General features: G+C 37.0%; 7 protein-coding genes across 8 annotated transcripts; 3 read left to right on the forward strand and 4 right to left on the reverse strand.

The window, feature by feature from the left end:
• The first annotated feature begins 17,185 nt into the window (after positions 1-17,185).
• On the forward strand, positions 17,186-18,004 carry LOC131012761 (uncharacterized). Its single transcript, XM_057940772.1, has 2 exons — positions 17,186-17,652; positions 17,778-18,004. The coding sequence occupies exons 1-2, from the start codon at positions 17,257-17,259 to the stop codon at positions 17,931-17,933; spliced, it is 552 nt and encodes a 183-aa protein (XP_057796755.1). The 5' UTR covers positions 17,186-17,256; the 3' UTR covers positions 17,934-18,004.
• A 20,354-nt stretch (positions 18,005-38,358) lies between these two features.
• On the reverse strand, positions 38,359-39,891 carry LOC131007861 (uncharacterized). Its single transcript, XM_057934775.1, has one exon. The coding sequence runs from the start codon at positions 39,889-39,891 to the stop codon at positions 38,359-38,361; it is 1,533 nt and encodes a 510-aa protein (XP_057790758.1).
• Positions 39,892-41,934: 2,043 nt separating this feature from the next.
• Positions 41,935-42,369, forward strand: LOC131007862 (dirigent protein 22-like). The gene has a single exon (XM_057934776.1). It carries the CDS (start codon positions 41,935-41,937, stop codon positions 42,367-42,369), a length of 435 nt encoding a protein of 144 aa, XP_057790759.1.
• A 2,485-nt stretch (positions 42,370-44,854) lies between these two features.
• LOC131012746 (uncharacterized) lies at positions 44,855-46,538 on the reverse strand. Its single transcript, XM_057940748.1, has 2 exons — positions 45,418-46,538; positions 44,855-45,267 (listed from the first exon to the last, which is right to left on the reverse strand). Exons 1-2 carry the CDS (start codon positions 46,380-46,382, stop codon positions 45,075-45,077), a joined length of 1,158 nt encoding a protein of 385 aa, XP_057796731.1. The 5' UTR covers positions 46,383-46,538; the 3' UTR covers positions 44,855-45,074.
• Positions 46,539-46,661: 123 nt separating this feature from the next.
• LOC131007863 (uncharacterized) lies at positions 46,662-47,879 on the reverse strand. The gene has a single exon (XM_057934777.1). The coding sequence runs from the start codon at positions 47,877-47,879 to the stop codon at positions 46,662-46,664; it is 1,218 nt and encodes a 405-aa protein (XP_057790760.1).
• Positions 47,880-49,922: 2,043 nt separating this feature from the next.
• LOC131007864 (dirigent protein 22-like) lies at positions 49,923-50,357 on the forward strand. Its single transcript, XM_057934778.1, has one exon. The coding sequence runs from the start codon at positions 49,923-49,925 to the stop codon at positions 50,355-50,357; it is 435 nt and encodes a 144-aa protein (XP_057790761.1).
• A 2,485-nt stretch (positions 50,358-52,842) lies between these two features.
• Positions 52,843-54,679, reverse strand: LOC131012744 (uncharacterized). 2 transcript variants are annotated; one of them, XM_057940747.1, is made up of 3 exons: positions 54,491-54,679; positions 53,406-54,371; positions 52,843-53,255 (listed from the first exon to the last, which is right to left on the reverse strand). In XM_057940747.1, the coding sequence occupies exons 2-3, from the start codon at positions 54,368-54,370 to the stop codon at positions 53,063-53,065; spliced, it is 1,158 nt and encodes a 385-aa protein (XP_057796730.1). In that variant the 5' UTR covers position 54,371; positions 54,491-54,679; the 3' UTR covers positions 52,843-53,062. The 2 variants fall into 2 exon arrangements, with proteins under 2 accessions (XP_057796730.1, XP_057796729.1); XM_057940746.1 differs by having other exon boundaries at positions 53,406-54,679.
• Between the last annotated feature and the right edge of the window lie 17,410 nt (positions 54,680-72,089).

The following is a 72,089-nucleotide window of genomic DNA, read 5'->3' on the forward strand; positions in this document are numbered from 1 at the left end:
TACTCCCTCCGTCCACGAAAAAGTGCCCCATTTGGGTGCCGGCACGGGTATTAAGAAAGCTGATAAAGTTGTTTTGAGTGGGGTAAAAATTACAATAGGGGTAGTTCTAATGACATTGATTAGTTTGTTAATATTTTCTTGTCTTTTAGTTGTTGAGAGTTTAAACAATCATATTCTTTATTGAGTTCGATTTTAATGTTAAAGACTAGTATTTAATTTTTATGCCTATTTTAATTCTTATGTTTTTTTAACATATTCATTCTTGTTTTTTTAATGCCTATTTTAATGTTAAAGACTATTTAATTTTTATTTTATTGTATAATTGTTGAGAAATCAATTGATTAGTTGGCACTAATATATAAAAATAAAATTAAATTTACTTTAATTTGTCAAAATATAAATATAAAAATTAATAGAGGTGCACACCAAATATAAAAATAAACTTTATTAAATAAAATAAAACTTAAAAAAGAATTACCGCCATATAATAAATGTTACAAATAAATTTTCTGCTACACGTTTTAAATGTCAATAACTAATTGAAAGTTTCAAATTGTTTCACCTACACATTTTTCAAAATATGTGTGGGTAAAACATCAATTAAGATTTACATAAATAATTAATTAAAGTCAAAATATAAATGTAGCTAAAAATATTTTCCCACGTTTCTTACATGTCAAGAATAAATAATGATAAAAACTCATTACCCACACATAGATAATTTAGAATTATGTGTGGTTAATAACTTTTATTAGTTTGCCACGTTGGCGCAACAAATTTAAAATTACCTACACATTTTAAAATTATGTGTGGCTAAACTACCACACATTATATTATGTGTGGGTAAAAACTCAATTTCTTGTACTGCGGAATTCACACGTGATGTGAAGTTAATTTTCAGAACATATTTATTATTCCATTGAGCTAATCAACAAACACACATTGCCCAAAAGCCATTAAATCGGGCTGTAGATACAATTAGAGATACAATTTGGAGGGTTTGTGTGTATTTCTTCCACTTGTTTGAGTTCGGAAAAAGAGTAATTTAATTTTGGGGGAAATAGGATTGATTAGGCATGGGAGAGTTGGTTTCGTAGTTTTAATTAGTGAGTTAATTGTGTGGGTCAATTGCATAGATTAAATAAAAGTGTGGATTTATTAATGGCATAAGTTGTAAATAAATTGAAAAGTAAAGGGTATGAATGTACAAAAAGGTAAAATGGCACTTTTTCGTGGACAAAAAAAATGGGGTAAGTAGGGCACTTTTTCGTGGACAGAGGGAATATTAAATTTATATGCATTGTATATTTAATTAATTTAGCATTCAAGCATTTTCACGAGTTTTAATTAGCCAACCCTGAAGCATTATTACAATTTCGACAATTTTATCCTGAGGGATTTTAAATGTCAAATCCTCACTCAACTCACTTACACTCATCTCTCCCATCAGCCACCCTACCCTGCTGTAGCCACCTTATGTGTACCTGCAACTCAACTTTTAGCCATACTTTTGTTAAGGCAATCCCATGCCAATCGATATTTTACAACAGTCACTCCATTTGGAAATTTCCTTACAAGCTCTTTCTTCATCCCTGAGGTGCGCAGCAGCCATAGGTAAATTCCTCTCAACTTTGAGATTTCTCCATCTCATTCTTAGTTCCTCGGCATATATTGAAGAGAAGCAAAAATCTGAAATATTGTGCAGCTCGATTCCAGCAACCAAGCAAATCCAGAATCAGGCAGCACCCATTTCACATCCTAAAAGTTCCTAAAGGTTCCCTCTTGAACCCCTCAGTCTCATTAGCTTTTACAGCTTAAATCAAGCACTTCATTTGTGCCATTCCAGTAAACCAATATACCCAGCAACACATTCAAGCATTTCAATAGTATGACTTTCATTTATTCATATACATACATCAGAGCATGTTTTATAAAAGAAAAGGTTGAATCTTGAAGCATCAGTTTGTTTCTTGATTTTTTTTAAGAATAATCTGCCAAAAAAAAAGAGAAGAGAGAAGGAGTCTTGAGCTTTGTTTGTGCTTGTCGTGTTTGAGTGTTTGCTGTTGAATTGAGTCGAGAGTGGAGAGAGGTAGAGCACGGCACGGCGGCAACTCGCTGCTGCTGTCCGGTCTAGGGCTTCAGGCGGCGGCGGCCTCATCATCGCTGCCCTGAGTCGCCGGAGTCAGAGGAAGAGGATAGGGAGGGGGGGGGAGAGTTGCTGCGGGCGGCTCCTACTGCTGCTCGTCGGCGGGAGTCAGAGAGGGAGGCCAGGCACTGCGGCTCTGCCGTTGCTGCCTAGCCACGGTGAAGAGTGGGGAAGGAGAGGGCGGCGGCAGCCTGGGGGGTCGTCGACCATCGGGAACAGGGGCTGGGGCGGTGGTTGAGCTTTCAGAGGGAGGCTAGGGCGCGGCGGCCTTGCCGCTGTCGCTCGGCCACGGACGGAGGTAGAGAGGGAGTCGCAGTCGGCGGTAGCCTCCTGCTGCAGTCGCCGGAAACGGGCCAAGAGAGAGAGAGGCCGAGGGAGGCGGCGGCGTTTTCGTCGTCGCCGAGGAGGAGAGAGAACAGGGGGAGTGACCGGGGTTCGAGGGAGAGGTGTTTCGGAGCGGCGCTCGTCGCCGGGGGGTGGTGGCACGCGGCCGTGAGTCCGAGAGAGAGAGGGACGAGCAGTTGAGAATTGAGAGAGAGAGATGACTGAATGTGTGTGTGGCGTGACTGATGGAGGGAGGAAGGAGAAGAAAAGAAGGCTAGGTTTGGGCTTGGGGAGTTGGGCTTCTGTGTTGGGCCGGTTTTTATTTTATTAAACAGTTGGGCCTTTATTTTATTTATCAGTTGGGCTAATTAGTTTAATTCAGCTGGGCCTTATTTTAAATCCCATTTGGGTCAGTTTTATTTTAAACTTTGGGCTGTCTTGATTAATTTAATTAATTGAGCTGCCCTATTTTAATTAATTGAACTATTAATTAGTTTAATTAATTTATTTCAAAGACTAGTTTTCATAATAATATTACATTATTATTATGTGCATATTTTAAGTAATTACTTATTATATGCTAAGCATGACATGAAATTGCATTTATTTAGCAATAAGAGTATTTATGATTTAATTGGTTTTATTTATAATTCCAATTATTAAATAAAGATGAGTAAGAATATTGTTGGTGTTCTTAACTCAAGAGAATTATTTTCATTATTTATTCATTAAATTTTAAAAACCCGGCTAAGTGAATCATAGAATGTTAAGCACTTCACCACGGCTTATGATTAGATTCAGGAGACCTATTGAGAATAGATTTCTTGTAGGCTTTGAACGTCAGGAGGATTAGCACTGCTATTCCGATTCAGAGATAAGTTTAAACGATAGGCATTGCCTATACAGGTGGCCTTATTTTCCAAATGTATGATTGAGCTAATGAGCTTAAATGTTTCATGAAATACAAACTGTTTATCCAATAAATATTTTGTGCACTCTACCATGTTTAAGGCTCGCTCAGTTAAGCAATTGAGGTTCTCTTATGACCTAATACGTTGTTTGAGAATTGTGTACACTTGTTAGCTGACTCGGTGGGTTGATCTCCATCGGGCACTAACCAGAGGCGTTATAAGGGTGCTCGACGGGATGTGTTCCGGAGCATAGAAATGATAGGCCTGTCTGGATTAATTTCCGAGGTTTATTTTACTTGACTGGGTTACGCCCTCAGTTCAAGTCAACGGGAGACAGAGATCCGTCGGTGGCTAAATGGTCCGGGATCACAGCGAGTAACAGAATGGAGTGTGCAAACGCGCGCAAAATAATTAAGTATATATATGAAATGTTTTAACATGCTTAGAAGTTATTTCTCTTTAAAACCTTCTATGTCATGTCAGTAAGATTGGATAAACTGTTCTTCAGATTATGAAATGTTTTAAAAGTTGCAGCCCACTAAGTACATTAGTACTTAGCCCAAAAATACTTTCAAATGTTTTCAGGTTAATGGCTGGTGATGACGGGGCAGAGCTGAGGCTAGAGTTCAACTCCTTATTTTGATTTCCGCTGCAGAACTAGCCAGTATCTGTCTTTTGTTCCTTAACTTAAGACCTATTATGTTGTGACTCTAAACAATATCTTTTGTTGAGCCTAGACTATTGACTCTCAAGTATTTCGATCAGTGAATGTTGGTTATCTGAAGCATGACACTAAACTTGTGATCCTAAAGTTATTGTGTTTGTTGAAGGATTCGTATCACTTGAACACCTATCTTTCTTCATCCAAAGGGGCTAAGCCCGATTGTTATCCCTTTTATTCGGATTTCACAAGGTTTTTCCCTTGTTCATATTAAATGATGAGTCGTACCCCAGTTATAGTTATTGTTTCAAGAATTGGGGTGTGACAATTCTTGTCTAGTATCAAATATATAAAACCTATATATATTATGATATTATGTTGTCCTTAAAAATTAATATAAGTAAGGATATTATCAATAAAACTGTAGTTAAGAGAATATACTTTTATAATAGTGATAACTATATAAATGTAACATGTTGAAATATAAACTTGATTTTAGAAAATATTAATTTGTATAAAGAAGTATCTAGAATTAAAAAGAACAAACTAGAAAAATAAAAGCAATATTAGTGCATGTGTGAAATAGGAATTAATTAGATTAAGAATAATCTAGAAAAGTGAAGTCCTAGATTATTCTAGCACCCAATTAAGTAGACTATTCTAGCTCCTAATTAAGTCGGTGACTTAACCGACCTTATACAAGTATATATATGTGCATTTGTAATGTTGTGAAGTGAAGAAAAGTTGATGTGAAAGAAAGCATAATAGTGTTTAATTTGTTTTACTTTCCTATCACTTACACACACACGTCCTCTCACACACTACACACCCCACTTTACACATTTTCAAAAGTAAATCCTCCCACTTATATATATATACATCTCTCTGAATTTCCAACAAAGTGGCATCAGAGCCATAAAATCCTACCTGTGGAATGGCCAACCTACAATCGTTTCAAATCCCCATGCTCAACAAGAGCAACTTTGACAATTGGAGCATCAAGATGAAGTCGCTATTGGGAGCCCACGACGTTTGGGAGATCGTGGAGAATGGCTACGAGGAGCCGCAGGACGAGGCTGCACTATCCCAACAACAAAAGGATATATTGCGAGACGCGAGAAAGAGAGACAAGAAGGCTCTCTGTCTCATTTATCAGGCCCTAGGGGACGACGATTTCGAGAAAATCTCAAACGCGAGCACCGCCAAAGAAGCATGGGAGAAGCTCCAGAACGCGTGCAAAGGAGCGGAGCAAGTAAAAAAGGTACGACTTCAAACTTTAAGAGGAGAGTTTGAGTCTTTACATATGAAAGAGTCCGAATCGATTTCGGATTATTTTTCAAGAGTCTTGGCGGTGTCTAATCAAATGAAAAGAAATGGTGAAAAATTGGAGGATGTAAGAATTATGGAGAAAATATTGCGCTCACTAACCCCAAAGTTTGAGCACATTGTGGTAACGATCGAAGAAACTAAAAATTTGGAGGAGATGACAATCGATCTTTTGTTGGGGTCGTTGCAAGCATATGAGGAGAAGCAAAAGAAGAAGCAAGAGATTTCAGAGCAACTTTTAAAGTTGCAAGTAAGCCCGAAAGAGAAAGAAGAAGGTCCGAGCAATGGCCATGGACAATTCGGGAGAGGACGTGGTCAAGGTCAAGATCGAGGAAGAGGTCGTGGACGTGGACGAGGACGAGGAGGCTTCGTCAACAGTAGTGAAAGAAAGGAGTTTACAAATGGTCGGGGGAGGAGCAACCCGCAGTCGAGGTACGATAAATCTTCGATAAAGTGTTATAATTGCCATAAATTTGGGCACTATGCTTCCGAGTGCAGAAGTGAAAAAGTAAGGATTGAAGAAAGGGCCAATTATGCCGAGAACACGAGCGAAGCAAATGGTAGTGTGCTTCTGGCATATAAAGGAGAAGCTGGAAGAGATGACACGTGGTACCTCGACACCGGTGCAAGCAACCACATGTGCGGGAAGAGAAGCATGTTCGTGGAGCTCGATGAGTCGGTAAGTGGCAACGTCTCCTTTGGTGATGAATCTAAAATTCCAGTTAAAGGAAAAGGGAAAATTTTAATTCGCTTGAAGAATGGAAATCATGAATTTATTTCCAACGTTTATTACGTGCCCAATATGAAAAATAATATCTTGAGTTTGGGACAACTCTTAGAGAAAGGTTATGATATTCACATGAGAGATTATAACCTTTCAATAAGAGATGGCAAAAATAATCTTATTGCCAAGGTGCCAATGTCTAAAAATAGAATGTTCTTATTGAATATTCGAAATGGCATGGCAAAATGCCTGAAAGCGTGTTACCAAGATAAGTCTTGGTTGTGGCACCTACGGTTTGGGCACTTAAATTTTGGCGGCTTGGAGTTGCTATCAAAGAAAGAGATGGTGAGAGGTTTACCATCCATCAAGCATCCCGATCAACTCTGCGAAGGTTGTCTACTCGGGAAGCAGTTCAGAAAGCCATTTCCAAAGGAGTCAAGCTCAAGAGCTCAAAAGCCACTGGAGTTGATTCATGCTGACGTGTGTGGGCCAATAAATCCAAGCTCCCTGGGTAAAAATAATTATTTTCTGCTATTCATTGATGATTTTTCTAGAAAAACGTGGGTATATTTCTTGAAGCAAAAGTCAGAAGTATTTGATGCATTCAAGAAATTCAAAGCTGCCGTCGAGAAGGAGAGCGGACGACAAATCAAAGCCCTAAGGTCCGATCGAGGCGGAGAATTCACGTCAAGGGAGTTTCTAGAATTTTGCGAAGTAAATGGAATTCGACGGCCCCTGACAGTTCCGAGATCCCCCCAACAGAACGGAGTCGCGGAAAGGAAAAATAGGACAATCATGGAGATGACGAGGAGCATGCTAAAGACGAAAAATTTGCCTAAAGAGTTTTGGGCTGAAGCAGTGGCGTGCGCGGTGTACCTATCCATCCGATCGCCGATAAGGAGCGTGTGGGGAATGACTCCACAAGAAGCCTGGAGTGGGAGAAAGCCAGGAATTTCTCACCTAAAGGTATTTGGGAGCAAAGCCTACGTGCACGTACCAGATGAGAGAAGGAAGAAGCTCGACGATAAAAGTGAAGCATTCATCTTTATCGGGTACGACTCTAACTCTAAAGGCTATAAGTTATATAATCCAAATACCAAGAAAACAGTGATAAGTCGAGACGTGGAGTTCGACGAAGAAGGAGTCTGGGATTTCAGCTCCAACGGTGACTTCACCTACATCCCACAGTTAGAAGAACAAAGAGCAGAAGAGCAAGTTGGAGAAGTCCAACAAGAGCCAGTGACTCCACCAGCTTCACCAGTGCCAGTCACTGAAGACTCGCCACCATCTTTCTTAAATGAAAGAGCCACACCACGAGCAAGGAGTTTGGGCGAGATATATGAGGATACTGAAAGGTTAGAAGATCTTACCTTATTTTGTCTATTTGCTGATTGTGAGCCTGTTAGCTTTGAAGAAGCAGCAAATAGTGAAAATTGGCGAGTCGCGATGGATGAAGAGATCAAGGCCATAAAGAAGAATGATACGTGGGAGCTCGTGACACTACCGAAAGGGCACAAGGCTATTGGTGTCAAGTGGGTGTATAAAGTTAAGAAGAATTCCAAAGGTGAAGTTGAAAGATATAAAGCGAGGCTCGTCGTGAAAGGATATAGTCAAAGAGCTGGAATCGATTATGATGAGGTATTTGCTCCCGTTGCTCGCTTAGAAACTATTAGACTAATACTCTCTCTTGCAGCCCAAAATAGATGGAAGATTTATCAAATGGATGTCAAGTCAGCCTTCTTGAATGGGTATATAGACAAAGAAGTCTATATCAAGCAGCCAATGGGCTACGAGGTGAAAGGGCAAGAAGATAAAGTCTTGAAGTTGAAGAAGGCCCTATACGGACTAAAGCAAGCACCAAGGGCATGGAACAGCAGGATCGATAAGTACTTGGAGGAGAATGGCTTCACCAAATGCCCTCACGAGCATGCTCTCTACGTTAAAGTCAATGGAGAGGATATATTAATTGTGTGCTTGTATGTAGATGATTTGATCTTCACAGGAAATAATCCAAAGATGATTGAGGAGTTCAAGAAGGCCATGTCAAAGGAGTTCGAGATGACAGACATTGGGCTGATGGCGTACTACCTCGGCGTGGAAGTCAAGCAACTCGAAGATGGGATCTTCATCACACAAGAAGGATACGCCAAGGAAATTCTCAAGAAGTTCAAGATGGAGGACTGCAAAGCAATCAACACGCCAGTGGAATGCGGGATAAAATTATCCAAGAATGATGGAGGAGAAAAGGTGGACCCGACATTGTTCAAGAGCTTGGTTGGAAGTTTACGGTACTTAACTTGCACAAGGCCGGACATTCTTTATGCGACAGGACTCGTGAGTCGCTATATGGAGAATCCAACCACTACGCACTTCAAGGCAGCAAAGAGAATTCTTCGCTACCTCAAAGGTACGCTCAACTATGGCCTGTTCTATTCAAGTACTGATGATTATAAGCTTGTTGGGTATAGTGATAGCGATTGGGCCGGAGACAATGACGATCGCAAGAGTACAAGCGGTTTCGTATTCTTCATGGGAGACACCGCTTTCACCTGGATGTCGAAGAAGCAACCCATAGTCACGCTGTCAACATGTGAAGCTGAATATGTGGCTGCCACATCCAGTGTTTGTCATGCAATTTGGCTACGAAGTTTACTGGAAGAGCTTGGGTGGCCACAAAAGGGGCCAACAACTATTTACGTGGATAACAAGTCGGCAATCGCGCTCTCAAAGAATCCGGTGTTTCATAATCGAAGCAAGCATATTGACACCCGTTTCCACTACATCAGAGAATGCATTGAGAAGAAGGAGGTTCAAGTGGAATATGTGAAATCACAAGATCAAGTCGCCGACATCTTCACAAAGCCGCTCAAATACGAAGACTTTATCAAGTTCAGAAGTTTGCTCGGAATGATAAATCAAGTTTAAGGGGGGATGTTGAAATATAAACTTGATTTTAGAAAATATTAATTTGTATAAAGAAGTATCTAGAATTAAAAAGAACAAACTAGAAAAATAAAAGCAATATTAGTGCATGTGTGAAATAGGAATTAATTAGATTAAGAATAATCTAGAAAAGTGAAGTCCTAGATTATTCTAGCACCCAATTAAGTAGACTATTCTAGCTCCTAATTAAGTCGGTGACTTAACCGACCTTATACAAGTATATATATGTGCATTTGTAATGTTGTGAAGTGAAGAAAAGTTGATGTGAAAGAAAGCATAATAGTGTTTAATTTGTTTTACTTTCCTATCACTTACACACACACGTCCTCTCACACACTACACACCCCACTTTACACATTTTCAAAAGTAAATCCTCCCACTTATATATATATATACATCTCTCTGAATTTCCAACATAACACCCCAATTTTCATAAACTTTTCAATCTAAAAACTTTTAAGAACTAATAGTTAAAATAAAATTTCTTGAATTATAAAAGTTTAAACAAATTTAAAATCAACTTGCCAAAACTAAAGTAGTAATATGAAATAAAAACGATAATTTAAAACGTAACAAGTTTACTTAAACTTTCTATGCAAAATCTTTATCTCTAGTCATTCTCAACCTCCATGGCCACCTCGACTGCAAAACTGAAAAGATAAGGGGTGAACATATTGAAAATATACTCAGTGAGGAACCATGCAAATATTCACATACGCATAAACATGCAAATAATTCACATTATCATACACATATTCTGAATTCTTAGTGTTTCTAAATTTCTGATCATGTACTTGAACATGATATTCTGAATTTCTGATCATGTACTTGAACATGATATTCTGCGTTTCTGATCATGTACTTAAACATGATATTCTGCGTTCTGATCATGTACTTGAACATGATATTTTGTGTTTCTGATCATGTACTTGAACATGATATTATGTGTTTCTGATCATGTACTTGAACATGATATTTTGCGTTTCTGATCATGTACTTGAACATGATATTCTACGTTTCTGATCATGTACTTGAACATGATAATCTGAACATGTATCTGAGCAAGCATAATCAAACATGAACTAAAAGCACATTCAAACATACATGAATATAACAATAAGCATATAATCCCTAACCTTATTCTTGAAACTGATAACTCCCTTTGATGACTTCTACCAACGCATCACTATATGAACTCTTGAAATTTCTAAAGTTCTCGTCCCCCAATATAATGTGATAGCTAATCTATTTATATTAGTAATTAAGGGGCTTAGAGATAAATCTCAAATTAATTATAACCTATGAATATCTCTTATTAGGATAAGTAAAACAATATATATGTGTGTGATGATTATGTCTTTTAGCATGAACAGGAAACATAATAAAATATTTGTGTAAATGCTTTTATTTAAAAAAAAAAACGTGTACTGCAAAATATAATAATCCCTAAAAAAATAAGACTTAATCAAAAGATAGTATTTTGATTTTTGAAACTTAAAATCGTACCCTATTGCAACTAAAACTACTATTTTCAAAGCCATTATCTTAATATATATAAAAAAAAATATTACAACCTAATAATTACAATAGCACTAATCAAATTGTGCTCACTTCAAATGAAAGAAAATAAATTTAATCTAACTAAATAACAAAAAAAAAAAATCAAGCTATTACTAAATTAAACACAACTTACAGTAGTATATATAAATACTAATATATATGTGTATAATGAATAAAATTCTTTAATGATTGATTTATATTGGATACATCTCTATGATTCTATCCATACATATAACAGTTCACGTAAAAAAAATGCTCCAATTCTTAATGTCATTTTAATTATTATTATTATTATTATCAAGGCCTATAAATTAATAAATTAGACTTTATATTTTATATATACCTATATATATATATGTAAAATACTAATAATTCAACTTATATAATAAATCTAAATATTTGGGGTGTTACAATAAAATATATCATAGACACTATTTTTTTAAAATTAAATAGTATATAATAAGAATATAATAGGCTGGTCAATTTTTTTTAAAACATGGTTCTTTTAATTATAGGTCAAATGTTATTTTAAATTTCAAACAGTCAAATTATACCACGTAGAATTACGTTCCATTTTTACTCATTAATTAAAAAATAACATGGACGCAACATCATTAAAAAGTTTGAAGAAAAATTGCAGCAATTTGTATTCAAATCCAAAATTTACAGTGAGATTGAGAAGAGACTCGTATGAGAAATCCTTTAATGATGCGGCATTCATGTCGTTCAGTAATTAACGAGTAAAAATATGAAAATTTGTAGTATTAGTTTTTTTCTTATTTTGCTATCGCATCCATTTTTCGGCCAAATTTAATACTGAAAATCCGTTGAATACTAAAACGGCATCGATTTGCAAAGATAACAAAATTGGCATCAACCCTAAGTTTTGCCAGAAATACATACAAACCGCTAATGTATGTATTATTATTTATCCATTTGTTAAAACTCGTGCCATCTCTATTGCACCACAATGTTTAGAGACATGGAGTAATATTTATCATATATTATTATTTGTCCATTTGTAGGGACAAAAAACATAAAGCTTAGTTACTTAATAATAGTTTGGTATTATGATTACACTCCATTCGTCCACGAAAAATTGAGTTCAAAATTTTTGTAGGCCACTAACATAGGGTGCTTTGCAAAATTATGTTGCATTTTTTCGGGCTTGCAAATTTGGGCCATTTATTATTAATTTCGACGTAAATGAGCCATATTTGGGCTCGGTCGGGCTATAATGTGGCTCATTTACACCGAAATTAATAATAAATTACCCAAATTTGAAAGCCCGAAAAAAATGTGGCCTAATTTTGCAAAGTGACCTAACTATTAGTGGCTTACAAAAATTTTTGAACTCAATTAAATTGGTGGCTAACATTTGATTTTCACTATCTATTTCGCATATTTCGCACTATTAACACATTTGAGAATGTATATAATGAGAATAAGTGTAAATAAATAAAAAATTGAGAAAAATTCAAATAGTGAGATTTTAGATTGTCATGTAGAAGAGAAAATTAATATTTTCCTATTATATAGTATAAGATGTCTTTTTATAAATATATAAATAATTATTGTTATCTTAAGGAACATATATATTTTTTACACGGTGCATTAGGATATCTTTTGAGGAACATATATATTCCTACAATTTAATTTCGACTCTCCCATGTGTCGTCGAGCAAAGGCAATTATTTGTATATTTTAATGTATTTTTAAAATATTTTTTAATTCATTTTTTTATTTGTATTTTTTAAATTATGTTTATTTTATGATTTATTTTTACATGTGCCTAAATATACCAAATAAAAGAATGAAATAAAATTCCACATATGCGTTCGGGCTCCAACTGTGAAGTCACGCACGTCTCACGTGTAAAATAGCTCGATCGGGCCCAAATGTGGCTCATTTACGCCAAAATTAATAATAAATGGTCCAAATTTGCAAGTCCGAAAAAAATGTGGCCTAATTTTGAAAAGCACCCTAAGTTAGTGGCCTACAAAAATTTTGAACTCCGAAAAACTTGCCACAATTTCTTTTCCAGTCTGTCCACGAACAATTTGTCACTGCTATTTATAGTTAAATAAAAGTCCACACAACTCCATTCAAATTTTATTATAACTCTGTCATCTACAATATGACAATTTTTTGGTGGACGAAGAGAGCGTTTTATTTCTCGTATGCAACATCATAGCATTAATCTCAATTAGTTAAGCAGCTTGGCTCATTTATAATCTTAATTAATACACATTTTCTCAAACGCAACATATTAACAATAATCTCAATTAGTTAAGCATCTCGGCTCATTTGTAATCTTAATTAATACACATTTTATTGTGTGGATATTCCCTTGATTTCAAGACTCTCCGAATTTTTCATCAACAATTGTCTGCAGAAATTCCATGTCAAACACATACCCCAAATAAATTTAATTAAGCAAATAATCATTTTTTAACAACAAAAAATAGCATCAAGCCTTGAACGATGCCAAAGAAGATAATATCACTATTTATGGATACTAGAAGAGTAAACGTGTGTTGCACGTGTTATGCTTGATAGTATAATATTATGCTAAAAGTTAACATCATATTTAATGCAATACACAAAATATCATTGAAAAAAAGATTGTGAATAAAATTTGATATACCTATTGAATTAAAAAAAAAAAGAGTCAAATATTGCTTGTAAATAAAAAATTTAAAAATAAATGCAAATACGTCAACTACTAATTAGTCTAAACTATTACATGTGAATTTATATTCATCAAATTTCTCTACTTTGACTTTGATGGTCGGAGAAAATTTCTTTCTCTTATTTTTGCTTCCAGAGATAAATTTTTTCAACGTGCAATCATCATCATCTTCATCGTCATCGCTTGTAATGTCAATATAATCATCAAGAAGTTTTCTTGTAATTTTTCGTTTCCCCCTTCCTTGCACTTCATGAGGCTACACTTGTAATTCCGCCACTCCAGTTGGCTCAGTCTTTTTAGTTGTTTTTTTTTTTTAATTTTCCCACTTCATTTGACATGGCCTTCTTGCCTATTTTTTTCTTTCCGTTTTTTTGTTTTGTCTTATGTGCCTTCTTAAATATTTCTTCCCTTCTTTCTTCATGATCATTTGATTCTTCAATTGATGGTACCATCGATTTCATCACTGCATTCATCGGGTCACATTATATCTTTTGGATTGCACTTGTTATAAGAGTTAGCTTTCCCCTATCATCGACTATTGTCGAAAAAAATTATAACTTACGTGACTGATTGATGAAATATACTCATCCACCGAGCATCCTACATATACTGCTGCAACCTCATCGAACATTGTAATATTTGCATCATAATCTCCTTGTATGACATTTAAGGTTATTCTAAACCTGGAATTGTATGTTAAAAATGTTAATATATATATTAATGACATGTATTTTTGTATTAAACTTTTATGTGTTTGTACTTTGGTCATTACCTCGATGTTGTCTCAACAACCTTCTCGTTGCATTTTTTGTATATTGTAGTTTCAGCATTCTTTGGGCATGATGTTGAGCACATTTTACAGGAATTATACCATATTAATGCTTTATTTTCAACCTCTTGAACTATTCACATAAACCAATAGTAAGATTCCTCAAAGATCAAAATAGAAAATTGTGATAATTTAAAAAATAAATCTCAATATTAATATATAAATATAGAATAACGAAAAAGAAAAGAAAATAAGCAACTAATCATTTGCAAGATTATTCTATTTGATTTCTATTGCTTCACGCAAGGTTTATAATGTTTCAACTTTATGTTTTAATCTGATTTACATAGTTTAATTATTAATCTTTCAAATGGAACTTATTTTTTAAAGATTCAACAGTATTAAATAATAAAAAAGTAGAAAAAATGGTTATAAGTTTTTGGTCCAACAATGTGTTAGGTCTCTCTTATTCTTCTTCTGATATATACTTCTTTCTATTTTAATTTCACCCTATCTTATCAGTAGTAAATAATAAAAAAGTAGAAGGAATTTGTGTTTCTATTATTTTCTCTACTCACTAAACCTCTGCACAAATAATTAGTTTTATCTTACTAATACCCATTTGCTTCATATTATGTGATAAATCCCTCCGTCCCATAACAAACATCCACTTTTATTTCGACACAAGGTATAATTAAAGAGTAAAAAGATAAAAACTGGTGGAACCCATTTTTATTGTGTGAGACGATTAGAAATTAGGTGAAGATGATTAAAAGGTAAAAACAGAGAAATGAAACACAAGTCTGCATTCCGATCTCTCATAACTGATCCATTATCTTGTCGTCTATAGATAGGATATCCATCTTTACCTTGTATTGTACTTTCTCAATATGATCATGGGTAATGGCATTTAAATTTTCCTTTCACCATACAAGAATTTTTTGGATTCTTCTCTCTACAAGGACCGTGCACCATATGTACTTTTAACTAATTCAAACAACTCTGGATTTTTTTCTTCATCGGTAAGTTCTGCACTCACAAACTTGTCAATTTCATCGGTGGTGTTTATCTTATTTTCAGACTTGAAAAATTATCAACATATGGACATGTGTGGTAACCCTCTTTTTTGAAATTCAATTAGATGAACTTGTGCAGCAACATGTCCAAAAATCTCATTCTTGAATAATTGATATTTTAAGTCTTGCAACTTTGCTCGAAATACTCTTGCAATTAAATTAGGACGATCTTGAGCTGTTCGACCAACATATAAGTTTTCTTGTATTTCCTTCCATTCCGGGTTGCATGTCATTGTAATATTCAAGAACAGGAACCAACTCACGCTTACAAAGAGATAAAGCGAAAAACAATAGCACACCCTTACAAACTGTATACTCTCATGTATGCACGAAAATACTCTCCCAAATGAGTAACAATAAACGCAGCAACCACCGAAGTCTATGCCGTCTTCTATATATATGTAAACCCACAAGGAAGATTACTTGAAGTAGTCTTAAAGATGGTAATTGATGTGTGTATTTTAGCTACCTAGTTTAGTGTGCGTTTTACCGTGGTTTTTATATGATTTTACATGGTTTGTGATATTTTGGCGCAGGAATTAGATGGATTGAAGATGGATGCTCGTGGATGGAGGAAATATTTAAAGTCGAGAAATTGGTTGAAGAAGTTGGTGAATTTGTGGAGAGATTTAGAGATTTGGGCTTTGGAAATATTTATCTTGTAATTTATTTAAGCCAAATACTCTTTTAATTAATTTTTGGGCTTTAGTTTTTTGGAAGGGCCGAGACCCACGAATATTAGGGTATTCGGCCATATCCCTTGTGTTTGATAGGAATTAGAACTCTTAATTTGTTAGGGCAGCCGCATAGTTAGTATATAATTAGGTTATCTTTTTGTTTTATTAACAGCAGCCGCCACTTATCAAATATCATCACATTAGATTAGAGTTAATCAATTTTTAGCTTTTAGTTTTGCTTTAGGTGCAAAATTCGAGAGGAGGCTTGGGGAGAATTGAGAGTTTGACTTTGTTTATTTCTTCCTTTGGTTTGGAAATTGGCGGATTATTCAAGAAGTGGCAGACGAATTTTTCTTTTAATTCCAAAGTGGTGGTGACTTTTATTTTATCTTGCAATTTTATTTATTGTTTGAATTCTATGATGGCTTTAATTTATTTGATTGTTTTTTATTTTAAGCATGAGTAGCTAATTCTTTTAATTCGGCGATAATAATGAAACTCTAATTTGATAATCTGTGAGACCTAATTGGTTTAAAATTGATTCCTATTGATTCTGATTAATTCCTAGGTTCCAAGATAATTCTGATTTTATTTAAGCCTGATCAACTTAAGTTTAATTGGATTACAGTCAATTAGTTCCTGCCAATCCGTAATTGTTGGAATTGGACTAATTAGTGATACAACTACCGTGTTCGTAGGGGGAATTAATTGGTATATTAATTATTACTAGCGTCTCTAGGATAATTGGTATAAATTGGGTTTCTTCATCTTAATGCTATTAGAATATTAAATCTAGGTCTGGCGTCTCCAGCTAGGTTATATTTTAATAAGGGAAATAAGCAGGTCTGGCGTCTCCAGCTGTTTATCGACACAGTAAGTAGGAATTGGGGTACGTCCGTTGCGTTTCACGGTATCCTATAACTGGTTGGTTGATAGGGATTGATTAATTATTGCGTCGAGGATCAGAGTTGAATTAGAGTGGATTTATTTGAGCCGAATTACCCTTTTTATTGATTTAATTCAAGCGTATTTTATTTGATTATTTCTGCGTTCTTAGTTTAATTAATTTTTCTCAAATATTAAGGCGTGGTGGCATCACCGTTTTTATAGATTTAGGGATTTAAATGATTTTTAACTGCTCTCTGTGGGATCGACCCTGCTTACCATTATACTAATTTATTTTGGTAATTCCGCAGGAATTATTTGGTGGTTGGCGACGTCCACCAGTAATCGAGAGAAGCTAGGTTGAGAAAGAACAACATGATAGAGAATGTAGAGAGAATCGGTAATCTATTTTTTTCATATACATTACACCCAATATATAGCATAAGAATACAATGTAAATAAGGAAAAATATATATTCCTAATATGTGGTGATCTAATTCCCTTGATTCTACCTCTCTATTTTTGGTTAAGATATTCTTGACACTCCCCCTCAAGTTAAGTAATGGCATTTCCGATACTTAACTTGTCCAGAACTTCTCTGAAGACTTTTGTGTTTACAGCCTTAGTCAATATGTCAGCCAACTGTTCCTCCGATCGTATGAAAGGAAGTTCAATGATCCCACTATCAAGCTTCTCTTTGATGAAATGCCGATCGATCTCCACGTGTTTGGTCCTGTCGTGTTGTACGGGATTTTCAGATATACTAATCGCAGCTTTATTGTCACAGAAGAGCCGACTTCCCCTTCTTGGAGGAAAGCCAATCTCTGTGAGCAATCTCCGAAGCCACAGGATTTCAGTTATCCCACTTTTTACTCCTCTGAATTCTGCCTCTGCACTTGATAGGGCCACTACTTTCTGTTTTTTGCTTCTCCATGTGACCAAGTTTCCTCCAACGAAGGTAAAATATCCGGCGGTAGATTTCCTATCATTTGGGTTACTGGCCCAATCTGCGTCTGTAAACCCGTCAACTTCCAAATCTTCCTTTTTTTCAAGCAAAATCCCAAAATCAGTGGTTCCTTTCAGATACCGGACAATTCTCAAAGCTGCCTCCATATGCTCCTTCTGGGGTTTGTGCATAAACTGACTTACTATTCCAACTGCATACGTGATGTCGGGCCGTGTATGGGAGAGATAGATGAGTTTCCCAACAAGGCGCTGGTATTTTCCTTGATCTGTTAAGTCAGCTCCCTCAACAATTGTTAATCCATGATTTATCACAATCGGTGTTTCTGCAGGTTTACACTCGAGTAGCCCAGTTTCTGCAAGTAAATCAAGGACATTAATCTTAGCATTAATCTCAATTAGTTATAAGCAGCTCGACTCATTTATAATCTTAACTAATACACATTTTCTCATACGCAACATCTTAGCAATAATCTCAATTAGTCAAGCCTTGAACGATGCCAAAGAAGATAATATGATATACTCCCTCCGTCCACAAAGAGTGTGCGGTGGAGTGGAGGGTACGGGTTTTAATACATAAAGGATTATAAATTAATTACGTCAAGGGGTTGAACTTTTTTTAGTCAAGCTCATGAACTTTAGGCTAATTTCCAAACTTTCCATAAACTTTTTTCATCACCAATTTCTTGAAGGGGTTGAACAATTTTTCCGTGCTTTTTTGCTCCGGTGAAGCTCCGAGCTGACATGGCATTTTTTAGGCAACAACGAGCTAACATGGCGCCTATGCGAACTGAAAATTGACACATGAAAAATAATAAACAAAAATAAATAAAATAGAATTGACATGGCCATTTGTCGCCGCCCTATGCGCCCTGTACCGCCACCCTCCCCCACCACCAAACCTCTCTCTCCACCACTCTCTTGAACACGCACAAATCACACACATTCACACTCTGATTCAGAAGGTCGGGAAGTCCCCTTGAACTGCCGCCGCCGCCGGAAGTCCAAACAAACCCTATCTTCGGTTGGCTACAAACCCGTGGTTACAATCAATGTCGGCGGCTAGCTTTTCCAGACAACCAAACAAACCCTATCTTCAGTCGGCTCCAAACCTGTGGTTACAATCGATGTCGTCAGCCAGCTTTTCCAGACGACCAAACAAAACCCTATCTTCAGTCGGCTTCAAATCCTTCTTCTCAGAGGTGATTTCCGACTCCAATGGCGCAATCCCCTTCATCAACAGGGATCCCGGGTTCTTCTCTTTTCCTTCTCTCTCTACGTCGCCCATGGCAGAAAAATCACCTCCTTCGATTGGTCGTCGCGGCGAAAATTCACGATTCTCACCCAATTCATGGTCGCCGATTCGTTGCTGGCGCTCTCTCTCTTCCTTAGCCACCAGCGCCACCGACTTCTCCGGCCTGCAGATCCTCGATCTCGAATGGGAAGAAGGAAGGGTTGGGATGTAAAGTGAAGAGCCATGGGAGCCAAGTGTTATGCAGCAAGGGAGGCGATCTTGAGCTGTGGGAATCTGGGAGACAATTGCATCACCAAATTTGGGAATCTTGGAGGCTCCGCCACCGTGCTCCGCCCAACTGAGAGAGAGACAAGGTTTGGGCTCAAAACGACGTCGTTTTACCCTCCCCCCCCCCAACTAAACGACGTCGTTTTGGTTCCCATTCGGCGATGCCATGTCATATTTCAGGTCACTTGAATTAGGTTTAAAGTATAAAGGAGGTTTTAAAAAAATGAAAATACACAATCTTTGTGGACGGACGAAAATAGTAATAAACACAAAATTTTTGTTGACGGATGATGTGTGTGATTTAGTTGTCTAGATTCGAGTCGTTTACCGTGAGATTTAATTGATATTGCACAAGTTCGTGGGTATTTTTGTGCAGGATTTGCATGGATCTGAGTTGGAGACTCATGGATGAAGAAAGCTCAAGAATGGTGTGAATTTGATAAAGTTCGTGTGCTTTGAAGAAGAAATTAGAGATTGAGCTTGGAGTTATTTGTTTTAGATTTAATTAAGCTTTGAACTCTTGATTATTATTTGATTGGGCCTTTTTGTTCGAATTAGGCAGCCCATTTTGGAGTTAGGCGGCTGTTTTGTGTTAAGGGGAATTAATTCCCTTGTTTTGGATATTTTTTTCCCTAGCCACCAACTTTAGGGATATCTATATATATATATATATTAGGTTTCAATTAGTCTTGGGACAGCCGCATAAGTATTTAGAGAAGTTAGGTTTTTATTTATTATCTCTTGTGCTACACGTTTATTTGCTTAGGGGATTAGGTGTTTAATTTTTCTTGCTTTGTTTACTGTGTCAGACGATTGTTTTTAGTTTTCAAAAGTGGTGATTTATTTTGTTATTCAATTTGTAATTTAATTTTCTTGTTCTATAATTGCTTTTATTTATTTGATTGTTATTAGTTTAATTATGAATAGCTAATTTTTTAATTCGACGAGAATAATGAAGTATTGATTTAATAATCTGTGAGACCTAATTAAGCATATAATTGATTCATGTTGATTTCGACTTATTCCTTGTGTTTAAAGATAATTCTGATTTAATTTAAGTCTGATCAATTTAGGTTTAATTGGATTAAAGTCAATTGGTTCCTCCAATCCGTAATTGTTGGAACATGGTTGATTAGTGATAAAGCTATCATGTTGTAGTAGGAATAAATTGGTAGACGAATTAATACTAGCGTATCTAGGATAATTGGTCTAAATTGGGTTCCTTCCTCTTAATGCTATTAGAATATTAAATCTAGGTCTGGCGTCTCCAGCTAGGTTATATTTTAATAAGGGAAATAGGCAGGTCTGGCGTCTCCAGTTGTCTATCGATACAGTAAGTAAGAATTGGGGTACGTCCGTTGCGTTCACGATATCCTATAACTAGTTGGTTAATAGGGATTAATTTATCTTTGCGTCGATGATCAGAGAATTGAATTAATGTGGATTTATTCGAGTAAGTGCTTGTGCTGAATTACTCATTGTATTTCGTCATATCAGTCTCTGTGGATGTAGTACTGATAAACATGCATTTTTACCTCTTGGTATGTCATATTTGATGCTTAGTTGTGAGGATTTTGTGTGTTTGATGGTCTATTTGAGCTTATATTCGTTTATGGTCAAGAACTTGTTACTTGCTTGTTGTTTGAACGAATTTTCAGAAATAATGAAGCCGAATTTGGAAGAATTGGATGAAATACAAGTTGTAGTTCGTCTCGAGAGGAGTTCGTGAGCGAAACGGATCGTAAATCGAAGTTCGGACAAGGTAGATCGAGCAAAAAAAAATTGCTGCACAAAGCTGTCAGGAGTTCTATTTCGTCACGCGATCGCGCGAGGAGACCGCGCGACGTCGCGCGGCCAGGCCATGTGGCCGCGCGAGTCATCGTATTTCCGCCCAAAAGTCTATTTTTCAGCTACTTTCGCGATTTTGGGGTATTTTTGGAGCTACAAGACCTAAGGCATATAAATACTTCCCAAGAACTCATTCTCTGGACCTTTGACTTTTTTTTTATCATATTTTTACATCTCTTGGAGAGCTTTGAAGAGACGGGAACATCATTGGAGCAAGAACTGAAGAATCTCAACTTTGCTACGGTTTTCATTATTGAATGTTTATTTGTTTATTTGAGATATTGATTTTTAGTCATATGTCTATGTGTGGCTAAAATCCCTTTTTCTCAGGGTTTAGGGAGTAGACATGATTTGAATTTCTGACTGTTTAATTCAATTAATTGAGACTGTTATTCCTTTTTATGTTCTTATTTTAATTGTTTGCTTTGTTGCTTGATCACCAATTTAGCATAATCATAGGTTTTAATTTGAGATCGGGAGATGATGATTATTACCTGAACTAAGAACATTGAACACATTTATTTTAATTCTAAAGGATAGGAATTACAATCTAGGATAGGAATTGGTTTTAATCGATGATGATGTTTAATTTGAGACCGGGAGATGATGATGTCTAATTTGTTTTCAGAACCAAAACTCTAAATTTCAGTTATCCAGATAGAGGATTAGGATAGGAATTAGTTTTAATCGATCTCTGTGGATTCGACCTTGTTTGCCACTATACACAATTGCACCCGTACAGTTGCGGTGTGTAAATAAATAAGCGAACAAGTACTCGATTTGTTATATATGCTATAATTGCACCATGTAAGTTGCGGTAATATATATATTGCTATGATTTCCTCAAAAAAAAAAAATTATTGCTATGATTTTAGCAATCATTTGCATGCATTAAAAGTGTCATTTGTAATACATAATTTATTTTCATACAAAATATAATGTGATTTTATAAAAAATACTATCATTTACGAAGTATCATCTTCTAGTATTAAAAGTGTCATTTGCATATTTGGATGCATAGTACATCCACACTATTAGTTGGCAAGTTTCTTTCATGTGCTCAGTTGTTCAAACCGTCGCGGCTATAAATAAGTCTTGGAAAGTTATATCCAAACACACACAAAACTCAAAATAATCTTCAATTTGAAGTCTCAAATTTTAAGGTTATGGCATCCATCAAGATCACATTATTTGCACTTCTATTTCTCGCCATTTTTACATATTCTAAGGCAAAGCTAGGCCCTCTCAAAGAGACCGAAATGACACTCTACTACAAAGATTATGCCGGTGGCCCGAATGCGACCACGATCGAGGTCCCGGGCCCGTCGGGCTTCCCCCTAAACTTCACTAGGTTTGGAGCCATGTTCATCACGGACGACCCGATAACCGAGGAAATCGACAAAAGCTCGACCCCGATCGCGAGGGGCCGATCCTTTTTTGTCGTAGCGGGCCAAGATGGGACCCAAGCAGGGCTACTGTCGGTTATGTTTATCAAAGGCAAGTATAAAGGCAGCACAGTGGAAATACAAGGCTCTTACTCGTTACAAGGGGTGTCGGAGTTGGCAGTGGTGGGCGGCACCAGAAAATTCCGGCGAGCCGGCGGTTACGTGACTTTCGAGACTCTTTCCTTTGATCCCGCGAGCGGCTATGGAGTCTACCGATCTAATATGACTGTGCTACATTATTAAACTCTTGTGCTGCAATAGCTTAATAAAATGAATTAGCAATCGATATCAATTTGATTGTATCCTTGAAATTACTATATATGTGGCTTTCGCATTTCAATAAATTTATGTAGCTAAGACTAACAATCATTGTATACACGAGTCCGTTATACATTGAGATCCAGCGTACCACACTTGATATCTCAATGTGTGTTATTTTCAATATTTTTATTTATTATTTTATATATTTTTTCTCCAATTTCAATTTTGTATGATTTAATTTAATTTTATGTGATTATTCGTTTAAGTAGGGTATAGAAATATTTTTTATCATTATATTTTCACTTTTATTAGCTAATATGCTGATAAATTCAAAGTTAAAGCATATAATTTTAAAATTTTAATTTTTTGAAATAAAAATTAAGCATAATTCATACTATTATAATTAATTTTATTTTTATAAAAATATTATTAAAAAAATAGGTTAAAATTATGGGGTACTGAATCTAATTCCATTATTTCAATGGTTGATTGAATATAAATTACTGAGCTCTGAAACAATTCTTATTTTACATCAATTTGAAAATTTGTATTAGTTTTTTTCTTATTTTGTTATCGCATCTATTGTAACACCCCGTTCATTCCTTACTTTGTTAATTTAGAATAATTTTGAACTTAGGTTATGAGATGATTCACGCCTAAAAAGCAAAAATAAATTTATTTTAATTTATTAAAATGGTAGATAAAAACAACCTATTTGTGTTTGGACGAGAGACCGGGTGGCCGGGGAGGAGGCGACTACGCCGGGAAGGAGGAAGAGCGGCGCGTGAGTGTGTATCTGTGTGTGAGCGTGTAGTTAATGTGTGAGGGTTGAAGAAGGGTTGGGCTCAATGTTGGGCCCTACTGTTTTAAATAAGTTGGGCTGAATTTCTTTAAGTGAATTGGGCTCGGATAATTATAAGACTTGGACTACCCTATTAGATTAACTGGGCCTATTCCCATTTTTCAGCTGGGCCCTTTTGATTTTTTGAATTGGGCTGTATTATTTTATTATGAGCTGTGATTTTATTTAAGGGTATAGTCATGATTTTATTTTTATAGGGTCTCTACTCATTTATTTAATTTAGGTAAATGGTGTAATTGTTAAATTAATTAATTAGACTCTTAAGTGGATTTAATTAATTATATTTTATAAAGAATAATTACATATTAATAATATGATATATTGGTATGTGCATAATTAAGTATTTTTTAGGCGAATTAAGTGTAATTACTTATTATACGATTGAGCATGAAATAAGTTGCATATGCATTTTGCAAATAAAAGTACTCATGATTTAAATTGGTTTTTATAAATCCAGTTATCAAAGAAAAGTCAAGCAATGATATTGTTGATGTCCTTAGCTTAAGATTTTAGTTGTCAATTTTTATTAATTAAATTTTAGAAATCCGGCATGATGAATCAAGAATGTGTAGCACATCCACTAAAACATTAAGTTAGTTTCACGAGACCTATTAAAAATAGAATTTTTGTAAACTTTGTGGACCAAGGGGATTAGTGTTGTTTTGTTGATGAAAGTTTCTATTTTTATGATATTCAGGTGGGCTTACTTTCTAAATGTATTAATGAGTTATATAAGCTCTAAATGTTTCATGAAATGCAGTCTCATGTTTATCCAATAAAATATTTTGTGCGTTATGTTATGTTTAAGGCTTGCAATTCATAGATCGATCGAGGTTTTCTTATTACCTAACATATTTGAGAATTGTGTACACTTGTTAGCTGACTCGGTAGGTTAATCTCCATCAGAAACTTATTTATGTAAGAGGATAAGGGTGCTTGGCTGGATGTATTCCAGAGCATGTATCATGTAAGGCATGTCTGGGTTGAGTCTCAAGGTCAATTTCAACTTATCTGAGTTACGTCCTCAAGCTAAGTATCATGGGAGTAAGCGATCCGTCGGTGACTAAAAGGTTCGAGATCACAACGAGTAACAGAAAAGAGTGTCACAATGGCACCAAATAAATGAAATATTTTTACATGATTAGAGGTACTTTATTTAAAATATTCTAAGTTATGTTTCAAATTATAGGATAAATTGTCTTTTCAAGTTGATTGATTGGTGCTGAAGGGACAAAGCTGAGGCTAGGATTCAACTTCTTATTTAGACTTCCATTGTAGCACTAGGTAATATCTTGTCTTTCATCTTTCTTGAAACTTAAGACTTCTATGTTATACTCAAAATATTTTATTGTCGACCTTAATTCCTAGTTTTATGCTAATGAATGTTGGTTATCAGAAGCATGAAACAAAACTTGTGATCCAAAGGGGGCGTAGCCGACTTGTTATCATATTTTTCGGATTTCAGCTAGGCTTTTTCATTATTTATTTCTATGAATTGGTCGCACCTCAATTACAATTACTCATTCAAAAATTATGGTGTGACACCTATTTTTCGGCCCAACTTAATACTAAAAATGATAGTCTGAAATTCTACGTATTCAAATCAGTTGAATACTAAAATGGTGTCGCTTTGTAAAGATAACAAAATTGACATCAACCCCAAGTTCTTGCAGAAAAGGGGCAAGATAGTTATTGTAGCCATACATACAAAAAATTAAAGCAGAAGCTGCTATATCTCATTGCTCATTTATTTTGTATTTTGTGTTTTAAAAAATTATTGTTCAATGTTAATTCTCAACATTTTCAATGTTAAAACCAGATTTCCTTCACATGTAGTACAAATCAAGCTTGAAGTCTTTTTAAGTATTTTTAGAATGTAGAAAAACTAGGTCACATATTTTACAGAAAGAAAATGATCAAATCCTCATTTGAACCCAGAAGTTGCATTTATCCGTCACGTTGATGCATTCACCGTAAATCTTATATGCATTTGAACACAGAACTAAGAATAATTAATTGTTTTCATTTTAAATAAGGGTTCTAGTAACATATATATGTGTCATCATGGGGACACCAAGCGGTGTGATCTCTTGTGTGTAAACAGTGAGGTCGCGGGTTCAAACCCCGCTGCTCCCCCCTCCCCCCCCAAAGTAACATATATATGCAGCAGTCTAAATTCAAGTCAGATTATATTGTATATGTGTGTTTCTATTTGCATTTATGGAAAGAACGTCAAGTGCCAATTTTTTGATTGACTTACCACCAATAAAATTTAAGTAAGTTGGCAAAGCAATAGAATGGTTAACGTGTGAGCTTAAAGTCTTGAGTTTGAGTCTATAATGGTACGGGTTTAAATTTAATTATTATTAGTATTGATAAATAAAAGAGTAAAACATTAGTACTTTTATTAAATAATAATTCAAAAATGGAAGAAAGAACCAAAATCTGACTTAATTACTCTTAATATACAAGATGATAATAAAAAAAAAAGTATGTATTAATTAAAAATAAAGCAATAAGTTCAATATAAAAGTGTTACACATATAAAACAACACAACATCAAATTAATTTAATGAACTGGTCAAACACATTGAGAAGCATAATTCTCATGGAGGAAATTTAAATGACGAAGCTGACCAATTGGAGCGCCGAGTACCTGTTTGACAAAATGCTTCAGCGGAAGGTTATGTGGGTTGATAAACATTGAAATTGCTTTTCATTGCTTTGTTTATATTCATCTCAAATGGCTATGGAAAAGGAAATATTTTATTTATTTAAATTTAATTAAACAAATGTGCATTCAATAAATAACTATATTGAAATTTTCATATTCTTGTCTAGTATCAAATATATAAAACATGTATATGAAGATATTAAGTTATCTTTAAAAATTAATATAAGTAAGGCTATTATCTGTAAAACCAGAATCTGTTAAAGAATATACTTTTATAAGAGTAATTAATATATAAAATATATCATAAACACAATTTTTTTAAAACATGGTTCTTATCATAAGTTAAATATTATTTTAAATTTAAAATAGTCAAATTATACCCGCTTTATAAAAACAGATGCCACGTAGAATTGCGTTACACTTTTACACATTAATTAAAAAATAACATGGATGCAACATCATTAAAATGTATTAAGAAAATTGGAGATTAAAAAAAAACCAAAAACAAAAACCAAAAAATAAAAAATAAAACAAAAAACAAAAAAACTTCCCCACTCATCTTTGTCTTCCCGAGCTGTATTCAAATCCAAAATTTACTGTGAGATTGAAAAGAGAATCGTATGAGAACTCCAAAATTTACATTCATCCACCAAAATTTTGTCACAATTTTTTTTTAGTCTGTCCACGAAAAATTTGTCACTTCTATTTATAGTAGTAGGGTCCACATAATTCCACTAACATTTAAGTATATCTATTCACATTTTATTAAAAGCAGTGTTATTCACAATATGGCATTTTTTGTGTGAACGGAGGGAGTATTTTATTTCTCATATGCAACATTTTAGCATTAATCTCAATTAGTTAAGCAGCTCGGCTCATTTATAATCTTAATTAATACACATTTTCTCATACGCAACATCTTAGCAATAATCTCAATTAGTTAACCATCTCGGCTCATTAATAATCTTAATTAATACACATTTTATTGTGTGGATATTCCCTTGATTTCAAAACGCTCGGACAAATTTTTCATCAACAATTGCCTGCAGTAATTAAAAACAATACTTACAGGTGATAGAGAGTAAATTAATCTACATTCATATATAAAATGCTCTAGCGAGAGTATATGGTGAGTTTTGCAAACTTTCATCAAAACTGGATTAAATTGATAATTTAAATTAATAGGTTAATTGTGTAGATTTAATTAACATAATTACATTCTCTAGGATCAGTCTTTTATTATTGAACTTTTATTATTTGATTTTATTTCATATCTGTTTAGTTTTAGTTCATCACATCCTTTGTTTCTTTACCAGAATATTGAGTGAGTGATTGTGTTGAATTGCTCATTGTGTTTCGTCATATCAGTCTCTCTGGATACAGTACTCGATTTGTTATATATGCTACAATTACACCGTGTTAGTTGCGGTAATATATTGCTAGGATTTTAGTAATCATTTGCATGCACTAAAAGTGTCATCTGCAATATATATATCATCTATTTTCATACAAAATATCATATGATTTTATAAAAAATACTATCATTTACAAAGTATCATTTTCTAGTATTAAAAGTATCATTTACATATTCGAATGCATCGTACATCCACTATTAGTTGGCAAGTCTATTTCATGTGTTCGTTTGTTCACACCCTCGCGGCTATAAATAAGTCTTGAGAAGTTATATCCAAATCACACAACTCATAATAATCTTCAATTTGAGTTCTCAAATTTTAAGGTTATGGCTTCCAAAATCACATTATTTGCTCTTCTATTTCTCACCATTTTCACATATTCTAAAGGCAAGGCTAGGCCTTCTCAAAGAGACCGAAATGACACTCTACTACAAAGATTATGCCGGTGGCCTGAATGCGACCACGATCGAGGTCCGGGGTCTCCCCTAAACTTCTCTAGGTTTAGAGCCATGTTCGTCTCAGACATCCGATAACCAAAGAAATCGAGGAATGCTCGGCCCCAATCGCTACGGGTCGGGGCCTTTTTGTCGTGACGGACCTAGATAGGTCCCAAAGTCTGTGGGTTAGAGTTGGTTGTGTTTATCAATAGCAAGTATAAAGGCAGCACACTTATTACAAGGCCCTTACGTGTTTGAGATGGTGCCGGAGTTGGCAGTGGTGGGCGGCACCGGAAAATTCCGGCTAGCTAGCCCGCGGTTACGCGACTTTCGAGACTCGTTCCTATGATCCTGTGAGCAGCTATGCAGTCATCCGATCTAATATGACTGTGCTACATTATTAAACTCTTGTGGGGCAATTGCTTAATAAATAGCAATTGCAGCACAAGAGTTTAATAAGCGCAGCTCAGTTGGTAAGACGTTTCCCCTCCAATCAAGAGGTCAGGGGTTCGAATCACCAAGGGAGAAAATGAAGAATCATTATTGACCCTCTTTAAAAAAAAGAAAAAAGAAACTGCTTAATAAATAAATAAATTATCAATCAATATCAATTTTGATTGTATGCTTGAAATATATATGTGCCTTTCGCATTTCAATAAATTGATGTGGTTAAAATGACTAAAAATATACTAGTCCGTTCTTGAAATCCAGTGATATCCCACTCTGTGTCTCCCTTTCAATTTTATTTATTTTCTTATATATTTTTTCTCCAATTCCAATTTTGTATGGTTTAATTTAGTTTTGTGATTATCAACCAGGGTTTATTTCATCTAATTAGGGTGTATAATTAATGGTTTTTATTAAATTTCACTTTTGTTAACTAATATGTTGATAAATTCAATGTTTATATAATTTTTATAAAATTTATTTTTTTGAAATAAAAATTAATTATAATACATACAAACCGCAAATGTATGTATTATTATTTATCAATTTGTTAAAACTCAGTGTCATCTCTAATATTGCACCAAAATTTTTAGGGACATGGAGTAATATTTATCATATATTATTATCTGGTGAGAATTATCTTTTTCATAAAAACATAGGTTCTATAGCCTAGTTTACAATACTTATAGAGGTGTTTGATTTGAGTGATATATTGATGGAGATGAAGCTGTTTGTGCATTCATGGAAAAACATGGTCGTTTATTGAAGTTGGAAGCAAAGAAGTGATTTCATTATTTATTTTCAATAATTCTTATGGGCTTTTTTCATTAAGTATTTAGTTTATAGTTCAAGACTTGTGGGCTTGGCCTTTTATTTTTGACTATAATTATGAGTTTTACGTATGATGCAAGACAGAAAAGTTTATGAATGAAAATCTAGGGTTTTCCCTATTCTCTGCGTGACGCTACGCTGCATCAGTTTGGTATCACGAGACAGGTCGACGCTCCTTGCTGCTATGCCGCCCCGCCGAGCCCCTGCTGGTCCCAACCATGTTGCACATGATGTTGCTCATCTCAACCATCGTATGGACACTTTCCAACAACAGATGAATGAGATTCAACAATCCATCACGCAGCTTCTCACCACTAGAACTCGTGGTCCTCCTGACTCTGAGTCCGAAGATGAGGAAGATTCCTCTGACAATCCTTTCGCCCCTGTTGACCGTCACCCCGCTGTGGCACCACGTTGGGATGGAGGATTTCGAATTGACCTGCCCGAATTCCATGGAAACATGGACCCAGATGGTTTTCTCGATTGGCTTGCCGCGGTTGAGGAAACTTTGGCTTATGCTGCTGTCCCGGTTGATCGCCGTGTTTCCCTTGTTGCTACCCGACTTCGTGGTCGCGCTGCCGCCTGGTGGCAACAACTCAAGTTGCTCCGACACCGCCAAGGTAAAACTCACATCGGCTCCTGGGAAAAATTCACGAAATACTTGCGTGCTGAATACTTGCCATTCAACTATTCCCGCACGCTCTATCAGAAACTTCAAAATTTACGACAAGGTTCTCGCTCTATTGATACTTATACAGAGGAGTTTTATCAATTGCTCGCGCGAGTGGATATCAATGAGACTCCAGAGCAACTAGTTTCTCGGTTTATTGGTGGCTTACGACTGCAATTTCAAGATACACTTAATATGTTCACTCCTGTTTCAGTCTCTGATGCGCATCAACGTGCACTTCTTTTAGAACAGCAACTCACGCGACGCCCAACCGCCTCTTTTCCTCGTGGTGAGCGCCCTACTCCCACCGCAACTGCACCCACTACTCGCCCTGGCGCACCACTGCCTCCACCTACTACATCGCGTCCTGGTGCGTGTTTTAATTGTGGAGAAAGAGGCCACCACCAAGCTGCATGTCCCCGTCGGACACGTGGACTATTTCTAGAGGACTCACCCATCGACCAACATCAACACACCGATGGAGGCGCTGATTATTCATCTCCCCCTATTTATGATGATGACCCGCCCACTGATCCACCTCAAGAATTCTTATCTGCTGATACAGGGCCTTCTTTAGTGCTTCGACGCACTTATTTGCAACCTAAAGTTGATGTTCTTGATGCTAACAGACATTCTATTTTTGAATCAGCATGCACAATCAATGGGAAAGTGTGTCGCCTCATCATCGACTCAGGCTCTTGTGAAAACGTTATAGCTGCTGACGTGCTTAGCAAACTCTCTATCACACCCGAAGCGCATCCCCGCCCTTATAATCTTGCTTGGCTACAATGTGGCAATAATGTCTCGGTTACACAGCGCGCCCTCATTCAGTTTTCTATTGGTGCAACCTATGTGGACTCGGCATGGTGTGATGTCGTTCCTATGGATGCTTGTCACATCTTATTAGGCCGGCCTTGGCAGTATGACCGAGAGATTCTTTATGACGGTCGCCGTAACACGTACAGCTTTATCTTTGCAGGCACCAAGTTTGTATTATTGCCATCGGTTCCTCTAACACCAACCGAGTCCTCTGACAAGCGCATCACGCTTTTATCTCGTACCGCTTTCTTCCGTGAGGCGGTCACGGCACCGATCATCTTCTTACTTATACCACGTGAGGTATCACCATCTTCACCTATTCATCCTGATATTGATGCTTTATTAGTTGAGTTTGCAGATGTATTTCCAGCTGAATTACCTCATGGATTGCCACCACTTCGCGACATACAACATCAAATTGATCTCATCCCTGGAGCTCCTCTTCCCAATCGCCCACATTATCGTATGAGCCCAACTGAACATGAGGAATTACGACGTCAGGTCGAGGAGTTACTAAATAAAGGTCTCATCCGTCCGAGTATAAGCCCGTGCGTTGTACCTGCTTTGCTTACTCCCAAGAAATCTGGAGAATGGCGTATGTGTGTGGATAGTCGAGCCATCAATAAAATCACAATTCGGTATAGTTTTCCCATTCCCCGACTTGATGATTTATTGGATCAATTGTGTGGTGCTGTGGTTTTTAGCAAGCTTGACTTGCGTAGTGGGTACCATCAAATCCGTCTTCGTCCCGGTGATGAATGGAAGTCTGCTTTTAAGACGCGCGAAGGACTTTTTGAGTGGCTCGTTATCCCTTTTGGCCTATCCAATACACCGAGCACCTTCATGCGTGTGATGAACCAAACCCTTCGGCCCCTTATTGGCACTTGTGTCGTCGTTTATTTCGACGATATTCTTGTCTATAGCGCCTCAGTCGAAACTCATATCACACATTTACGAGCTGTTTTCACCATTTTGCGAGCTGAACAATTTTATGCAGCCCCTAACAAGTGCTCTTTTCTTACTGAATCTGTGGTTTTCTTGGGCTATCGTATCTCCTCTACTGGTATTCAAGTAGATGAATCCAAAGTGGCCGCAATTCGAGAGTGGCCTACACCAACCTCTCTCATAGAAATTCGGAGTTTTCACGGCCTCGCGTCATTCTATCGGCGTTTTATTCAACACTTCAGCGCCATCATGGCCCCAATTACTGATCTTATGAATGCCAAAACTTTCCACTGGTCACCGGCTGCGGCAACGGCTTTCGACCGCATCAAGTCCAAATTAACCACGGCTCCTCTTCTCATTCTTCCAGATTTTTCAACACCTTTTGAGCTTCATTGTGACGCCTCAAAAATCGCTATTGGTGCTGTCTTGAGCCAAGGTGGACGACCTGTTGCCTTCTACAGTGAGAAATTGGCTGGTGCTCGCCTTCGTTACAGCACGTATGATATTGAATTTTATGCCATTGTCCGTGCTATTCAGAATTGGCGTCATTATTTGTTCCAGAAAGAATTCATTCTTTTTTCCGATCATGAAGCTCTCAAGCATCTCTCTACTCAGTCGTCCTTATCCCATCGTCATGCTAAATGGTCTGCTTTTCTCCAGCAGTTCACTTTTGTTGTTCGCCATGTTACTGGCACATCAAACCGAGTGGCCGATGCTCTTAGCCGCCGCATATGCCTCCTCTCCGACATGCGCACTTCTGTGCAAGGCTTTGATGACTTTCGTGATTTATATGCCACTGATGCATTTTTTGGTCGTATTCTTGCTGATACTATTTCTGGTGTTGATCGTCGTTTTCTTTTGCAAGTTGGCTTTTTATTCAAAGGTTTGGCTCTATGTATACCAGCATGTAGTTTGCGGGCAAAACTCATTCAGGAACTTCACTCAGCAGGACATGTTGGCCGCGATCGCACCACCGCTCTTGTGCTCCAACGTTATTTTTGGCCGACAGCCCGTCGAGAAGTGGCTCGCTTTGTTGCTCGTTGTCGCACTTGTCAGATTTCCAAGGGCACCGCGACAAATGCCGGTTTATATCGTCCACTTCCTGTTCCGTCTACTCCTTGGGTAGCATTGAGCATGGATTTTGTCTTGGGACTACCTCGCACTCAACGTGGTTTTGATTCTGTGTTCGTGGTTGTCGATCGTTTCTCTAAGATGACCCACTTTATCCCGTGCAAGCGCACCACCGATGCAGTCCATGTCGCCCAACTTTTTTTCCGAGAGGTATATCGTCTACATGGTCTTCCTATGTCCATCATTTCTGATAGGGATACTCGGTTCCTTAGCCATTTTTGGCGCAGCTTGTGGAGGATGACACACACTCAACTGTTGTTTAGTAGTGCTTATCATCCTCAAACCGATGGCCAAACTGAGGTCGTCAATCGTTCTTTGGGAAACCTCCTTCGTTGTCTTGTGGGAGATAACCTCAAGTCTTGGGACTTGAAACTTAGCCAAGCCGAATTCGCTCATAATTCTGCCATTAATCGAAGCACGAAGTTTTCTCCTTTTCAGGTTGTTTATGGTGTTGCCCCGCGTGGTCCGACAGACTTGCTTCCCTTACCCTCGGCTGTACCTCAAGATCGTCGTGCGATAGATCTCATTGCCGAGCTTCAACACTTGCATGCCCAGACCCACAATCACTTGGAGTCTGCTAATGCTTCCTACAAATTACATGCCGATGCTAAACGCCGTGATGTTCAGTTTGAGGAAGGTGACTTTGTATGGGCTATCTTAACCAAGGACCGCTTCTCTGCCCATGAATATAACAAGCTTGCATCCCGCAAGATTGGTCCTTTGGAGATTCTGGAGAAAATTAACCCAAATGCATATCGCCTTCGTTTGCCGAGCCATCTTCGTACTTCGGATGTTTTCAACGTCAAGCATCTCATCCCTTTTGCAGGCGACAACTCTTCTGGAGATGAAGCTCCAAGCGATTCGAGGTCGAATCGTTTTGAACTGGACGGGAATGATGGAGATGAAGCTGTTTGTGCATTCATGGAAAAACATGGTCGTTTATTGAAGTTGGAAGCAAAGAAGTGATTTCATTATTTATTTTCAATAATTCTTATGGGCTTTTTTCATTAAGTATTTAGTTTATAGTTCAAGACTTGTGGGCTTGGCCTTTTATTTTTTACTATAAATATGAGTTTTACGTATGATGCAAGACAGAAAAGTTTATGAATGAAAATCTAGGGTTTTCCCTATTCTCTGCGTGACGCTACGCTGCATCATATATAAGGCATGATTGATAAAATAATCCACTTTAATCAAGTGCTTGGTTTGCATGATTGGACCCGTGATTGATAATTCGCCTCGCATCTAATCAACCAAATGAGTGATTATTTATCACTTCAAAATTGGGTAGATTATTTAATCACTCGTTCAATATATCCTATCAATTCTATCTATCTCATCCACCAAACCAAACGCCCTCTCTATAAAACTCTCTCTCTCTCTCTCTCTCTCACTATGTATGTAAGCATTCTTTCATGGTAGCCGGAGCTCACCAAAAACCGTGCCGAGGGAGTTCTCCATCGACGTCGCCTAGGGAGTTCTCCACCTGAGGGAGCTGGTTCCTGCCTACTGCCGCCGTAGCCGCTGAGAGAGTTCTCCACCGGCAGCAAGCTTTCCGGCGAGTTGTCATCCATGGCCTGGAATGCTTTCCTGGCGGCGGCCCTGACCGTGTGACGCAGAGCTGCACGCCATGCAGCGGCGCCGACGAGAAAGTGTTCAAGCTGAGCGGCTCCTCTCTCGCTCTCTCTCTCTCCACCAGGCCGACACATCGTTCCAGTCATCGGGAAAGAATGACCCCCAATTCGCCCCAGTTCTTCGTCTTCTTCGTTCCGGTCGCCCAGGGAAAAATCGACCCCCATTCACGTTGTCGTGTTTGGTGAAACCAGAGACATTAAATCACGAGTGATGCAAAAATGGATAAATAAAGTTGAAAAATCAAGGTTATTCTTCATTACTTGACGGTGTACTCGATCGAGTTCTTCATTACTCGATAGGAGTACACGATCAAGTACTCCTTCGATAGAAAGTAGATAAAATGAATTGGTGGAAATTGTTTAAATATTAGGTATAGAGAGAATATATTGTCAAAAAAAAAGAATGAGACATTTGTAATGAATATCCCATTATGGAAAGTGAGACATTTATAATGGGACGGATGGAGTATTATTTAGAGTTATTATTACAAGACAACCCGAACTTTGACTCTGTGTTGACTTTTTAGTTCGAATTTACAAAAATTACATATATAGCCTCTACGTTATTCAGTTTATAGCTCGAGTCAAAATTGCGGCCACTGACTTGGCAATTAAAAAATTACATCAGCTTTAGTTGATCGAAACTTTGACTCGGGCCATAAATTCTGATGTGGATGAATTATGATTTAATTTTTTCTTAACTATCGATCACGTTAGCCTCCGACAAGCCATGTCACCCTTAATTGGTTGAAATTTTGAATCGTGATATAAACTGTATAGCAAAGATAAGTACAAGTTATATTTGTAATTTTCATAAATTTAATTTGGGCTAAAAATTCGAAGTCCAAAATTCGAGTGGTGCGTCGTTTTACACCAAAAATATCCGGCGGTCAGCCGGTATGCCCACACTGCGCAGACAGCAGTAAGCAAGATCGTCTCCCAAGGGATCGATGAGAATTCTCCTAAAATTCAACCTGCAAAGAAACTCAACAAAAACGAAATTTATGGGGAAAATATGAAAATACTAAAATAGAAATAAATAAATAAAACCCAAAAGAATTGCAAAGGTTCTAATCCTAAAGAAATAAATAGAAAACTCCAACAATTAATAAAGAATTCCAGCAATCAATTAAGTCCACCCTAGCTTAATTATTCTGATCATTGATGCAAATATATCTTTAATTCATGCAAGAAAACCAGTTATAACCACCGAAGACGCTTCTGACGTGATCTTATTTCTCCTTAATTATTCGGTAATTAGGAAGACGCTTCACTAATTACTACCCTAATCGACTGACAACCGTAAGAGACGCTCTATAGATTTAATGAGTCGACAGCATTAATTTCTAGAGAAACCCGATTCAAAACCAATAAACTCTGACGCAGGATTATTGAATTAAGACTGCTTTTCCCTTGACCGACCCTGATGTGTCAATTTACCACTAATCAAACCTAAACCACAATTACGGATGGCCGGTTCAATTGACTATATAATTAATTCTAACCCACTAAATATTGCGCACTACCTAATGAATTAAAACAATTAATGACGATAAACACGGAGAATCACAGATACAAGCATAAAATAAAGTATAAGAACAAATTAGATCTCACAAAATAATCTTGCTAGTGCTTCCCTAATCGTTGCTGGAATAAAAGAATTAGCTAAAACTCATACAAAAATAAATCAAACAAAATAAATAAATACGAGAAATAAAGAAAAAAAGTGAAACTTGAATAAAGTGCTGAAAGTCACGCCCCCAGGCTGCTATCCCTAAAAGTGTCGTCTGATATCTCAAGTTCATGCATGCCCCTTGTTTAAATAAGTTACCTCCTTAAATAAGATGAAACCCTAAACTAATATAAAAGGCAATAATTGGGCGCACAAGCCCAAAGGATGGTAACTAAAGTCAAACCATAAAATAAATTAATAACATTAGTTAAAGCCCATTTAAGGGAAAACAAAGGCTGCCCAATCTCTCTTCTCGCCACTTCAACAATAAATCAAGTCAGTTCGGACGCGTTGGGCGGTATGGGCATCCTGCTCAGCATGTTCGCACAGCTCTCTCTTTACAGCTTCACAACTTCAAAAAGTCTTCTGAAAAATCGAAGCTTTTATCCCAAACCTATCAAAAACCATTAAAATAATTTATTAGTTCCATAATTAACTCCAAAAGATAATAATAAGCAGGAACTATGCATTAAAATCCACCAAAAGACACTCAAAATATGCGTATAAAATACGCCCAATCAAACTCCCCCACACTTAGATAATGCTCGCCCTCGAGCATAAGAAAAACAAAACAAAGGGAAAAAACAAAACTCGAGACACAAACAAGACAAGCCAAGACTCAACTAACAACGACTAGCCATGACAACAATCACAACAAGCAAATATCAAAGTTAGGACAAGATACAATCATCATTTTCCTCAAACCATTCTTGGAATCAACAAATATGTATTTTCACCCTTCATTCGAGTCAAAAGTGAGCAAATCAATCCAACCTCACCAAGTTCGCTCAAATCTCTCAATATCAAAAGGTAGGTAAATTCACACACATGCAACTTGACTCTATCCATTATAAGTTTGCCACTATGTCAATATCTTCAATTCGAAAACTGAACTTATCCATGAATCAATAGGTCTTTCCACAAGGTTGTAATGGGGCTAGGGTGCATAGGTAGGATAAACAAAAGTGGATAAACAAGGCTAATAAAACCAACAAAATGCAAGTAGTTCACCACATTCGAATCTCAATAACAACAATCTCAATAAAATCAACCCTCATTCCCAAAATATAAGCACTCAAACTCCAATATTTTCTTCTCCTTCTCTTCTCTTTTTTCGTTTTTTTTTTCTTTTTTTTTGCAGATGGTACTTTTCACGATTTTTTTTTCTCTCTTTCTCTTTTTTTTTTTAACTAACATCATAACATCACCTCATTCTTAAACAACCCAGAACCATATTTTTTTTCAATTTTAATCCTCAATCATTCCAACCAAGCACTAAATTTCAATCAACCTTATTCTTCCAACAAAGTAATATCACAAAACAAAACCACTTGCATCATGTTGGAAAGGGACAAAGCAAGGTTAAAAGAAGGCTAATGGCTAAAATTTTCTAGGCTTCAATCATATATAACAATAAAATGGTTCAAGGCTTCAAAATGGCTCACTAATGGATATGCAAAAGGTAGGAAATTTTTAAGGCCAATGAGGTTTTTTCCTAATGCCTAAATCATCTTCACAAATGAGTCCAATTCCAAAAAAAATTGATTATGACAACATGGCAAACCAAATATCAAGAAGTCAAGTATGCATAATACTCATAAAAAAACAAGCAAAGAGCATTCAAATTATTGCTCTAAAGGCTCAATCCTCACTATATGAATGATTTTCAACAAAATTGATCAATTTGCACATACGTCATCCTCAAACACATATGGGTTTCAACACATTTTCATATCATCCAAGAAAACAACCATACAATCCATATCAATATGCTCATCCTAACAAATCAAAATGCTCGCATGAAAAGTTGCCATAGACAGACTCACAAACACCAAACAAAAACCAAAACAAATCGAGCACACAGACTCAAGACAAAACACATAAAAACTCCCCCACACTTAGACAATACAATGTCCTCATTGTGTGAGAAAAACTAACAACGAAAACACAAAACAAAGAAAGCATAAAAGAAAAGAAAAAAAAAATGAAAGCAAACTAAAAACAACTTCCCTGGAACTGCATCAATCATCAGGTGGTTTCAATTTTTCGCTTTGACAATTTCACAATCGAAGGCACAATCTGTCCAGTGTTGGTCGGTATGGGCATACTGCGTGACAGATGCTGAGTGAGAACGTGATTGGTGGGGTTCAGCTGCACTTTACACCCTTGAATTTCAGCATAACATTCTGGTGGTTCTTCTTTATCCTTCTTGAATATTTCCAGAATCTCATTTTCCTCATTTCCATTCTTATGTTGAGCCAACCTGAAAGGAAAAGTGAGAGAAATTAATGCTTTAGAATTATAAATTTCAGATTCAACACTTACCTCAGAATAAGAGAGATTTTCATATTGTTGTGCCTCTTCGACAACTTCATCATTCTGAGCACTTTCTTGCTCTTTCTTCTCCTTTTTATCTTCCATGGGCTTTGGATCAAAGAAATCTTCCTCACTCATTAAATTCATAGCATAAACATACTCCTTGGAATGTACTTCTTCTTGAGATGGAAGTTTTCCAAGATTTGCTTGCAACTTGTTCACTTGAGTGGTGAGCAGAGTGACCTGTGTGCCCATACTACCCAACGCAGCTTGCGTCTCTTGCTGAAAAGCTTGCTGACTTTGCACCAAATTGTTAACAATCTGGCTGCTCTGTGCCAGACTCTGAAGAATATCGCTCATACTGGGCTCTGGGCGGTCGGTATGGGCATACCGCCTAGCCTGCGGCTGTGCGCTGGTGAAAAATTCAGGCGAATGATTCCAGCTGAAATTTGGATGATTATCCTTCTGAATTTGAGCTCCAACCAGACCTCTAACTAAGGAAGTTAGAGCATCGAGTTTCTCATTCACACATACATCTTCTGCTCTGTTGACCGGCCTGTACCTATCATCATCCTTATCCTCATATTGTTGACCATTGGTGACCATATCAAAAATCAATTGTTTTGCTTCATCTAAGGTCTTGTTGGTCAAACTTCCTCCACAAGCAGCATCAACAATCCTCCTGTCAAAAGAAGACATACCACGATAAAAATAATTAATGAGCAACTGATAATCAGAAAATCCGTGGTTAGGACATCTATGACATAATTGTTGAAATCTCTCCCAATAATCAGACAAACACTCTTGTTGCCTTTGCTTGATGCTACTAATAGCTATTCTTAGATTTGCAGCCTTTGATTCTGAAAAGAATTTACGCAAGAACTGCTCCTCTAAGTCGTTCCAAGTTCTGATTGATCCAGGTGATAGATCAAACAACCAATCTCGAGCTCTACCCTGCAATGTATGAGGAAAAGTTAGTAATCTTACATGATCTTCAGGAAAACCTTGAGGGCGTAAAGTAGTGCAAACTAAATCAAATTCAGCAAGATGTTTATGTGCACTCTCTCCAAGCGAGTTGCTGAATTTTGGAAGAACTTGAATGAAGTCAGACTTGATTTCAGCATTTTGATTAATCGTGGGCAACACAATGCATAGCGGATGACTTCTCTTGCGGCGGCCCAACTCTCTTATCAACGGTGGTGGTGGCAGAATGTCATCACGGTCATCATCCCCATCTTCAGACATCTCAATTTCAGCTATAGATCAACATCAAACAAAAATAAATAAAATAAAAAAGCAAATCGAAATAATAGGAAAATTACTACTTAAAAATCGATCCCCGGCAACGGCGCCAAAATTTGGTGCGTCGTTTTACACCAAAAATATCCGGCGGTCAGCCGGTATGCCCACACTGCGCAGATAGCAGTAAGCAAGATCGTCTCCCAAGGGATCGATGAGAATTCTCCTAAAATTCAACCTGCAAAGAAACTCAACAAAAACGAAATTTATGGGAAAAATATGAAAATACTAAAATAGAAATAAATAAATAAAACCCAAAAGAATTGCAAAGGTTCTAATCCTAAAGAAATAAATAGAAAACTCCAACAATTAATAAAGAATTCCAGCAATCAATTAAGTCCACCCTAGCTTAATTATTCTGATCATTGATGCAAATATATCTTTAATTCATGCAAGCAAACCAGTTATAACCACCGAAGACGCTTCTGACGTGATCTTATTTCTCCTTTAATTATTCGGTAATTAGGAAGACGCTTCACTAATTACTACCCTAATCGACTGACAACCGTAAGAGACGCTCTATAGATTTAATGAGTCGACAGGATTAATTTCTAGAGAAACCCGATTCAAACCAATAAACTCTGACGCGGGATTATTGAATTAAGACTGCTTTTCCCTTGACCCTGATGTGTCAATTTACCACTAATCAAACCTAAACCACAATTACGGATGGCCGGTTCAATTGACTATATAATTAATTCTAACCCACTAAATATTGCGCACTACCTAATGGATTAAAACAATTAATGACGATAAACACGGAGAATCACAGATACAAGCATAAAATAAAGTATAAGAACAAATTAGATCTCACAAAATAATCTTGCTAGTGCTTCCCTAATCGTTGCTGGAATAAAAGAATTAGCTAAAACTCATACAAAAATAAATCAAACAAAATAAATAAATACGAGAAATAAAGAAAAAAAGAGAAACTTGAATAAAGTGCTGAAAGTCACGCCCCCAGGCTGCTATCCCTAAAAGTGTCGTCTGATATCTCAAGTTCATGCATGCCCCTTGTTTAAATAAGTTACCTCCTTAAATAAGATGAAACCCTAAACTAATATAAAAGGCAATAATTGGGCGCACAAGCCCAAAGGATGGTAACTTAAGTCAAACCATAAAATAAATTAATAACATTAGTTAAAGCCCATTTAAGGGAAAACAAAGGCTGCCCAATCTCTCTTCTCGCCACTTCAACAATAAATCAAGTCAGTTCGGACGCGTTGGGTGGTATGGGCATCCTTCTCAGCATGTTCGCACAGCTCTCTCTTTACAGCTTCACAACTTCAAAAAGTCTTCTGAAAAATCGAAGCTTTTATCCCAAACCTATCAAAAACCATTAAAATAATTCATTAGTTCCATAATTAACTCCAAAAGGTAATAATAAGCAGGAATTATGCATTAAAATCCACCAAAAGACACTCAAAAGCCACTATTTTTGTGCGGCTTGTAAAAGTAGACTAATTTTTTTCTTCGAACTTATAGAAATAGACCAATTACTTTAAATTTTGGTGTTCGTGGCCCATATTTGGCCCCAATTGTGCCATTTTAGGTCACATTAGGACCGGCCCTAAATGTGGCCTATAGACACCGAATTTGGCAAAGATGTGGGGCAAAATTGTCGAAATTTATAATAATTGGTCTGGTTCTAGAAGCTAAAATAAAAAATTAGCATATTTTTGGAAACCGTTCTATAATATTGGCCTTAAAAAAATTTAAACTCGAACTAATCCGTACGCTACCATTTTATAATAAGACACTATTAGTTGGCAACTCTATTTCACGTGCTCATTTGTTCAAACCCTCGCGGCTATAAATTACTAGTCTTGAAAAGTGATATCCAAATCACACAAAACTCAAAATAATCTTGAATTTGAGTTCTCAAATTTTAAGGCTATGACATCCATCAAAATCACATTATTTGCACTTCTATTTCTCACCATTTTTACATATTCTAAGGCAAAGCTAGGCCATCTCAAAGAGACCGAAATGACACTCTACTACAAAGATTTTTCCGGTGGCCCGAATGCGAACACGATCGAGATCCCGGGCCCGTCGAGCTTCCCCCTGAACTTCTCTAGGTTCGGAGCCATGTTCGTCTCGGACGACCCTATAACCGAAGGGATCGAGGAAGGCTCGGCCCCAATCGCAAGGGGCCGGGGCTTTTACGTCATAACGGACCTAGATAGGACCCATGGTCTGTGGCTAGCGTCGGTTGTGTTTATCAATGGCAAGTATAAAGGCAGCACATTGGAATTACAAGGCTCTTACTCGACGTTTGAGGGGGTGTCGGAGGTGGCGGTGGTGGGCGGCACCGGAAAATTCCGGCTAGCCCGCGGTTACGTAACGTACGAGACTCTTTCCTTTGATCCCGCGACCGGCTATGCAGTCTTCCAATCTAATATGACTGTGCTACATTATTAAACTCTTGTGCTGCAGTTGCATAATAAATAAATAAATGATCAGTCAATATGAATTTGATTATATACTTTAAATATATATGTGCAATATTCAGGGATGGCTTTCGCATTTGAATAAATTTATGTGGTTGTAAGACTAAGAATCATTGTATATATATATTAGTTATTCTCATTTTGCACGTCAACTTCAAAATCTATATTAAAATTATTCAATTATTAATTATTTCTCATTTTACTATCGCATCAATTTTCTAGCCAAACTTAGTGCTCAAATAGCCCTTAAAATAATGAGTCCAAAATTGCTGATTACTTAATCAACGGTCAACGGTTTGCAAAGATAGTAAAATGGGCAAGATATCATCATTTCAGATGGTTACTTCAGCGCTAACTTTGGCTGAAAAATTGGCGAGATAGCAAAAAAAAAAAAGAAAAAAAAATAATAGTTGAGTAATTTTAATACATATTTTAATGTTAGTGTTTAAAACGAGAATTCTTTGAAAATTTAGTAGTTTATATGCAATCTATTTATTATGACAACATAGTTTAATTAATAGCAGTTATTTTCACTACAAAAAAACGCGCGATTACCAACGACATTTGCCGTTGGTAATCGGGACACGGAGGCTGGAAAACACGTTACCGACGGCGAGCTGCTGCCGGTAAAGTCCTCGTCGGTAATGTGATTACTGGCGGCGATCGGACGCCGCCGACATTGTTGCCGTTGATCGGCGGAGAGTTGCTAGAGCATTGTTGCCGTTAATCAATCTAGTTTATACACAATAATAAGTATTAGTGATGAGTGATGAGTGAATCACTAATCAAATTAACATTCTTAAGTTATAATTATATAAGATTCTTTTGTCATTTCATGTCCCAAGTCAACTTATTGTGAGTATTAAATAATCGTGATGACATTTATTTGAATCCCAGAGTTGGTGTTTGATCCATCAAAGTGCAGTAAGTTGAGTATGGAACAAAAGAGGGAACTTGTGTATGACGGAAGTGCTGCACAGCTGGAGTCGCCTGGAGATATTGCAGGTCCTCTGTGCCGAGCTGGGAAAGGAAAGGTCGAAAATAATAGGAAATCTTCTAAAGATTGTATACGATAAGAAAGCTTTTGGATGGCGTGTTTGGTTTTTTTTATTCCATGTAGGTTTATGGGTGCATGGCTTTTGACAGGGAAAATTGGGGTATATTGAAACGGGTTTGACGGAAAATAAAAGAATTAGGTTTTAATTTTATTTTAATCTTAGTCAGTATTTTAATTTTTCACAACAATTAGTTACGTGGCAAAATATTCCACGTAAGCTTTAACTCATCACTCTGGTGGCTGGAGGGGACGAAATTGTAAAAACCCTAAGTTATTCGTGATTTTATTTGCAAAAACCCTAAGTTATAATTACAAGATTCTACTTAAGATTCTTGATTCCAAACTAGATTAGAGAAGAGTCTTATTTAGATTTTTCAATTGAAGAGTGATTAGTTGGGATTCTACTTATGATACTATGTATTTATTTTATTAAGAATTGTGATAAAATTTATTTATTTAAATAGATATAAAAAACCCAACAAATTCGGGAAAAAAAATAAACAAAAGAATAAAAAGAAAGAAATTAAAAAAAAATTGGAAAAAAAATATATATTACCGACGGCATTTGCCGTCGGTGAATAGCGGCGGTGGCAAATGCCACCGGTAATATTGGCCGGACGCCGGTGGTGCTATTGCCGGATGTCACCGGCGGCCCTGTCGCCGGTGGTTAGCAGCGGCCACACGCCGTCGGTAGCCTTCGGTAATAAATAAATATTATTAAATTAATTAATAATAAATATTATTCAAATTAGCGGCGGCAGCGGCGCCGCTAATTAGCAGCGGAGCTTACGCCGTCGGTAATTCGCCGGTAAAGGGCAAAAAACGGGTCGCCATTTTTGCCGCCGCCGTGCAGTCGGTAATTGCCGGCGGCTGCCGCCGCCGGTGCTAATTGTCGTCGCAAATTAGCGATTATGTTTATCAATTGAAGGCAATTTCACAAGTTAATCACGAACAGCAGAAGTTAACCCACTAACCCGTCTCAGCTCTCTCCCATCCTTCTTGATCACAATTCACAACAAGAAATGGATTTTAGAACTAAGTTGTATCACAAATTTAGTTTAGTAACCCTCATTTAACATTAACAAGAGTACTCAATTCACAACATTGCGTTCACACACAGTTCACATACACAAATTGCAATTGAGATTCAAATGATTCAATACCGAATAAAGCAAAAATTAAACTGTTGCAGAGCATTTGAAGGACTAAATCTACTATAATGCATGTAATTCAAGAAACCTAGAAAATGAAAACAGAAATGTACATAAACACTAGAAATCAACGCCACACATGAAGATCACCCGATCAAAAAGCAAGGAGATCAAGCTCCCAGTTTCTTGAATGAACACATGCACATCAAAATAAGTAAGATTACACACATTTGTAGTCAAATCCCACATCAAGAAACTTCCATTTTCACTAATTTTTGCATGAAAAAGCTCAATTGCAAAAGCCCACAGTAGCAAAACACTAAAAATTTTTGCATGAAAAAGCTCAATTGCAAAAGCCCACAGTAGCAAAACACTAAAATTGCATTCTAAGCAAAAGCTCTCATCTCGCTAAACACTTATGCCTATTATTGAGCCAATTCTAACACTACTAATCATTCTAACATAACTTTAATCATTGTACATTGAATCAGCCCTGATCGCCCTCTTCACATAGGTCTTCAACATTATCCACCACTTGGGGCGAATCATCATCATGATCTTTGTCCTCCTCTTTATCTTCCTGATCCTCATCCACCTCTTCCTCCTCCACTCCAATATCCTGTCATTGTTCTCCTCCTTCTCCTCATCCTTACTATATGATCTGTTATAATGAATTTGACATAAGTAATCAATAGAAAACTATGATTGAACACATATGTTATTCAAGGAACATTACCATTATTATACTCATTTCAACAGTCAACAGATAGAATAAAAATTAAGAAAATTAACTTAGAAACCAGAATCATACCCATCCATTGGTTTTGGATATCGTAGCGAAAATCTGGTCTCAACATAAGGCATGATCGTCATCTGTTCAGGATAATCATATATATCTAGTTCCTCCAACTTCTCTGTTTTGAAATCATAAACTACTAGTTGGTAGAGATGCTCACTAACTTGTTTTTCAAGAAACAAAATTTGACCTTCATTGAACAGTAGTAGCGGCCTCCTCACAACATTATAAAGATCAATATTACACCAAGGAACCCATGAGCTTTCTTTCCTTACCAGAAGCTCAAAAGTGGTAGAAAATCCAACATACTCGGGACCAAGTGGTGGAGGTCTCTCATAGCGAAAAACACCCAGCATGTCAGTAACTTTGATAAGATAATGCAAGAAATCCTCGTCCTGATTCTTCATTGGTAAATCAAAGGAGGAGAAACATTCATCCGTAAAATCGAATGATATAACACATATACATGATGTCCAATAACAAACCCCATCAACATGAATGCCAGTCATACAATCTGTAGGAATGAGATCATCATCCACAACGGGGCCCTCAATCTCCTTCCAAAAATGATTTTTCAGCGAAAATACCTCAACTACATGCTTCGAATCACGACCTGGGTTCTTTATACACCCGAAGTAACTATGATAGTAATGTCTTACAACCTTATAATCATCCAATATAGGGTCGTATCCAAATCCACTACCACAGAAAATTATCATAATAGGAGGGTGTGGGAACTTGGGCGGATCAAGGGGTTCGAAAGTTTTGGTCGCTGGATTGCAAATTATAATCCTACCCCCAAAGTTGTCAAAATACATCAACCCACCACAACTACTACCATCAATATTAGAATTTCTAGCGAAAGGAAGCATGATAGTTTCATGATTTTCACACACAGACCAGTCTTCCCCAGAAAGTAACGATAAGTAATTCCTATTACAACTAGCGGTGTGATAGCGTTTCAGAAAAAGGCCCTCCATACTGCAAAACAAGATTGAATAAGAATTTGTGACATGAAATCCTAAAAATCCACGACCTTCAAACGATCGTAAAAATTCGACACAAAAATAGGTGAACTCTTAATCTTGAAACAAACCCACCATCAAATTAAATGACACACAGCTGAAACAGAAAGGTACTTGCGTCAACAAAAAGGTACTCGCGTCGCCGATTAGCTGTGGCTCGCCGATATCCTCCCGTCGGCAACGAACTATCTTTGGGTGGGGAAGCTTTATCGATTTGAGAAGGGGGGAAAAGGGTTAGAACATTAGGGAATAGACTTTATGCGGAAAAGGGTTAGCACTTTCTTGCTCTTTCTTCTCCTTTTTATCTTCCATGGGCTTTGGATCAAAGAAATCTTCCTCACTCATTAAATTCATAGCATAAACATACTCCTTGGAATGTACTTCTTCTTGAGATGGAAGTTTTCCAAGATTTGCTTGCAACTTGTTCACTTGAGTGGTGAGCAGAGTGACCTGTGTGCCCATACTACCCAACGCAGCTTGCGTCTCTTGCTGAAAAGCTTGCTGACTTTGCACCAAATTGTTAACAATCTGGCTGCTCTGTGCCAGACTCTGAAGAATATCGCTCATACTGGGCTCTGGGCGGTCGGTATGGGCATACCGCCTAGCCTGCGGCTGTGCGCTGGTGAAAAATTCAGGCGAATGATTCCAGCTGAAATTTGGATGATTATCCTTCTGAATTTGAGCTCCAACCAGACCTCTAACTAAGGAAGTTAGAGCATCGAGTTTCTCATTCACACATACATCTTCTGCTCTGTTGACCGGCCTGTACCTATCATCATCCTTATCCTCATATTGTTGACCATTGGTGACCATATCAAAAATCAATTGTTTTGCTTCATCTAAGGTCTTGTTGGTCAAACTTCCTCCACAAGCAGCATCAACAATCCTCCTGTCAAAAGAAGACATACCACGATAAAAATAATTAATGAGCAACTGATAATCAGAAAATCCGTGGTTAGGACATCTATGACATAATTGTTGAAATCTCTCCCAATAATCAGACAAACACTCTTGTTGCCTTTGCTTGATGCTACTAATAGCTATTCTTAGATTTGCAGCCTTTGATTCTGAAAAGAATTTACGCAAGAACTGCTCCTCTAAGTCGTTCCAAGTTCTGATTGATCCAGGTGATAGATCAAACAACCAATCTCGAGCTCTACCCTGCAATGTATGAGGAAAAGTTAGTAATCTTACATGATCTTCAGGAAAACCTTGAGGGCGTAAAGTAGTGCAAACTAAATCAAATTCAGCAAGATGTTTATGTGCACTCTCTCCAAGCGAGTTGCTGAATTTTGGAAGAACTTGAATGAAGTCAGACTTGATTTCAGCATTTTGATTAATCGTGGGCAACACAATGCATAGCGGATGACTTCTCTTGCGGCGGCCCAACTCTCTTATCAACGGTGGTGGTGGCAGAATGTCATCACGGTCATCATCCCCATCTTCAGACATCTCAATTTCAGCTATAGATCAACATCAAACAAAAATAAATAAAATAAAAAAGCAAATCGAAATAATAGGAAAATTACTACTTAAAAATCGATCCCCGGCAACGGCGCCAAAATTTGGTGCGTCGTTTTACACCAAAAATATCCGGCGGTCAGCCGGTATGCCCACACTGCGCAGATAGCAGTAAGCAAGATCGTCTCCCAAGGGATCGATGAGAATTCTCCTAAAATTCAACCTGCAAAGAAACTCAACAAAAACGAAATTTATGGGAAAAATATGAAAATACTAAAATAGAAATAAATAAATAAAACCCAAAAGAATTGCAAAGGTTCTAATCCTAAAGAAATAAATAGAAAACTCCAACAATTAATAAAGAATTCCAGCAATCAATTAAGTCCACCCTAGCTTAATTATTCTGATCATTGATGCAAATATATCTTTAATTCATGCAAGCAAACCAGTTATAACCACCGAAGACGCTTCTGACGTGATCTTATTTCTCCTTTAATTATTCGGTAATTAGGAAGACGCTTCACTAATTACTACCCTAATCGACTGACAACCGTAAGAGACGCTCTATAGATTTAATGAGTCGACAGGATTAATTTCTAGAGAAACCCGATTCAAACCAATAAACTCTGACGCGGGATTATTGAATTAAGACTGCTTTTCCCTTGACCCTGATGTGTCAATTTACCACTAATCAAACCTAAACCACAATTACGGATGGCCGGTTCAATTGACTATATAATTAATTCTAACCCACTAAATATTGCGCACTACCTAATGGATTAAAACAATTAATGACGATAAACACGGAGAATCACAGATACAAGCATAAAATAAAGTATAAGAACAAATTAGATCTCACAAAATAATCTTGCTAGTGCTTCCCTAATCGTTGCTGGAATAAAAGAATTAGCTAAAACTCATACAAAAATAAATCAAACAAAATAAATAAATACGAGAAATAAAGAAAAAAAGAGAAACTTGAATAAAGTGCTGAAAGTCACGCCCCCAGGCTGCTATCCCTAAAAGTGTCGTCTGATATCTCAAGTTCATGCATGCCCCTTGTTTAAATAAGTTACCTCCTTAAATAAGATGAAACCCTAAACTAATATAAAAGGCAATAATTGGGCGCACAAGCCCAAAGGATGGTAACTTAAGTCAAACCATAAAATAAATTAATAACATTAGTTAAAGCCCATTTAAGGGAAAACAAAGGCTGCCCAATCTCTCTTCTCGCCACTTCAACAATAAATCAAGTCAGTTCGGACGCGTTGGGTGGTATGGGCATCCTTCTCAGCATGTTCGCACAGCTCTCTCTTTACAGCTTCACAACTTCAAAAAGTCTTCTGAAAAATCGAAGCTTTTATCCCAAACCTATCAAAAACCATTAAAATAATTCATTAGTTCCATAATTAACTCCAAAAGGTAATAATAAGCAGGAATTATGCATTAAAATCCACCAAAAGACACTCAAAAGCCACTATTTTTGTGCGGCTTGTAAAAGTAGACTAATTTTTTTCTTCGAACTTATAGAAATAGACCAATTACTTTAAATTTTGGTGTTCGTGGCCCATATTTGGCCCCAATTGTGCCATTTTAGGTCACATTAGGACCGGCCCTAAATGTGGCCTATAGACACCGAATTTGGCAAAGATGTGGGGCAAAATTGTCGAAATTTATAATAATTGGTCTGGTTCTAGAAGCTAAAATAAAAAATTAGCATATTTTTGGAAACCGTTCTATAATATTGGCCTTAAAAAAATTTAAACTCGAACTAATCCGTACGCTACCATTTTATAATAAGACACTATTAGTTGGCAACTCTATTTCACGTGCTCATTTGTTCAAACCCTCGCGGCTATAAATTACTAGTCTTGAAAAGTGATATCCAAATCACACAAAACTCAAAATAATCTTGAATTTGAGTTCTCAAATTTTAAGGCTATGACATCCATCAAAATCACATTATTTGCACTTCTATTTCTCACCATTTTTACATATTCTAAGGCAAAGCTAGGCCATCTCAAAGAGACCGAAATGACACTCTACTACAAAGATTTTTCCGGTGGCCCGAATGCGAACACGATCGAGATCCCGGGCCCGTCGAGCTTCCCCCTGAACTTCTCTAGGTTCGGAGCCATGTTCGTCTCGGACGACCCTATAACCGAAGGGATCGAGGAAGGCTCGGCCCCAATCGCAAGGGGCCGGGGCTTTTACGTCATAACGGACCTAGATAGGACCCATGGTCTGTGGCTAGCGTCGGTTGTGTTTATCAATGGCAAGTATAAAGGCAGCACATTGGAATTACAAGGCTCTTACTCGACGTTTGAGGGGGTGTCGGAGGTGGCGGTGGTGGGCGGCACCGGAAAATTCCGGCTAGCCCGCGGTTACGTAACGTACGAGACTCTTTCCTTTGATCCCGCGACCGGCTATGCAGTCTTCCAATCTAATATGACTGTGCTACATTATTAAACTCTTGTGCTGCAGTTGCATAATAAATAAATAAATGATCAGTCAATATGAATTTGATTATATACTTTAAATATATATGTGCAATATTCAGGGATGGCTTTCGCATTTGAATAAATTTATGTGGTTGTAAGACTAAGAATCATTGTATATATATATTAGTTATTCTCATTTTGCACGTCAACTTCAAAATCTATATTAAAATTATTCAATTATTAATTATTTCTCATTTTACTATCGCATCAATTTTCTAGCCAAACTTAGTGCTCAAATAGCCCTTAAAATAATGAGTCCAAAATTGCTGATTACTTAATCAACGGTCAACGGTTTGCAAAGATAGTAAAATGGGCAAGATATCATCATTTCAGATGGTTACTTCAGCGCTAACTTTGGCTGAAAAATTGGCGAGATAGCAAAAAAAAAAAAGAAAAAAAAATAATAGTTGAGTAATTTTAATACATATTTTAATGTTAGTGTTTAAAACGAGAATTCTTTGAAAATTTAGTAGTTTATATGCAATCTATTTATTATGACAACATAGTTTAATTAATAGCAGTTATTTTCACTACAAAAAAACGCGCGATTACCAACGACATTTGCCGTTGGTAATCGGGACACGGAGGCTGGAAAACACGTTACCGACGGCGAGCTGCTGCCGGTAAAGTCCTCGTCGGTAATGTGATTACTGGCGGCGATCGGACGCCGCCGACATTGTTGCCGTTGATCGGCGGAGAGTTGCTAGAGCATTGTTGCCGTTAATCAATCTAGTTTATACACAATAATAAGTATTAGTGATGAGTGATGAGTGAATCACTAATCAAATTAACATTCTTAAGTTATAATTATATAAGATTCTTTTGTCATTTCATGTCCCAAGTCAACTTATTGTGAGTATTAAATAATCGTGATGACATTTATTTGAATCCCAGAGTTGGTGTTTGATCCATCAAAGTGCAGTAAGTTGAGTATGGAACAAAAGAGGGAACTTGTGTATGACGGAAGTGCTGCACAGCTGGAGTCGCCTGGAGATATTGCAGGTCCTCTGTGCCGAGCTGGGAAAGGAAAGGTCGAAAATAATAGGAAATCTTCTAAAGATTGTATACGATAAGAAAGCTTTTGGATGGCGTGTTTGGTTTTTTTTATTCCATGTAGGTTTATGGGTGCATGGCTTTTGACAGGGAAAATTGGGGTATATTGAAACGGGTTTGACGGAAAATAAAAGAATTAGGTTTTAATTTTATTTTAATCTTAGTCAGTATTTTAATTTTTCACAACAATTAGTTACGTGGCAAAATATTCCACGTAAGCTTTAACTCATCACTCTGGTGGCTGGAGGGGACGAAATTGTAAAAACCCTAAGTTATTCGTGATTTTATTTGCAAAAACCCTAAGTTATAATTACAAGATTCTACTTAAGATTCTTGATTCCAAACTAGATTAGAGAAGAGTCTTATTTAGATTTTTCAATTGAAGAGTGATTAGTTGGGATTCTACTTATGATACTATGTATTTATTTTATTAAGAATTGTGATAAAATTTATTTATTTAAATAGATATAAAAAACCCAACAAATTCGGGAAAAAAAATAAACAAAAGAATAAAAAGAAAGAAATTAAAAAAAAATTGGAAAAAAAATATATATTACCGACGGCATTTGCCGTCGGTGAATAGCGGCGGTGGCAAATGCCACCGGTAATATTGGCCGGACGCCGGTGGTGCTATTGCCGGATGTCACCGGCGGCCCTGTCGCCGGTGGTTAGCAGCGGCCACACGCCGTCGGTAGCCTTCGGTAATAAATAAATATTATTAAATTAATTAATAATAAATATTATTCAAATTAGCGGCGGCAGCGGCGCCGCTAATTAGCAGCGGAGCTTACGCCGTCGGTAATTCGCCGGTAAAGGGCAAAAAACGGGTCGCCATTTTTGCCGCCGCCGTGCAGTCGGTAATTGCCGGCGGCTGCCGCCGCCGGTGCTAATTGTCGTCGCAAATTAGCGATTATGTTTATCAATTGAAGGCAATTTCACAAGTTAATCACGAACAGCAGAAGTTAACCCACTAACCCGTCTCAGCTCTCTCCCATCCTTCTTGATCACAATTCACAACAAGAAATGGATTTTAGAACTAAGTTGTATCACAAATTTAGTTTAGTAACCCTCATTTAACATTAACAAGAGTACTCAATTCACAACATTGCGTTCACACACAGTTCACATACACAAATTGCAATTGAGATTCAAATGATTCAATACCGAATAAAGCAAAAATTAAACTGTTGCAGAGCATTTGAAGGACTAAATCTACTATAATGCATGTAATTCAAGAAACCTAGAAAATGAAAACAGAAATGTACATAAACACTAGAAATCAACGCCACACATGAAGATCACCCGATCAAAAAGCAAGGAGATCAAGCTCCCAGTTTCTTGAATGAACACATGCACATCAAAATAAGTAAGATTACACACATTTGTAGTCAAATCCCACATCAAGAAACTTCCATTTTCACTAATTTTTGCATGAAAAAGCTCAATTGCAAAAGCCCACAGTAGCAAAACACTAAAAATTTTTGCATGAAAAAGCTCAATTGCAAAAGCCCACAGTAGCAAAACACTAAAATTGCATTCTAAGCAAAAGCTCTCATCTCGCTAAACACTTATGCCTATTATTGAGCCAATTCTAACACTACTAATCATTCTAACATAACTTTAATCATTGTACATTGAATCAGCCCTGATCGCCCTCTTCACATAGGTCTTCAACATTATCCACCACTTGGGGCGAATCATCATCATGATCTTTGTCCTCCTCTTTATCTTCCTGATCCTCATCCACCTCTTCCTCCTCCACTCCAATATCCTGTCATTGTTCTCCTCCTTCTCCTCATCCTTACTATATGATCTGTTATAATGAATTTGACATAAGTAATCAATAGAAAACTATGATTGAACACATATGTTATTCAAGGAACATTACCATTATTATACTCATTTCAACAGTCAACAGATAGAATAAAAATTAAGAAAATTAACTTAGAAACCAGAATCATACCCATCCATTGGTTTTGGATATCGTAGCGAAAATCTGGTCTCAACATAAGGCATGATCGTCATCTGTTCAGGATAATCATATATATCTAGTTCCTCCAACTTCTCTGTTTTGAAATCATAAACTACTAGTTGGTAGAGATGCTCACTAACTTGTTTTTCAAGAAACAAAATTTGACCTTCATTGAACAGTAGTAGCGGCCTCCTCACAACATTATAAAGATCAATATTACACCAAGGAACCCATGAGCTTTCTTTCCTTACCAGAAGCTCAAAAGTGGTAGAAAATCCAACATACTCGGGACCAAGTGGTGGAGGTCTCTCATAGCGAAAAACACCCAGCATGTCAGTAACTTTGATAAGATAATGCAAGAAATCCTCGTCCTGATTCTTCATTGGTAAATCAAAGGAGGAGAAACATTCATCCGTAAAATCGAATGATATAACACATATACATGATGTCCAATAACAAACCCCATCAACATGAATGCCAGTCATACAATCTGTAGGAATGAGATCATCATCCACAACGGGGCCCTCAATCTCCTTCCAAAAATGATTTTTCAGCGAAAATACCTCAACTACATGCTTCGAATCACGACCTGGGTTCTTTATACACCCGAAGTAACTATGATAGTAATGTCTTACAACCTTATAATCATCCAATATAGGGTCGTATCCAAATCCACTACCACAGAAAATTATCATAATAGGAGGGTGTGGGAACTTGGGCGGATCAAGGGGTTCGAAAGTTTTGGTCGCTGGATTGCAAATTATAATCCTACCCCCAAAGTTGTCAAAATACATCAACCCACCACAACTACTACCATCAATATTAGAATTTCTAGCGAAAGGAAGCATGATAGTTTCATGATTTTCACACACAGACCAGTCTTCCCCAGAAAGTAACGATAAGTAATTCCTATTACAACTAGCGGTGTGATAGCGTTTCAGAAAAAGGCCCTCCATACTGCAAAACAAGATTGAATAAGAATTTGTGACATGAAATCCTAAAAATCCACGACCTTCAAACGATCGTAAAAATTCGACACAAAAATAGGTGAACTCTTAATCTTGAAACAAACCCACCATCAAATTAAATGACACACAGCTGAAACAGAAAGGTACTCGCGTCAACAAAAAGGTACTCGCGTCGCCGATTAGCTGTGGCTCGCCGATATCCTCCCGTCGGCAACGAACTATCTTTGGGTGGGGAAGCTTTATCGATTTGAGAAGGGGGGAAAAGGGTTAGAACATTAGGGAATAGACTTTATGCGGAAAAGGAAATAGAATTTATATTTTGCTTCTTCTTTTTTTTTTTTTTTAATCTATATCTTTTCCAGTTAGAAAACATACTTTTTTTGTTATACAAAATTTGATAAACTTAATACTATCTAATTTAAAGCCTTAATGTATTATTATTATTATTATTATTAGAAATAAAATTCGAGAAATCATCTTATATAATTAGTTTTATTTTATCAACCATTTAAAAATTTATTTTGTTACTTAATAATAATCTCCATTTCTACTAATGCTCTAGTGGATAAATCCTTTGGATTAGGAACAACAAAAATTGTTTTCATTAAAGCTTCTACAAAATAAGATTAAAGTAGTCAATATTTCTCAAACTTAAATCCATCAAATTTTCAGCAGCATTCTTCATCTTTTCCACCAAAACTCTCAAATATCTCATGTTAAAATGCATCAAATATTTATGGGATGTATTAATGAAAATAGAAAAACAATGGCTCAAACTGCCAGAGATTTTTTCTGACAGATAGCAAAACATCCTAATCAGAATGTGATACAACAAAGTTTACAAATTTCAAACACTACATATATACAAAAGCCATGCTTTGCCACAATTACACTTTCTCAACCCTACTCAGAAAAGCTTGCACCTTCAATTTTTGAAGCAGCTGCTATATCAAGAAAGAAGAAACCACACCTTCAATTTCGAACTTCGGGCAGTCGTGGATCTCGGACACGCTGATCACATGGGTCTTGACGAGCTGCCGGATGACAAACTCGTAGTCCTCGGCGGCTTGTTCCGCGGTTATAGAGTCGTTGATCGAGTGCACGTGGCCGCAGGGGCGGAGCCAGGGGGGTGCCCGGGGGGCTGAAGCCCCCCCCCCCCAAATTTTGATTTTTTTTTATTTTTATTTTTTTATTTTTTATAATATGTCTAAAAATGTTGTTATTATTGTTATTATATTTGTATTTTAGTAAAAAAAATGTCTAAAATGTATTGAATGCCCCAAAAAAAAATTTAGTAAATGTTGAACTATATTATCTATGAAAATGTTATTATTATTATTATTATATTTGTATTTTAGTAAAAAATGCCTAAATGTATTGAATGCCCCCCAAAAAAAATTTAGTAAATGTTTTGAACTATATTATCTATGAAAATGTTGTTATTATTATTATTATTATATTTGTATTTTAGTAAAAAAATGTCTAAAATGTATTGAATGCCCCCAAAAAAAAATTTAGTAAATGTTTTGAACTATATTATCTATGAAAATGTTGTTATTATTATTATTATATTTGAATTTTAGTAAAAAAATGTCTAAAATGTATTGAATGCCCCCAAAAAAAAATTTAGTAAATGTTTTGAACTATATTATCTATGAAAATGTTGTTATTATTATTATTATTATATTTGAATTTTAGTAAAAAAATGTCTAAAATGTATTGAATGCCCCCAAAAAAAATTTTAGTAAATGTTTTGAACTATATTATCTATGAAAATGTTGTTATTATTATTATTATATTTGTATTTTAGTAAAAAATGTCTAAAATGTATTGAATGCCCCAAAAAAAATTTTAGTAAATGTTTTGAACTATATTATCTATGAAAATGTTGTTATTATTATTATTATATTTGTATTTTAGTAAAAAATGTCTAAAATGTATTGAATGCCCCAAAAAAATTTTTAGTAAATGTTTTGAACTATATTATCTATGAAAATGTTGTTATTATTATTATTATATTTGTATTTTAGTAAAAAATGTCTAAAATGTCTTGAATGCCCCAAAAAAAAAAATTCGGGGGCTACCGCCCCCGAACCCCCATAACAATTCAGCCCCCCCCCCCCCCAAAAAACATCCTGGCTCCGCCACTGCGTGGCCATGAACAATAGGCACCTGAAAACGACCAAGCACATCATTTAGACAAAACTCTAGAACTAAAACAATGGAGAAGCTAAAGCATAGGTTTCGAGACACTACAGAGGGAAAAATGGAGAATCATTATTGATCATTCTTAAAAAGAAAAGGATAGGAACTGGAATTTAGAATAATTATTCATCATTTAGATCCTCATTTTTCTCATAAAATTTTAACTCTTTATAATGAGTAGGATGATGTAGAAAAGGATAGGAACTGGAATTTAATACATTTTTCCTAGTTCTTATTTCTTATTTTGAGAGGTGCTCTCACGGTAGCCCTTCCCTATATATATATATATATAGGGGCGCGCTCCAGTGAGACCCCCTATTTTTTGTGTAACATGAGTACAATGAATAAGACATATAATACTAATGAACAAGACGTATATCTAATGAACAAGATGTATATACTGATGAACAATGCAGTATATACTAATGAATAACAAAATTTAAAATATTCTGCTCCCTCCAAGATTCGAACGCTGCGAAAAAAAATCTCCATATACAATATCAGCCATAGGATTGATGAAATAAACGCATAAGATCGTGCCCTAGATCTCACTAAAATTAGGGGGTCTCATTGGAGCGGCCTCCTATATATATATATATATATATATATATATATTTAACAATCTTAATAAGAGAGAACTTGGCTACTATTGTAAGGAATAGTACTGTAGAAAAAATAGTGCCCATGGTATTTTGGTAATTTTTGTTTCATTTGTGGGTTTTTTGCAAAAAGAAAAATATCTGTTTTATCTTAATTATCTCCCCTGCAGATTTTTTATTTTTCACTTTCTATGTTTACAGTTTCGCAACAAAAAAAGAAAGAGATTTCCTGTCGAATCTTTGCCCGGTGAAAGTGCAAAATCTGATGATAATCTAACAAAAAATCACACTAGACAAATCCATTACACCAACAAAACAAGGAGGTGAGTTTGATTTCTGCACCACCTGCTTTTTATCAATAATTTTTTAAAGAGCCCTAGAATTTTTACAAAAAACAGAGCTCAGCATAACACAATCAAATTAGAGTGTTGTGGCTGGGTTTCTTGCTTTGTTGTTTGCTTTGAGGGTGCCGATCGGGAACAGAGAGTCGTGGCTGAGTTTTAGCTGACTTGTGGCTCAGTTCTTGTGTCGTTGTCTGCATTGAGAGTATTGGCCGCTGTCGGCGTCGGCATCAGTTTTAGCTGAGTTGTGGCTCAGTTTCTTGTGTCGTTGTCTGCGTTGAGAGTACTGGCCGGCGTCGGCATCGGCATCAGTAGCAACTTTCTTAGCTGCTCATAGTTGGGCTGAGGTGAGAAGAGTTGGGTCGACAATGGGGAACGACAGTGAGGTCTACGAGAGAACAAGCTGTATTTTCTGGTTATTCATTGCAAAATAAAAAAAAATGGGAAGAAGAAGAAGAAGAGGGATTTGGGGTTGAGATTTACTCTTTATTGCAAATGTGAAGTAAAGAGAGAGATGAAAGTGTGACAGAGAGTAGCGAGAGTGAGAGAAAGAGTTAGAGGGTAGAGAGAGGAAATTGTGGGTGCAAGTGTGCATAAGAGAGAAACGCATATGGAGTATATTAATTGTGTGGATTTTGACTAGGGCTCTATTTTTAATTGAAAATAATAATGTATGGTTGGGCTTGCTCATGAGTGCAGGTGATGGTAATGAAGTATGATTGGAGGAATGGGCCTAGAGTTTTAATTTAAACTTATTTTAATTGATTAATTGAATTTAACTGATTTAATATAATTATGTATAGTCAGTATTAATTGTTCTATTCTATATGTAAGTTAGGTTACTTTTATTTTATTTTATTTTGAGGCCTCTACATATATTGATATTTCACTAATCTTGTAGTATATTATTGTCACTGATTGAAGATATAATGCAACAACTTCAAAATATGAAATATATAAAAAAGAGCAATTTTATGAGATGCTTTGGTTTAGCTTTATTTTTTTTACGATGCCATATATTTAGAATAACATTATGATTTTCAGACAATTCTTTCAAACTAATTTGAATTTCGGTTTATTTTTGTTGTGTCTTATTTGAAAATTAAAATTTAAATACAGTAAATAAGTAGGATTTTGATTAAACTTTTACATTCATTTTTTGTCATGGACTAATTTTTATATAGAATAGTATTAATATGATTTATTTTGTTTTTCTCGTGTGTGTAATTTAAATATTCATTCTAATTTTTTTCTTCTAAATTATTCTCAGTCACATGCTCGTTCATTGACATTCACTTCTTCAAGAGTAGTGAGTATTGTCTGGCACTTGAGTAAGTCTCCACAACATGGATTTTCTCTCTTATGTGTTCAAATCCCTGTAAATTAAAATGTATTAGTTTTCAGTCTCAATGTTAAAAAGTATATATAAACAACTTGAGCTTGCCTATGAAACATCATTTTTTTCCAACACACCCACATATTATGTACTAATGCACCATCATAAATATAGAACTATAGTTCTTGAGAATTAAATGTATACTATCAAGACCTCATCATTAAATAAGGAGTACGATAGCTGATTCCTATTAGGTGACTTGCTCATATATTTTGTTTGGTTTTTTGTTTTCTTATGATCTCCAACATTTTTTTACTTTCTAATTTTGTGTTTTTTCTCCCTTTGTGTTTCTACTCCAAGAAAGCTATTCCGCCTCTCCAAATTCAACGGTGTGCTTGCTTTTGTTTTATTTTTTATTTGTGTTGTGATCTTTCTCTTCATGTGTTTTGGCTCTTTCATTATATTTAAAAGTCATGTCGCAATGTTTCTTCGTTATTGTTATTGTTTTGAAGTTTAGAGAATGAGGTTCATTATTCTAAGGCTAGGAGCAGATTGGGTTATTGCCTTTAGCCTGTAGGTTTTTTAAGGATTCGTTGCTTTGTGTTATACAGAATTATTATTTTCGGTTTCTGGTTTTCGACGGGCGCCCTCAGGGTCCACTTGTCTTTGCTCCCATTGATTTCTTTGCTGGAACACTTTCATTCGTTTGTTGCTGTTTCGGTGAGTCGCTGCCCTACTTTGATCTCATAATAGTATTTTCGAGTTTCATTTTCTTTTCATATGTTATTATATCACTAGCTAAATTACTGACTTTTTATGTGTCAGGACTTTGACCGCATTTTTCAGATATTTTATGATGGCAAAAAGATGTGTGCTTTCAACGGAAGGTTACTTACTGATGAGCTTTATGTGTTTTTATTTTATTTTATTTTTTAACTCATTTGTATCACTTGCACACTTACCTTTAATTATTTCGTGTTTTTGTTTTAAAGTATGGTGTATGGGAATTTTAATTATTATATAATGCATGTTGCTAGCTGTGTAGTCACACCTACTATTTACTTTCCAATTCTTTGTTGCTTTTATTTGTTTTGATGAAAATTTTATATTATTTTTGTGTTTAGATGGCTCAAATAGCCTGTGACAACTTCAAGACGCTTATTTTTTAGTTTACCTCCTCTGTCTGCAACTGATATGGCTATGCCAATTATCTTTGGCCCCGAGTGTTCACATGCTCTAACTACTCAGTCGAGAAGTTTGCGAGGTGCATAATATTTGTTGAATTGTGTCTAGATTTGCACAATTTAATTTAACATTATGCGGGATCGCTTTGCAAGTAATGCTGATATTACTTTTTTTTATTAACTATGGTTTGTAATTTTCAGATAAGACTTTGAAAAACAGAAAGAGGCGTGTTCTCATTGTTGACACCGGTGGGAGTGTTCCAATCTCACAAGTGTCAGGTTATGATTTCTCTTGCTTTTGTTTTAAATTTCTTTAGAGCTTTTAATAATTTAGCATATATTTGAAAAACTGCTTTCTTTTATATTAACAATCGTTTTGTTTTCATTTGCTCGGCTCTTCTTCTAAAAATGGTTAAGTTTTCCTTAGCCCAACAAATGTGATCCCTAATTCCATATTGTCAAAAGGTATTGTTATAATTAATTTTATTTAGTGTTATTGTTTACTTACTTATCTTGACTATGTTACTACTCTTGCATTTTGATGGTTCGCAGGCAGCTTGCGCCGGTTGGGTTCCGATGTGACGCAACTGCCTTTGTCTAATAATGTTAGTGTTTCATGGTCTAAACGTTTATGTAAAGCTTGTTATGGACAGAGGCGCTCAAAAGGTATGTGTTTATGTCTGTTGATTACCTTATTAATTTATTAACAGTTGCACATTTGTTTAAGCTGGCTTGGTAAGTTAATGAGCATCCCTTACATTTAAGCTGTTGTTGTGAGTTTTTCTTACCTTTAAAAGGTGACATATATTAATTTTTTTTGTTATTTTTAGGGCCACACTCTTGATGCTCTGATATTCCATGATAATTAGGTTCAAACATGTGCTTCAAGAGGGTAATGTTTACATGGTGAAAGGAGCCTATGTTTTTTATCCAAAGCAATACAGGAATCCAATTGTGACATGTAATCACCAATAGACATTCAGGAAAGATACTTTGGTGAATGAAGAACCAAATGATTCGATACCTGCTGGTGGACTAAGTTTTAGAACAACTCCAAGTTGAGAGTTCCACAAATTCCTCTCAACAAAGACATTGATGAGTTAAGCTAAGCAACTTAATCATTGAAGAATTGCGAATGATATTTCTATATTTATTTTAGCAATATTTTGTGTAAGTTTAGGAAAAGAATTATTGTACTTATTATATTTTAGAATGAGATTATTTTAGTGTGACTTAAATGTTAATTAATCATTTTCTTCTCTTACTTAGATACTGCTTATGTCATTATTGGTACCCATGAACCTCGGGAAGTCACAGTTAAAGGACATGGTAAAGTCATTTGTGAGTATACTGCTATTCATACAGAGTATGTTAGATACACGATGAGTTTATGTTTTTCTATTTCGTTACATATGTTTAGTTTAGTTTATAATAACATATTTCATGGAAATGTAGGCTGGAAACGTTTGTGGTGACATTTTGGGAATATTTTGTATCCGATGAGATCTATGCTAAATTGGAACCTATTTCAAATAGGACACTGTTTTTGTTGTTGAATTTTTCAGTTGTGTCATGTTACGGTAAGCATGATTTTATGTGGTGAGATAAATTATACATACATAAATTGTTAGGCACAATCGATGATGGTTTGTCTTTAATGTTCAAGATTGAGTCTGACCAACAATACTTTAGTCAATTGTCTTGGATGGCTCTAAGAATGAAATGCTAATTGAACTAGAGAGATGGTATTGTATAATCTGTATAGCAATTAAGAATCTTATCATGTAAATATTTTTGTTCCTAACTTTGTAATACCCCGTTTCCTCGAGCTAAGTTTAGAATAATTTTGAACTTAGATTTAAGATGATTCACGCCGGATAAAGAAAATGAATTTATTTTAATTCCAACAAAAATGATTTACAAAAGCATTTGTAAATTTAGTTATTAAATTTATATGCATTGCATATTTATTTAATTTAGCATTCAAGCATTTTTTCACGAGCTTTTAATTAGCAAACCCTGAAGTATTATTACAGTTTCGACAATTTTATCCTGAGTGATTTAAATTGTCCAATCAATATCTCATCTCACACTACACCCTACACCTCCTTCCAGCCACCCTACACCATACCTTGTCTTTTCAAAATCAGCTTTAAGCTTTAAGTCATGTCTTTAGGTATGCAGTCCAAGTCCAACCCCCACGCTAAATTAAAACACTCAAGGCCATTTCTTGGCACTTCTTTACAATTTTCAGCAGCTCCCAACTCTCTCCAAGCGTTATGCTAACTACACATGTAAGTTTGAGTTTTTGAACTTGAGATTACTCCATTTCTTTCATGTTTCATCCTGCAAGTATTGATAATAAATCAATATCTGTAGTTATTCTACTAGCTCCATTCACCAAGTTCAGTAGCAGTAAATCCAGCAGCTGCACCCTTCAAATTCAGCAACCTCAAACCAAAAACTCCTAAAGGTTTCATCTTTTGAACTCTGCTTATTCCATTTCACAAACATGAACAGTACATGAAGTTTTACAGCTACCCAACAGATTTTCACGAGCATACATGCATTCACAAACAAGTTTTATACAAGTGTAGATATGTATAAATGATCTATATATATATGTACATCAGAGCATGTTTTATAAAAGAAGAAAGAAAGAGTCTTGGGCCTTGTTTCTTGCTGTGTCGAGATTTAGGTGAGTGAGTGATTGGTTGACTGAGCGAGAGGCGTCGGCAGCGGCGGCGGCCTTCATGGTTGCTGGCCGGACCGATTCAGAGAGAGAGACCTAAGGAGAGAGTCGACGGCGGGCGGCCCTGCTGCTGCTTGTCGCCGAAAGTTTCAGAGAGGGAGTGGTGTGCTGACGGTGGGGGCGTGGCGCCACTGACCGTGGCTGCCGGATCTGTGAACAGGGAAAGTTCGAGAGAGAAAAGGGAGAGTTGGGCTGGGTGTTGCTGAGGGTGTCGACGACGGTGGCTCGACTGCTGTTGCCGGAAGGCCGAGAGAGAGGCGGAGGGAGGCAGCGGCGGTACCTATCGCCGTTGCCAAGGAAGGAGGCGGGTATGGTTGCGAGGTCGATTTCGCCGATGAGAAGAAAGGGAGGGGAAATCGACGGGTGGCTAGGTCAGAGGGAGATGAGACCGGTGGCCCTTCGCCGGAGGCGAAGCCGCGGCGGCGGGACTGATGGCTGAGAGAGGAAGGGGGCGAATTTTGAGCAGTTGAGAGAGAGAGATGACTGATGAGTGTGTGTTGTGTGCGTGACTGATGGGGGAGGAAAAGGGGGGGGGGTGGAGGTGTTGGGCTAGGTTTGGGCTTGGGGTGTTGGGCTTGAGTGTGGGCCGATTTATTTCAATTACTTGGGCCAATGTTTTTGTTTTAAATTTTCAGCTGGGCCTTATTTGAAGTATATTATTGGGTCAGTTTTTTTTTTTTTTTTTTAACTTTGGGCTGTCTTGATTAATTAAATTAATTGGGCTGCCCTATTTTAATTAATTGAACTATTAATTAGTTTAATTGATTATTTTCAAAGACTAGTTTTCATAATAATACTCCCTCCGTCCATGATTCAGTGCCCTGTTTGGCCTTTAAAAAGTGTCCACAATTGAATGCCCTGTTTTGCTTTTTGTACCCTTTTACTCTCCTACTTTTTCTATATTTACTACCCTTTGCCACTAATGGACCCACCTTCAAACACCTTTTTCACTTTTATATTCTATATTTACTACACTTTATCACTTTATCACTTTAATCAACTACCTTTATCACTTTAGTCAACTATCCTTATATTTCACCACAACACCTTTTTCAGCTTTCTTAAGCTCCGTGCCCACACCCAAATGGGGCACTGAATTGTGGACGGAGGGAGTATTAAATTATTATTATGTGCATATTTTGAGTAAATTACTTATTATATGCTAAGCATGACATGAAATTGCATTTAATTTGCAATAAAAGTATTTATGATTTAATTGGTTTTATTTATAATTCCAATTATTAAAGAAAGACGAGTAAGAATATTGTTGGTGTTCTTAACTCAAGAGAATTGTTTTCAATTATTTATTCATTAAATTTTTGAAAACCCGGCTAAGTGAATCATAGAATGTTAAGTACTTCACCATGACTTAAGATTAGATTCAAGGAGACCTATTAAGAATAGATTTCTTGTAGGCTTTAAGCATCAGGAGGATTAGCACTGCTATTCCGATTCAGAGATAAGGTTAAACGACAGGCTTTGCCTATACAGGTGGGCTTATTTTCCAAATGTATGATTGAGCTAATGAGCTTAAATATTCGTGAAATATAAACTGTTTATCCAATAAAATATTTTTGTGCACTCTACCATGTTTAAGGCTCGTACAGTTAATCAATTGAGGTTCTCTTATGACCTAATACGTTGTTTGAGAATTGTGTACACTTGTTAGCTGACTCGGTGGTTGATCTCCATCGGGCACTAACCAGAGGCGTTATAAGGGTGCTCGACGGGATGTGTTCCGGAGCATAGTTATGATAGGCCTGTCTGGATTAATTTCCGAGGTTTATTTTACTTGGCTGGGTTACACCCTCAGTTCAAGTCAGCGGGAGACAGAGATCCGTCGGTGGCTAGAGGTCCGGGATCACAGCGAGTAACAGAATGGAGTGTGCAAACGCGCGAAAATAATTAAGTATTATATGAAATGTTTTAACATGAATAGAAGTTATTTTCTCTTTAAAAACCTTCTATGACATGTCAGTAAGATTGGATGAACTGTTCTTCAGATTATGAAATGCTTTAAAAGTTGCAGCCCACTAAGTACATTAGTACTTAGCCCAAAAATACTTTCAAATGTTTTCAGGTTAATAGCTGGTGATGACGGGGTAGAGCTGAGGCTAGAGTTCAACTCCTTATTTTGACTTCCGCTGTAGAACTAGCCAGTATCTATCTTTTGTTGAGCCTAAACTATTGACACTCAAGTATTTCACTCTATAAATGTTGGTTATCTGAAGCATGACACTAAACTTGTGATCCTGAAGTTGTTATGTTCGTTGATTGATTCGTATCACTTGAATACTTGTCTTTCTTCATCCAAAGGGGCTAAGCCCGATTGTTATCCCTTTTATTCGGATTTCACAAGGATTTTCCCCTTGTTCATTTAAATGATGAGTTGTACCCCAATTATAGTTATTGTTTCAAGAATTGGGGTGTGACAGAATGGTATCAGAGCATAAGTTTTCTTTCATGTCTCTGATTACCAAAAGCTTCTAATGTTGAGTCTAGATTAGTACCTCTAGACTTCTAAGAAAGTTGTTGAACCTCAGCTCGCCGTCACACTGCCGCAAGAAAAAGGTACGATTTCAAAGTTTCAAAGTTATTAAATGTTTTAGAGTTTTCAAGAAGTGCGCGCTTCAGTAAATAATGCTATGTGAATTGCTTACCGCTTTCCATATGCTATAAGTTATGAATTGCTAATCGCTTTCATATTGTTATTTTGAGTCTCCGACTCATATAACCAGCTAAGTATCGTGTTTGGGACAACCCGAGCCCTTAACGATAAGATAAGCAAGTATCGTGTTTGGGACAACCCGAGCCCTTAACGATAAGATGAGTTAAAGTCGTGTTTAGGACTATCGAGCCTTTCACGAATACCAGATGTATGGTCGAGTTAGATTCTTTGAATCTTTCCGGCAATAGAAAAGCTTCATGTGACATTTAATGTCCACATATTTCAGGTTTCAAAGAGAATGAATGAATGAAGGAATGAATGAATGAATGAAGGTTTATGTTATCGTTTTAGGTTCACTGCCTATACGATCAGAATGATGGTTCCTCTTACAACTGTTTGAGTACCACCCAAGAATACCTTGGGAATGTTAGTCGTGATAGCTCCGCTTGATCGATTTAAGTAAGGACTGGTAAGATAGAAACGTTTAACATAGATATGTTATAACGTAGAAGCAATGAGATGAGATTAAGGATTCACTTAAGTATTCCACCAAGATAGATCAGTTTCCAAATAGAATTAGCCTTTCACATGGTTACACTATAGAAGCAATATACCTTGGGTATATCTATGTATGTATACATGTATGCATGCATGCGGAATGAGTCTCACATTTGTGTTGATTTCGTCCGTTAATCAGAATGGAAGATGCGCCGAGAGGACGCGGTAGGGGACGAGGACGTGGTCGCGGACGCGGCAGGGGATTCATCCCTGAACAGCCTATCCCTCAAGTAGCACCGGAGCGTACTGCTGAGGAAAAGTTTCGTAAGGAAAAACCTCCAACGTTTGATGGTCTGGGCGATCCCACGGACGCCGAGAAATGGGTTAGAGCAGTAGAGCGAATTTTCAGCTACATCCGTTGCGATGACGAAGACAAAGTGACTTGCGCGACTTACCAACTGGTAGACGAAGCCGACTTCTGGTGGGAATCGGTGAGGCGCACAATGACTGAGGAACAGTGGGAAAATTTCACATGGGAAGATTTTAAGACTGAGTTGTATGAGAAGTACATACCAGGCTGCTATAGACAGAAGAAACAGAACGAGTTCTGGAACTTGAAGCAAAGGGCTGGAACAGTGACTGAGTACGACAGGGCTTTCAACCAGCTGTCACGATATGCTCCACTATTAGTGGACACTGATGAGAAACGCGCCGAGAAATTTAGAAACGGACTGCGCCACGAGATATCAATCTCCCTAGCAAGCCAGGGAGGTCTCACTTACGCACAAACGTTGAGCAGGGCTCTCACCATTGAGTCATTGCTACCAAAGGAAAAAGGAAAAGCTCCGGGACAGTCTGGATTCATACCACCTCAAGATGGTGGTAAAGGAAAAAGAAAGTGGAATGAGGGAACTGGAGGAAACCCCGAAAATGGAAATGGGAAGAAACCATGGGCTGCTAACCAAAATCAAAATCAACGTCAAAACCAACAGCCGAATGCAGTGGTTCGACCACCTTGCCCAAAATGTCAAAGGCATCATTCAGGGGAATGCTTGAAAGGATTGAATATCTGCTACAGTTGCGGGGAAACTGGGCATTATGCTTCAGCATGTCCGAAGAAGAACGGAGGGGCACCTCAACCGCAAAACCCTGGGAATCAGCAGCGCCAAAATCAAGGTCCTGGAGGACAACGTGGACAGCCACAGAACGCTAGGGCCTATGCCCTTAACCAAAACCAAGCAGCAGGAAACCAAGGAAAACTGGCAGGTATGACAAATGTTTTCGACGTGCCGATTATAGCTTTGTTTGATACTGGAGCGTCCCACTCTTTCATTTTTACATGCTGCTTGTAAGAGATTAGAACTGACTCCACAATTGGCTGAGATAAGTTTAGAGGTTAGCACCCCTGGTGGTGGAAGATTGGCTGCTAAGGACATTATCTCGAACTTAGAGCTGAACATAGGCGCTGAAACGTTTAAGGCAGATTTGTATATCATCGCTATGATAGAATTTGACGTAATCCTAGGGATTGAACAAGCTCACGATAAAGAATAGACGACCTGTTTGATCAGTTGAAAGGAGCCGGTGTATTTTCCCAGATTGATCTAAGATCTGGTTACCATCAACTCAAGATGAAAAGAGAAGACATTCCAAAGACAACATTTCGAATGCGTTACGGACATTACGAGTTCACAGTGATGCCCTTTTGATTTAACGAATGCCCCAGCAGTTTTCATGGACCTGATGAACAGAGTTTTCCATCAGTACCTCGATAGTTTTATCTTAGTGTTTATCGACGACATCCTCGTATACTCTAAGACCGAAGAACAACATGAAGAGCACTTACACATCGTACTCAAAACCCTGCGCAATGAGAGATGGTTTACCAAATTCAGCAAGTGCGAGTTTTGGTTGAAGGAAGTGATGTTCCTCGGTCACGTAGTGTCGACTGAAGGAATCAAAGTAGACCCCGCCAAGGTCGAAGCAGTCAAGGAATGGAAGGCACCATCAAATGTCAATGAGGTTAGAAGTTTCCTCGGTCTAGCAGGTTATTACGGAAGATTCATCGAAGGATTCTCGAAATTGGTCAGGCCAATGACTCAGCTTTTGAGAAAAATGACTAAATACGTTTGGTCTGAAGCATGCGAACAAAGTTTTAAGGAACTCAAGACTAGACTGACTACTGCACCAGTGTTAGCAATACCAGAAGAGAATGAAGGATTCGTGGTGTATACTGATGCCTCGAAACAAGGATTGGGTTGCGTGTTGATGCAAAATCAGAAAGTGATAGCATACGCGTCTCGTCAATTGAAGCCCCATGAGCTTAACTACCCAACAGAAGGAGCTGATTCGTGACTTCGCCTCACTCATCTTAGAGATTGTTTATCCCCCAAATTCAGTATCGGGTTGCGTAGCTGCACTGACAGCTAAACCTGATTTGAGAGAAAGAATTGTGCAAGCACAAAGAGAAGATTGGTTCTTGGAGAAGATGCGTCTCGCTGCAAGAACGAATGAAACGAAAGGATTCACTGAAGCAAAGGATAACGCACTTATGGTTGGTGAAAGATTGTGTGTGCCACACAAAGAAGAATTAAAGCACGAGATTATGAGCGAGGCTCATGATACCCCTTACACTGCACATCCAGGCAGCACAAAGATGTACCAGGATTTGAAGAAAAATTTCTGGTGGAAAGGAATGAAAAGAGACATAGCGTCATAGTGGACCGATTATCAAAGTCAGCGCACTTTCTGCCAATTCAAATGACATTTGGATTGGAGAAACTTGCAAAGTTATTTGTCAAAGAGATAGTACGCCTTCACGGTGTACCTGTATCTATCACGACAGATCGTGACACCAGATTCACATCTTGTTTCTGGAAAAGTTTACAAGAAGCAATGGGCACTCAGCTAAATTTCCGCACAGCGTACCACCCCCAGACTGACGGACAGTCAGAAAGAACGATTCAGATCCTAGAAGTTATGCTGCGAACGATTGTCGCAGACAAAGGTGGAAGTTGGGAGGATTTGTTACCTCTTGTAGAATTTTCTTATAACAATAGTTATCAAGCAACAATTGGAATGGCTCCATATGAGGCTTTGTATGGCTGAAAATGTCGATCACTACTTTATTGGGATGACGTAGGTGAAAGAAAGCTGTTAGGTCCTGAACTGGTCCAACAGATGGTTGAGAAGGTTGACCACATCAAGCAAAGAATCAAAGAAGCTCAGGATAGATAAAAGTCTTACGCCGATAAACGCCGATCGGAGTTAGAATTCAATGTTAGGGATCGAGTTTTCCTTAAAGTTCCTCCCTCAAAAGGGTGTTATATGTTTCAGAAAGAGGGGCAAGTTACGACCCCGTTATATAGGACATTTTGAGATCCTAGATAAGCTAGGCCTTTGTAGCCTATAAGTTGGCTCTGCCACCAAGCATTGTGGATGTATACAATACGTATTGCATCTCGCAATTAAGAAAGCATGTCATTAAGCAAGGTAAAGTAGTCCTAGCCAGGACCAAAGTGATGAAGAGAAATCAGTCCAGATACTTGATCGCAAGGTTCAAGTTTTACGAGACAATAATTTTGTTCTCGTCATGAAGTGGGACCATCACAGGATGGAAAAGGCCACAAAAGAAATGAATGAAACGAACGACTAGTATCCCGAGTTAGATTATCAAGGTATGTAATTTCGGGGACGAAATTTTTTTTTAAGGAGGGAGGGATGTAATACCCCGTTTCCTCGAGCTAAGTTTAGAATAATTTTGAACTTAGATTTAAGATGATTCACGCCGGATAAAGAAAATGAATTTATTTTAATTCCAACAAAAATGATTTACAAAAGCATTTGTAAATTTAGTTATTAAATTTATATGCATTGCATATTTATTTAATTTAGCATTCAAGCATTTTTTCACGAGCTTTTAATTAGCAAACCCTGAAGTATTATTACAGTTTCGACAATTTTATCCTGAGGGATTTAAATTGTCCAATCAATATCTCATCTCACACTACACCCTACACCTCCTTCCAGCCACCCTACACCATACCTTGTCTTTTCAAAATCAGCTTTAAGCTTTAAGTCATATCTTTAGGTATGCAGTCCAAGTCCAACCCCCACTCTAAATTAAAACACTCAAGGCCATTTCTTGGCACTTCTTTACAATTTTCAGCAGCTCCCAACTCTCTCCAAGCGTTATGTTAACTACACATGTAAGTTTGAGTTTTTGAACTTGAGATTACTCCATTTCTTTCATGTTTCATCCTGCAAGTATTGATAATAAATCAATATCTGTAGTTATTTTACTAGCTCCATTCACCAAGTTCAGTAGCAGTAAATCCAGCAGCTGCACCCTTCAAATTCAGCAACCTCAAACCAAAAACTCCTAAAGGTTTCATCTTTTGAACTCTGCTTATTCCATTTCACAAACATGAACAGTACATGAAGTTTTACAGCTACCCAACAGATTTTCACGAGCATACATGCATTCACAAACAAGTTTTATACAAGTGTAGATATGTATAAATGATCTATATATATATGTACATCAGAGCATGTTTTATAAAAGAAGAAAGAAAGAGTCTTGGGCCTTGTTTCTTGCTGTGTCGAGATTTAGGTGAGTGAGTGATTGGTTGACTGAGCGAGAGGCGTCGGCAGCGGCGGCGGCCTTCATGGTTGCTGGCCGGACCGATTCAGAGAGAGAGACCTAAGGAGAGAGTCGACGGCGGGCGGCCCTGCTGCTGCTTGTCGCCGAAAGTTTCAGAGAGGGAGTGGTGTGCTGACGGTGGAGGCGTGGCGCCACTGACCGTGGCTGCCGGATCTGTGAACAGGGAAAGTTCGAGAGAGAAAAGGGAGAGTTGGGCTGGGTGCTGCTGAGGGTGTCGGCGACGGTGGCTCGACTGCTGTTGCCGGAAGGCCGAGAGAGAGGCGGAGGGAGGCAGCGGCGGTACCTATCGCCGTTGCCAAGGAAGGAGGCGGGTATGGTTGCGAGGTCGATTTTGCCGATGAGAAGAAAGGGAGGGGAAATCGACGGGTGGCTAGGTCAGAGGGAGATGAGACCGGTGGCCATTCGCCGGAGGCGAAGCCGCGGCGGCGGGACTGATGGCTGAGAGAGGAAGGGGGCGAATTTTGAGCAGTTGAGAGAGAGAGATGACTGATGAGTGTGTGTTGTGTGCGTGACTGATGGGGGAGGAAAAGGGGGGGGGGAGTGGAGGTGTTGGGCTAGGTTTGGGCTTGGGGTGTTGGGCTTGAGTGTGGGCCGATTTATTTCAATTACTTGGGCCAATGTTTTTGTTTTAAATTTTCAGCTGGGCCTTATTTGAAGTATATTATTGGGTCAGTTTTATTTTTTTTTTAACTTTGGGCTGTCTTGATTAATTAAATTAATTGGGCTGCCCTATTTTAATTAATTGAACTATTAATTAGTTTAATTGATTATTTTCAAAGACTAGTTTTCATAATAATATTAAATTATTATTATGTGCATATTTTGAGTAAATTACTTATTATATGCTAAGCATGACATGAAATTGCATTTAATTTGCAATAAAAGTATTTATGATTTAATTGGTTTTATTTATAATTCCAATTATTAAAGAAAGACGAGTAAGAATATTGTTGGTGTTCTTAACTCAAGAGAATTGTTTTTCAATTATTTATTCATTAAATTTTTGAAAACCCGGCTAAGTGAATCATAGAATGTTAAGTACTTCACCATGACTTAAGATTAGATTCAAGGAGACCTATTAAGAATAGATTTCTTGTAGGCTTTAAGCATCAGGAGGATTAGCACTGCTATTCCGATTCAGAGATAAGGTTAAACGACAGGCTTTGCCTATACAGGTGGGCTTATTTTCCAAATGTATGATTGAGCTAATGAGCTTAAATATTCGTGAAATATAAACTGTTTATCCAATAAAATATTTTTGTGCACTCTACCATGTTTAAGGCTCGTACAGTTAATCAATTGAGGTTCTCTTATGACCTAATACGTTGTTTGAGAATTGTGTACACTTGTTGGCTGACTCGGTGGGTTGATCTCCATCGGGCACTAACCAGAGGCGTTATAAGGGTGCTCGACGGGATGTGTTCCGGAGCATAGTTATGATAGGCCTGTCTGGATTAATTT

Source organism: Salvia miltiorrhiza, chromosome 2 (assembly GCF_028751815.1).
Source record: "Salvia miltiorrhiza cultivar Shanhuang (shh) chromosome 2, IMPLAD_Smil_shh, whole genome shotgun sequence".
Lineage (NCBI taxonomy): Eukaryota > Viridiplantae > Streptophyta > Magnoliopsida > Lamiales > Lamiaceae > Salvia > Salvia miltiorrhiza.

Bases quoted from the DNA above. Each gene is read 5' to 3' on its own strand.
- LOC131012761 (XM_057940772.1), top strand. From the start codon at position 17,257: ATGGCATTTCCGATACTTAACTTGTCCAGAACTTCTCTGAAGACTTTT. The intron at 17,653-17,777 runs GTAAAATATCCG...GGTTCCTTTCAG, and splicing joins CCAAGTTTCCTCCAACGAAG to ATACCGGACAATTCTCAAAG.
- LOC131007861 (XM_057934775.1), bottom strand. From the start codon at position 39,891: ATGTCTGAAGATGGGGATGATGACCGTGATGACATTCTGCCACCACCA.
- LOC131007862 (XM_057934776.1), top strand. From the start codon at position 41,935: ATGACACTCTACTACAAAGATTTTTCCGGTGGCCCGAATGCGAACACG.
- LOC131012746 (XM_057940748.1), bottom strand. From the start codon at position 46,382: ATGGAGGGCCTTTTTCTGAAACGCTATCACACCGCTAGTTGTAATAGG. The intron at 45,268-45,417 runs GTATGATTCTGG...TCATTATAACAG, and splicing joins TATCCAAAACCAATGGATGG to ATCATATAGTAAGGATGAGG.
- LOC131007863 (XM_057934777.1), bottom strand. From the start codon at position 47,879: ATGTCTGAAGATGGGGATGATGACCGTGATGACATTCTGCCACCACCA.
- LOC131007864 (XM_057934778.1), top strand. From the start codon at position 49,923: ATGACACTCTACTACAAAGATTTTTCCGGTGGCCCGAATGCGAACACG.
- LOC131012744 (XM_057940747.1), bottom strand. From the start codon at position 54,370: ATGGAGGGCCTTTTTCTGAAACGCTATCACACCGCTAGTTGTAATAGG. The intron at 53,256-53,405 runs GTATGATTCTGG...TCATTATAACAG, and splicing joins TATCCAAAACCAATGGATGG to ATCATATAGTAAGGATGAGG.